This window comes from Clytia hemisphaerica, unplaced genomic scaffold (genome assembly GCF_902728285.1).
Source record: "Clytia hemisphaerica strain Z4C2 unplaced genomic scaffold, Clytia hemisphaerica genome assembly, whole genome shotgun sequence".
In the NCBI taxonomy this organism is placed as follows: Eukaryota; Metazoa; Cnidaria; class Hydrozoa; order Leptothecata; family Clytiidae; genus Clytia; species Clytia hemisphaerica.
In genome coordinates this window covers 1368100-1439052 of record NW_027104441.1, presented here as the reverse complement: position 1 = coordinate 1439052, position 70953 = coordinate 1368100, and the positions used below count along the sequence as shown (strand labels likewise).

At 34.8% G+C, this 70953-nt stretch overlaps 7 protein-coding genes across 7 annotated transcripts; 3 read left to right on the top strand and 4 right to left on the bottom strand.

Moving 5' to 3' along the window:
- The first annotated feature begins 18904 nt into the window (after positions 1 to 18904).
- Positions 18905 to 22075, top strand: LOC136820870 (DNA-directed RNA polymerases I, II, and III subunit RPABC3-like). Its single transcript, XM_067077108.1, has 3 exons — positions 18905 to 19022; positions 20370 to 20637; positions 21641 to 22075. Exons 1-3 carry the CDS (start codon positions 18950 to 18952, stop codon positions 21756 to 21758), a joined length of 459 nt encoding a protein of 152 aa, XP_066933209.1. The 5' UTR covers positions 18905 to 18949; the 3' UTR covers positions 21759 to 22075.
- On the bottom strand, positions 21960 to 25065 carry LOC136820869 (uncharacterized). The gene is made up of 5 exons (XM_067077107.1): positions 24890 to 25065; positions 24426 to 24533; positions 23729 to 23763; positions 23014 to 23071; positions 21960 to 22486 (listed from the first exon to the last, which is right to left on the bottom strand). Exons 1-5 carry the CDS (start codon positions 24999 to 25001, stop codon positions 22176 to 22178), a joined length of 624 nt encoding a protein of 207 aa, XP_066933208.1. The 5' UTR covers positions 25002 to 25065; the 3' UTR covers positions 21960 to 22175.
- A 2018-nt stretch (positions 25066 to 27083) lies between these two features.
- On the bottom strand, positions 27084 to 43145 carry LOC136820853 (uncharacterized). The gene is made up of 8 exons (XM_067077090.1): positions 42686 to 43145; positions 40869 to 40937; positions 37870 to 37926; positions 37622 to 37717; positions 36736 to 36832; positions 36366 to 36418; positions 29655 to 29760; positions 27084 to 28265 (listed from the first exon to the last, which is right to left on the bottom strand). Exons 1-8 carry the CDS (start codon positions 43080 to 43082, stop codon positions 28112 to 28114), a joined length of 1029 nt encoding a protein of 342 aa, XP_066933191.1. The 5' UTR covers positions 43083 to 43145; the 3' UTR covers positions 27084 to 28111.
- LOC136820912 (beta-1 adrenergic receptor-like) lies at positions 32757 to 34206 on the top strand. Its single transcript, XM_067077147.1, has one exon. It carries the CDS (start codon positions 32977 to 32979, stop codon positions 34132 to 34134), a length of 1158 nt encoding a protein of 385 aa, XP_066933248.1. The 5' UTR covers positions 32757 to 32976; the 3' UTR covers positions 34135 to 34206.
- Positions 43146 to 44254: 1109 nt separating the features above from the next.
- Positions 44255 to 57620, bottom strand: LOC136820859 (YEATS domain-containing protein 4-like). The gene is made up of 3 exons (XM_067077097.1): positions 57382 to 57620; positions 46093 to 46230; positions 44255 to 44903 (listed from the first exon to the last, which is right to left on the bottom strand). Exons 1-3 carry the CDS (start codon positions 57565 to 57567, stop codon positions 44550 to 44552), a joined length of 678 nt encoding a protein of 225 aa, XP_066933198.1. The 5' UTR covers positions 57568 to 57620; the 3' UTR covers positions 44255 to 44549.
- LOC136820855 (gamma-glutamyl hydrolase A-like) lies at positions 53249 to 55998 on the top strand. Its single transcript, XM_067077093.1, has 3 exons — positions 53249 to 53416; positions 54331 to 54963; positions 55388 to 55998. The coding sequence occupies exons 1-3, from the start codon at positions 53386 to 53388 to the stop codon at positions 55657 to 55659; spliced, it is 936 nt and encodes a 311-aa protein (XP_066933194.1). The 5' UTR covers positions 53249 to 53385; the 3' UTR covers positions 55660 to 55998.
- A 268-nt stretch (positions 57621 to 57888) lies between the features above and the next one.
- On the bottom strand, positions 57889 to 63288 carry LOC136820854 (RNA-binding motif protein, X-linked 2-like). Its single transcript, XM_067077092.1, has 5 exons — positions 63161 to 63288; positions 59751 to 59860; positions 59501 to 59552; positions 59063 to 59192; positions 57889 to 58833 (listed from the first exon to the last, which is right to left on the bottom strand). Exons 1-5 carry the CDS (start codon positions 63172 to 63174, stop codon positions 58129 to 58131), a joined length of 1011 nt encoding a protein of 336 aa, XP_066933193.1. The 5' UTR covers positions 63175 to 63288; the 3' UTR covers positions 57889 to 58128.
- Between the last annotated feature and the right edge of the window lie 7665 nt (positions 63289 to 70953).

The following is a 70953-nucleotide window of genomic DNA, read 5'->3' as shown; positions in this document are numbered from 1 at the left end:
TTAACAACGGTCAGTGCACAGTGGTATGGGGTATGGCGGGACGTGGTATGATGTCTAAACTCAACACATACCGTGAGATTGGGTAACTTGCATCAGTGGAGGCTAACATGCAAAGCCCTTAAATAAAAGACCTGGCTGGTCATTGAAATACAACTACGCAGCTCCGCTCACAGCTCTACTCTACCATTTTTAATTTGATTTAGTTTTGTATTTTAATGACCAGCCAGGTCATTTATTGAGGGCTATGCATGTTAGCCTCCACTGATGCAAGTTACCCAATCTCACGGTAATTATTTCATTCAAGTAAACTGATTCTGGAATTTGGTAATGGACACTAAAATGGAACTCATCGGTGGCTTGATTTTTCAAACTCGAATCACATAATTATTTAATGTATATAAACTGATTATGGAATCTGTTAATGGACACTAAACAAGCAGCTCATGGGTAAATTTGAAGTATATAGATTGAAACATTTTTCATGGTTGCAACACATGAACAGTGAAAATGGTCATTTCTGGATCTCTCACATTAACTGTTAACTCACATTACGTTGCAACCATGAAAAATGTTTCAATCTACTTCAAATATACCCATGAGCTTCATTTTAGTGAAATAAACCACATGAATTTTATTACCCTGGATATGCAGACCGTAAACTATTTCACTGTCTAGTTTTTTAAAGATTATTTCACTGTCTAGTTTTTTAAAGATTATTTTTCTGGTCCAACTAACATGTCTGCAGGGATATTTCTCCCTGCATATGTGCAGTGCTGCAAATAAGGAAATGTAAGTTGGCCGGTAATTTAGAGCAGGGGGTCTGGGGGGCGCTCCAAGCCCCCTAGCGGTGGTGCTAGGGGGCGGAGCCGCCCCCTTAGAAAATTTTGGAGTCTGAAATGACCCTTACATTGGCTAAACACCTATTTTAATTTAAAATCTGTTTCTCTTTTATAGCGGTATTAAAGCATCTAGTTGGGTTGTAAAGCACTTTTTTATGCTGCTACTGCACAAATAGGGTAGTGTTTGTAACGAAGAAATTTAGATAGGTATACATATACTATAGTATAATAAATGTTCAGTTTGAAGAGAGGAAGATGGAAAGATAAATTAATGATGCACTCGTTAATATTCTATTTTCACCTGATAATTTTTCTTTAAAAAAAAATTAATTTCATAAATCACAAGATTGTTACTTCCTCGTCATTTTCTTCTTCCTGTTCTCCCTCGCTTTCACTACTTATTTTCGAATAAGGATGGCAACTGGAACTCCTTCCTTGGTGGTTTATTGGACTTACGTTTTCGGTATTTTTTTCGAGGCTTTTGATTCAATCGATCTTTGTCATTGTACCATTTACTCACTGCTTTTTCACAATACCGATCAATAAAGACTTTTAGTGTTGGCCCAGACACTTTAATCCGAAGCAGGGATGTTAAATTACTTTCTGTCAAAGAATTTCGCCAATCAGTTTTAACAATTCTCATTTGACTAAAAAATCTTTCAAGTGAGGCATTTGAAGATGGCGCGCAAAAACACAGCTCTGCAATCAAAAAAATATTGCTCCATCCACGGTCGACTTTGTAAGGATTGAGGAACTGCCATACCTTGATGGGAGTGTGTATTTGGTGATTGAAATGTTTCATTGTGTACATGACTAAGCTGATGTACTCGTCAGTAACTTTTTCGAGTGAGATGTTGGGTGATGTCTTTTTAAGTATCTTTTTGAAGTGACCAAAGATATTCGATAAGCTCTCGATATTGTTCTTAAGCATGAAGTTGACTGATTCGATCGTAATAGTCATTTTTTCAGGCAAAATCCATTTGCGAGAATCTACAACGCGACAAACATCGTACAAAATAGCATCGCCAGCAATGGGAGTACCAGTTACATCGTCACCATCATTTTCGCCAGATAAAGCTGCAAACCTTTCTTTCAATGCTTCAAGTATTAGGTCGATATACTTTGTTGTATTATGTTTGATACTGTCGATCTCTCTTTTGTAATACTGAATAGTGATGTCTTGATATTTATAAACTGTTTTTCCTTTTTCATCTTGGTCTTCCTTTATGTTGGCAAAAACTTTTTGTAGGTTTGGTAGATTGAAAATCGCCTTTTCATAAGGAAATACGCCAGGAACATGTCATCTAACTCATCAACTAATTCAATGTTTCCAAAATTTTCCTTTTGAGATTGAAGACTAAATTTCAATGCTGGATTTAACAGATCAATAAATAGACCACATCGGAGTAAAACATTTGCCTCAGTTAAACAGTCTCCTCTTTCCTTCTAAAGTTGCTTTATCCGTCTGTTTTGAGGTGTCAGCAATTACATTTTCAAAGTGCTGCAAATAAAGTCCGAATTTGTCAACCAATCAAGACATGCTGCGTAGTACATGGGCAATCCAACGTGTCCCAGTTGCCTTTGCTGGCTTGACACAATTATCAGCAAACTCGTACATTTCTTTCAATACTTTATGGAGCTTACGTAATTCTCTTAACTTTTTCGATGATTTCTGATAAAGGTAGAAAAGATTTGTCAAGCTTTTTTTAACAGGAGCTAGAACATCATCAAGACTATCCTTTAATGCTAATTCAAGTCTATGTGACAGACACCATACAAAAACAAGCCATTCAAGACCATCCTCTCGAAATTTAGCTGCAAGTCCTGTTTTAATACCACTATTTACACTGGCACCAACGCTGGCTAAAAAAACGATTTTATCCTTTAGTTCTGGCATTCCCACGTCATCAAAAGCCTTTGTGAGAGCACTTTTGATTCCTGCTGCGTCCTGACTGGGAACATCTTTCAAAGCAATGAATGAAAGAGTAGGCTCGAATTCAGTGAGGTCAACAAACATCAGGTACACATTCCTTTTCAATGACAGCAGAATCAGTACTTCCATCGCAAAATACAGAAATGAAGTTTGAATTTTTCAGTTTTTTCTTGACATCTTCCTCGAATATTGTCTCACTAATGACATTTACAAATTCTGTGCATTGTGTACGGTTTTTATAGGCAGTAACGTTGAATTTAATACCATTTAACTCAGCCCATTCTACCCAATCTGTAAAATCAACGTAAGGTCTGCCTTTGTATGCATTCAAATATGCGATTTGGAATAGTTTTAAAAGTCCTTCTTTTTCAGTGTTGGACATCTTTTTTAACCCTTTGACAATTGGTGCACTCACTGGAGTGTTCTAAAAAGAAAAAGGCCATTCATGACTACCTCGTGAAAAAGAAACACTTGAAGGGACAGTTGGTGACAAGTTCACCAGGGCAAATCTTAAAACTCACTTAGCTGGATACTGGGGGTAATGGTTGATTTCTTACCAGTGCTATAATGACTGTTAAAATCCAAAATAATGATAGGTCGAATTTCACTATAGTAGAACTTTACCAAGGTAACTCTAATAAATATGTAATTGATACAAAACTATTTTTACCTGAGTTACAGTTTTTCTGTAAACTGCTCCTGATGCTTTCCAGGGGATGTCAATCGAAGCGATTGAAGCGATCGAAGCAATCGGAAGCGATCGAAGCAATCGAAATCAATCGAAGTCAATCGAAGTCAATCAAAGTGATTGTCGAATCGATCGAAGTCGATCAAACCTTTAAAAAAATGTAAATCTTCGATTGATTTCGATTGACTTCGATCGACTACAATTGACTTCGATAACCGTCGTAACTTGCTTGCGGCAAATATTTTCACCATTTTTCACCCACCTTGTGTCTCCTTTATGCCTTAAGGTCTGTCTCCACTAGCTTGCGCTGCGATCGCAACTTAGGCTTCAATCATTTTTGCTTTGAGAAAAACGCAGCGCGCGCTTGCTTTTCAAGCGAGTGATCGTTACGTCAGATCACGCCAATGAAATTGCTTCATTTTGCTTTTGATCAATAGTGTGGAAGCTTTGGGCCATCATCAATAATATGTTCCGTTTGCGTCCCCCGACTCACTTTCAAAACATAAATCCCGAGTCGGACAAGTCGGAAAAATGTCGGAATAATTTTTTGATAGCCAAGCACTTCGTATCTTTGAATCATCATCGCTATAAGTTTTTGTTTACTGAACTCACATTGAGTCCCGTTCAAGATTTTCTTATTGACATTTTCAAATCGAAATTCAGCGACGCAGTAGGGCCGATACCCCCGCAGGCCGAAAATAAGGTCCGCTTTTGAGGTTAACGCATGTGCGCGCACATTTCACTGTGGATAGTTTGGCCAATCAAAGATAGCGGCAAAAGATTTTGTTGATTGCCGACTTGATATATCGGGATTTACTAAATCTTAAAAACCCAACGAAATATATTACCGACCGACTGAATTTGAAGATGTTTTATGACGCGAACGGAACATATGATGATGGCCTTGCTCAAAGAAGAGCTATCGCAGCGCGCGCTTAGTGGAGACCGACCTTAAGACACAAAGGAGACACAAGGTGGGTAAATTATTTGCTGCAAGCAAGTCACGACGGTTATCGAAGTCGATCGAAGTCAATCGAAGTCGATCGAAGTCAATCGTAGTCGATCGAAGTCAATCGTAGTCGATCGAAGTCAATCGTAGTCGATCGATGTCAATCGTAGTCGATCAAAGTCAATCGTAGTCGATCGAAGTCAATCGAAGTCGATCATAAGGACGACCCTCGACATGGCCCGAGAATTCTCGGGCCTCTTCGGGCCATGTTCGGGCTGAGAGACCCTATCAATTCTTTTGGCCCGAACATGACCCGAGTCATTCGGGCCATGTTCGGGCCATGTTAAATGTTAAATTGATTCAGCATGTCCAGTCAAACAAAATAGTACAAAATAAGATTTGTCTGTTATGATTATATCGCTCAAAAAAACTTTACGAGCTTCCCGTGGACACTCTTCAGTTTAAAACCAGGACCAGTTTACTAGCAAATATTTCCATCCTAAGTATATTTTATAACTATGTTTTCATACCAAATAAGACGTTTAATATTTATATGAATTTACAACATTCATATATTTAATATAATTAAGAGAAACCAAGTTTTTCTCAAAGAAAATGTTAAAAAAATTCAGTCCTGAAATTACACGCCTGTTTAAATCATGTTTTCAAAAATTGGCCCGAGTGTGGCCCGAGTGTGGCCCGTGCGTGGCCCGCGTGTGGCTCGAACACGGCCCGAGAATTCTCGGGCCAGCTCGGGCCATATTCCAATAAAAGTTAATTCCAATAAAAGTTTTGGCCCGAGAATTCTTGGGCCATGTCGAGGGGCGTTCATAAGGAGCAAAAAAAATGTAAATCTTCAATCGACTTCGATCGATTCGACAATCACTTCGATCGATTCGACAATCGAATTTTTCGATTGACACCCCCTGGTGCTTTGCATCTTTCCTCTTCTTCAAGTTCTTTACTCTGTTCATGCTGTGTTGTCTTTTCATGTTCAGCTACAGCAGATCTTCTGTAATTCTTAGATCCTTTCACAAATGCTACCGAATAATTTTTGCTCGATTCTATTGTCTTTACCCATTTGACACAGAGTTTACATGTCATTACCTGAGAATGGTTTACATTTAACCATGAAAAATCGTTTTTCCATTTTTGAAGAGTTTTTATTTTTGGAAAATTTTGAGATGCCATGTTCCTTTCTATTTTGGCTCTTTCTTTCGCAAGAGGTTTGTTTGAGTTCATAGGAGTAAAAAAATTCTCAGTAACAACGCTCCACCGTATATAAAAAAATATATATAAAAGAATTTAAACAGCATATAGGAGGGAGAAAGAGAGGGAAAACAAATAAAAAGAAAATCTGGGGAAAATCTCTTCGAGAGGCGTCAAAGACTAACAACAGATTCATACAAAAGTGATGTGCAAAAAAGTGTGTTTATTGACGTCATAAATATCAGACGCAATCAAGTATTAAGAACTTTTTATAAGAAAGAACTTTTTTGTTATGAAAATAGCCAAGGTTGTAAATACGAAGGAACCAACTTTTTAGAGCAGTTCTTATAATTATAGTTTGGTAAGTATGAGGAACTAAAGAAATGTAATTAAAATGATTAAAAATTACGAAAGAAGCCTATAAATTTTAACCGGACAAAGTGAAAAAGTAAGCTTCAGAATGACCGGTAGAAACTACGAAATGACCGGTAATTACCGGTCACCGGCCGTTATTTGCAGCACTGATGTGGGCGCGCATAATTTATGGAAAATACTGACCTTGTGAAAAAAGATAAACAAATGAAAATGAAAACACAGGTTCATTTTTAAACAAAATGACCTCTCAAAAGGAGCCTTTATAAAATGTGGCTGATGTTTTGAAAGTTTTTTGAGTTTGTAAAAGAGGTTTGGTGGTAAGTTATGTACGTGTCTGCCTGGGTTTTCAAAGTTTTGATAGTCTGTCTACAAGGGTTCACTCACAGGCAGTGTAGCTCTAAAGCTCTAAAACAGCATCTAATAACATGAAAACCAGAATATGATTCTTCAATGGGAATCAAAACTATAAAGTGAACTTACAAACATCAATTTGTCAGATCTAACAAAATTTATAACAGCACTGTCATCATTGACAATAAAACAAACAATATTCTGTCAAGAGCCTTGTAAACATTCCAACAACCTCCATCAAAATGATCTATCACAGCTCAGTCTACCATTTTTAGCGCGGTCCGAGGATTGAGCCGAGAACTCTCACAGAGCGCCCGAGCTCCCGCACGGCGCGCACGGCGGGCATGAAAACTTCAATCTGTCAATCATTTTCTCAAGCGAAGGTGTTTAATTTTGAATTTTGTTCAAAAAGGTGTTTAATTTTGCATAAATTAATGCAGATTGTGAGGAAATTCCCTGTTTTCCATCAGTTTTTTACCACAAATAGGCCAATAAATTTTGATCTAGAGAAGTTGGGACTTTGGTGTAATACACTTTTTTGCTCAGTTTGAAGAGCTCTATCATGTGATATAGGTCTTTTTTTAATTTGAAGACCCCCCAAAAATCATGAATTTCCAGGCCTTGCAATTTTGCCTGGAAACGCAAAAAATCGCCAATTACTTGTTACAGTACTTGCCTGATAATATCGTGGAAACTTTTGATTTTGTAGCCTACACATACTGATTCACGAGTTTCCGTTGTTTTTTTGGAATCTAAAATATGTATCACGAAATGAAACGTTTTTCGACCTCAGCCGCACGACTAAGTGCCGCGAGTCATCAATGGATAGTTATTCAATTATCATTATCCCTTTATTTTCATTCCTAGAACTTTTGCAAAAAAAAGGAAGGATAGAAAAGTTGTATTTTTTACTGCTCTATTCACATACTGAATTTGAAAGATCTTCTATGTGGCGTTTTTTGCAAACTTCAAAAAACTGATTTTCTGATTTCTTTGCGGGATTTTGGCTCACTGACAGGCAGTATCAAACAACTGTACCTGACTTTTTCCAGGCGTACCCAATCGATAACATCGATTGTCGATTTAATCGATGTCAATCGATAAAAGTCGTTCGTAATCGATGATCGATCGATTACTAATCGATGGCCAATCGATAGGAACGTAAAATTTTATTATCGATTGGTATCGATTTTCATCGATTAAATTCGATTATTATCGATTAGCCATCGATTGAATTCGATTGTTATCGATTAAGATCGATTGCGATCGATTGTGCTAATTTTCTGTATGTATGATCGCTACTCTGGGTACCAGAGTGTATCTCACGATAATATTGTAGCGTACTTTAAGGGAAGATTGAAAAAATTTTCGCGAATTTAATTTCGCGGTTCAGAGCTCAAAATTCTGAAGTTTCGCGGGAATTTAATTTTGCGGTTGAGAGAATTTTCTGTTCATAATAATAATATGGCTTTTTTTGCCCTAAAAATACCAATTTTCGGGTGATTTTTTTAAATCCTGAAAATAGTCGTGTTGACCCAAAAAATCACATTTCCCGGCATTTTAATTTCACGGTTGAGCTCCAAAATCGTTTTTCGCGGCATTTTAATTTCGCGGTTTTCTGAACTCGACCGCGAAACCGCGAAATTTTCATGCAATAAAGTATTTCGACGGCCGGATGACTAGCTATTCTGACGACCAATTTTCCACGGTTAGTGTAAAACGCAGGTCACAGGTCGCAGGTCACAGGTCACAGGTCGCAGGTCACAGGTCGCAGGTCACAGGTCAACAAAGTGCAGACCGGAAAAAAAAAAAGATCATAACATATTCATAACATCAACACATAGCGCATTAAATTACAAAAAAGTAATACATGCTATTTAGATATTATAAAATGACAATTGAATAGAATAACAACCTATTTTGACATAGTGACACTTACTTACAAAAATAATGACAAAATCATAAAATATGATGCCTAGCAAGACAAAAGCACGAAAAATATTTATTATACAAAATGTGATGTGGATAGAGTGAATGGATATAAAACGGCACCAATCAGAAGCTTGTGAGGTCCCTAAGAGAGTGGTTTTAGAAGGATGAAACTAATTAATTATTCAATTGTCATTTTAATGACTTAATGACAATTTTTGACAAAAATATTGACATAATTACAAAATATCATGTCTTACAAGAGAAAAACACCAAAAATATTCAGCATGCCGAATGTGATGATAACAATATGGCTGGATATAAAACTAGCAATTAGCTGTCGCTATGAATGCCCCGCCGATAGCAGATATTAGCCCAGAGGAACTTAGTCATGAAGAGAGCAAGGGAATCATAATCAGACTATAAATTGGTGAAATGAGTCTTCATAAAAAGTGCTCAATGTTACTAGTGCTGTTTAAAGTTAAGAAGCACTAGCCGATGCGGTTAAAATTTTCTCAGTAAGATCCATACATAACGAAAGTGTCAATCCAAAAAAAACATGTTTAATCTACCCTTTCTGATGCAAAGTGACTTAAATTAAAACCATTACAGGTTTCGCAACATATTAAGAACTAGAATGATATCAAAGTTGATTTTCTTCAATCACCAGATAAAAATCTAATAAAAATCCCTTTTGAAAACCCAAACATAAGAATGTGTACTGTGAAACTGAAAGTGCTTCCCTTTCATAAAGAATATACATAATGCAGATTAAAAGGTGAATTTGAAAATGAAATTGAATATAATTTCAGTCATTTGATTTGAAATTTAAAAAGTAAGTAACTTTGGACTGGTGGCATACTGTAGATATAATTTATTTGTATCAAAGGTTACTGAAAATTATCTGAAAAACTTTAACAATCTTTATACGTGTTTCTGCAAAAAGTTTTCAGTTAGAATAAAATTTCTTCATGGTTACTAAAGATATGAATTTGATAGTTGCTCTCAAAATTGCCAGGGGAATTTTCAGATACCGTGTCCTGTTGTAACCACCGTCAACATGGTTAAAAACTTTTCACTTCACAGGTAGGTACAACATTGTGTTTGTATTTTATTGGACGTCTGGTTCTAAAAAGTCAAAAAGTTTGTTCAGTTTTGATTTGAGCAAAGTATACTCCTGCGTTCAACATCAATACGGTACAATGTGCCGTGGTGGTATTAGTAGAGAGAGTGTTCGAGTCTGTTCATAATATGAGGCTGAAAATCTTCGGCGTACATTACATATCGAAGTACCGTTCTGACAGTGACATAAACAGCATTTTCAAAGTTTGCTTTTTAAGCTTCAATATTGGCGTAAAGAATTATTCACAAAATAGCATCAAATACTTCATAATCCATCGTTTTCGGCTTTTTTTTCGCTTCTGTTTACATTTTTCTGCTCACTGCTTCCCATGCACAATCATTTTTTTTTGCTGTAACACTGTGCTTCAAATGTCCACGAGAATGAATCAGTTCATGTTAGTCATAGTATATTTTCATTGGCATGTCTCACTCACTAAACCTTTTGTAAGAAACTCGATGTTGGTACCAGTTTTTGGCACGTTTTGGCGCAAGGCTTACTCTTTGAAAAATTACTTTCGGCGCATGCAATATCCATATAATTATAGGGTACTCTGGGTTTTGTCTTTCCACCAAAAATTTCAATTTAATTTCCTTCAAAATGAAATCACTATATAGGTAAACAATATGAATTAACGGTCAATTTCCTTTTTGTCTATGCCTTTATAATATCAGCAGGGTTTCGTTAGAGCAGCGCATAACACTCTGTCTGTGTGTGTGTGTAACAAACTGTCATTGAAGATGTGTCCATCGTCCATTCTGACAATTGTATAAGGTTTGATCTAATATCAGTAGTTTGATAGTTATTCATTCAGTAGCAAACAATGTCCCTCAAGTAAATCCAGTTGAGCAAATACGTTATAACCAAGCAAAAATCTTGTGTGCTGTTTGTTGATTGTGAAAGCTTTTAGCTGTGTGGACTGGCAGTGCAGACGGGAAGCTAGTACCTTCTCTGTCCGTGCATAGCTAGGAAATCAATACAAGTAGCAGCAAAAGAGATATCGAGCGCGAACATTTTTTAACCGCGCGCGGCCCGCTCAGAATCGGACGAAACATGAATATGAATCTGAATCTGAATCTGAATATTTTTCTGGCGAGCAGGTCCGCTACGTGAAGCAACAAAAGCCCCTGCGGGGCAATTACACCAATCAGAAGCTCGTGAGTTCTCTGAGAAGGTAGTTTTAGAGCGATTTGTTTTATTATATGTAACCATCATATAACATTACAAACATTACAATATGTAATATACCTGTTATACGTATAATATGGTTTCAAATATTTTCTGGTCTGCGTTATACACGGCGCAAACCGCGAAAGATCGATAAAAGCACATGGTTAAATTTTGATGTTTGAAATGGTTTTATATGGATGAAATTGCTTGAGAATTATGTTTTTGATAATTCTTTGTGTTTTCCAAACATTTTCATCTGCAATGACATTGATTAGAGTTAACCTGTCATCACTGACCTGTGACCTGTGACCTGCGACCTGTGACCTGTGACCTGCGTTTTACACTAACCGAATTTTCCACCGGTCGGTGGACGACTATCCACCGACCGAATAACTATCTCGATGGCCGAATTTTCCGCAATTCTAACCCTCTTGGTGACCAGGGCTTGGGTAGAATCACACTAACAAATCACTGTATTAATCGGATTAATGCACAGGGGAATAGGAATGGCAAAATACCATGTACCGTGGTCTTTCTAATTTAACGCGTAGCCTAATTTAACGCGTATATACCCTGTTTTTGGCGAAAAATCGTAATTAATCTTACTCTAATTATTAAAACGCGTAGCCAAAATTCTGCATAATTAATTTCACTTACTCTCGGGTACCTAATAGCCCCACCCTGCAAATTAATTTTTCAAAAATGTTCCACTCAGGACATTCTTATTCCAACCCCCCACCCCCGCTTAACTCCCGCTTATTGATTTTTGCAAAAATGTTTTTGAAAAGTTCCCTCTTTTGTCCTAATTCTGCTCTATTAGCCTCCTTTTCAAAAGTTTCTCACCCAGGACATCTTTATTCCAACCACCCCCCTGCTCATTCCAAACCCTCCAGCTATTAGGTAACCGAGGAGAGTATTCAACCGGGTAAACCTGCTGTGCCTGTGTATGCCCAGTTGGTCGGTAGGAGACCATTCAATAAAATTTCAAGCAACTGACTAATGAGAAGAACCGCGGTGATATTGAAAAAAATTTTCCTGGCTTCACTTTGATCCATGTCATCGGGGTTATACACATTTGATATTTTGCACGCTCGTTTTATTTTCAACACATTAGACGGATTAGATTACTTTTCACGCCCAACAAGGGGCTTCTTGTTATTACTCATCAGTACCCACTCACGCAAACGTCAACAAATGTAATTTTAACACATCACTCACAGTTAAGTTTGTTGTTAGCTTTTTCTCTCAGAAAAAAAGGCTAAAAATTGGTTACCTTTAATTTTAGCTTCCCAAAAAGAATCTTAAAAATGGCAAAGACCAAGATGTCCGGTCACAGTCGGGTTTAACTATAACATATTAGGGCCACGGAGAAAACTACAGTACGACCTCTTATTATGATGTTCGTATTGATATAATTATAATATAATAATGTATCGTAGTATACGGTACATGCTACAGTTAAACTCGACTAAACCATTGCAGCTTTTACACAAGGAAGGGCTGTTAAATCAGATCTCTTAAACAGAGATCATGGAATTAGCGCTAATAAGAAACGAAAAGGAACGAAATCTCTTGATCTATGATCTTAAGATGTGAAAAAATGTACCTGTCAACTTAAGTATAATAAAGTCAGTCAATAAATCGTATTGATATGATGTTGTAAATTTGCATGTGGTTTGGTGGTTTGGGGGCTCGTCTCGTGTGATTCTGTATTTGGCATGTCCCAGGTCTGATGGTTCATCTTGGTGAGTATATATAGACCTAGCTTTTTTAAAAGAATTCTGTTTATTTTTATAAAGGTAAAAGTGTAAGACATTGAGAGAGCTTTGATGATTGGTCTATTAATAAATCCCATGGCTCTCTGTGAATGACAAAAACTTTATGATTGACCAATCAATCATCAATAAAATAAATGTTTGCTTCTCTGCTTCTCTCTCAATCAGTAAGTCTATGACCCTGCCAGTTTAGATTAAAACTCCTATATCAAGATTACAAGATTTGTCTAGTTTTAGGTACTTGTTCCATCTGCCATATGTATTTGTATTTATCGGCGATCCAAAAAATATCTGATTGGTTAAAAAAAGAGTACAGTACAATATATCTTGTATTTTTTACATGTAAAAAATATAAATTGACAAAAGATGTTGTTGCAGCGGTAGAAGCAATCTAACCTAACTTTGCTACAAAAGTACCCTGCGCTTTTTTCCAACATAAAAAGTGCACTTTTGGGTCATCAAGGACCCTGCCGACGCACCGGACTTAACGAACACCGGACACGCGTGTAAAATGAGAATTTTTTTTACCACCGGACAATTTCTACACCGGACTTTAAGGAAGTCGGATGTCCGGTGTCAGAGAAGGATATTTTTTTCCCACCGGACAATCAAAAACACCGGACATGACCAGTCCGGTGCGTCCGGTGTTTCTTAATTTTTTATTTCATAAATGTCCGGCGTCCAAAATTCCCTGTATGCAACACCGGACTGACATCGGACTTATTGCGTGCGGTGTAGCGAAACGATACTTTTTGCCACCGGACAAATACACCGGACAGTCCGGTGCGTCGGCAGGGTCCTGGTCATCACCGATAAACTAGTTATCAGACATTTGATAGTAGTATGAGAAATATTTCACTCGTTCCGGATTTTCCGTAGATATTGTATATACGGAAAAATCTCGGAACTCGGAAAATATTTCTCATATTGTATTGGAGAAGTCGGGTAACTTGCATCCAGTGGAGGCTAACAACATGCATAGCCCTCAAATGAATGATCTGTCTGGTCATTAATACAAAGTTAAATCAAGACAAAAATAGTAGAGTAGAGCTGCGAGCGGAGCTGCGTAGTTGTATTTTAATGACCAGACAGGTCATTCATTTGAGGGCTATAGCAATAAGCAAAAAGCTTGTCCCAAAAAATCTGAAAAATGGCAAAAAATGAAGTTTTCAGAATGTCAAAAATTTTTATATAGACATAAAGAATATCATTTCATGAACAATATGTGAAAAAATCAGAGCAGGAACATGCTCCATTGAAAAGTTATGACCAGATTTCCGATTTCCAGGCTAAAATCCCTTGAAAGCTCACAAAAATCAAGATTTTTACAAAATGGGCATATAAAGGCTACAAAGTAGTTTACCTTACCAAATGTTTTTAAAAATTGATAGCTTTCAAGTTACTGAAGAAATTAAGTCATTTCAGATGTCCAATGGAGTTTTTAGGGGGTCTAAAATTCTGTTGCGCCGTGACGGAAAATCATAATTTCTAAATAAAATTGAACAAAGCAGAATTTTTTCAGTTTTTAAATGTTTAAAATATTAGACCTATTAGGACTGTTGAGAATCACTAAAGGAATTCACTCTAAAACACCAAGGTAATTCTTTAGTGTACTTTAAAGTTTGCGTTGCGCCGTGACGGAAAATCCAGGTTGGCGTTTTAAAATTATCTTTTCTCCAAAACTTGTTCATCAATCAACTTGATGTTTATATGACATGCTTAAACAAGTCATCTGGTAAATATTTAGCTGCTAAAATTTAATTTTAGACTTAGTCATACCTTAGAAATAGCCAATGGAAAAATACTAACAGATTTTTTTTCAAAAATGTTTCATTCTCATTTTTTTCCAAAAATGTCCATATTTTTTAAACAGTGCTAATTTTTCAGTATATGATTTTTGATCTTCGAAAATACATGCCTTGGGAAATATTTAATAATTGTTTTGATGGCAATATGTTGAAATACGATGAGAATAATATATTATTCATATTTGTGATTTTCATTGTTTCATCAAATTTTAAGCCAAAATGGGCCATTTATTGACCTTACAAGAACCAATATCTTTCCAGCACATTCACAAAACCCCATGATGTTATATATCATTGAAAGCAAAATTTTTCATAGATTCTGAATATCTAATTCTTAAAATTCACAATTTTGTTGGGTGAGAGCTATAGTGCTTTAAGTAGTTTTTTCAACAGCTGGGACGAGCTTTTTGCTCATTGCTCTATGCATGTTAGCCTCCACTGATGCAAGTTACCCGATCTCACGGTACTCGCAACTGTCCAATAACTATTACTTATTTGAATTCAATTGTATAGCTATGCAAAAATCAGTGAGGCTAGAACTTCGATTTTTGAGGATTACGATTTTACCAGCTTTTTAGCGATTTTTGCCTCGCTAACCCAAATCTTGCAACCTCTTTACCTTAACCTCTTTACTTTTCAGCGTTCCGAGAAAAACACATAGCAGAAATTTTTTCATCTTCACAGGATCGATTCTCAACAACAAAATACATCTTTTGGTCTTTGGGTTTGTTTCTGACGTTTTTCCTTCAATCACTTTCCTTTTCCCTTTGAGCGCGCGAGAAAAAAATGATTAGCGAGCGGGTGAATAAAGATGAGACCTTTTCCCCTTTCCATCCGCCATATTGAATTGTATGCGAAAATTATGGTGGCTGAATTGCCGTTGTGAAAATCCCTTAGAAAGTATGCAAAACATATGCAAAAAGAAAGTATTATAGTATAAAACTTACATGCATGATTGGCATTATATTCAGTGAGGCTGGAACTTCGATTTTTGAGGATTACGATTTTACCAGCTTTTTAGAAATTTTTGTCTCGCTAACCCAAATCTCGCAACCTCTTTACCTTAAAGGAAGATCGAAATTAGAGTTTTTCAGCGTTCCGAAAAAAATGCAAAGCAAAAATTTTTTCATCTTCACAGGATCAATTCTCAACAACAAAATACATCTTTTGGTCTTTGGGTTTGTTTCTGACGTTTTTCCTTCAAAGAATATCAATCACTTTCCTTTTCCCCTCGAGCGCGCGGAAAAATGATTAGCTCGCATTATGATTAGGCGGCAATCTTGCACTGAGGGTGCTACTTAGTTTCCGCCCTATTTTGCGCCCACAATAGAATGGTCCAAATACGGGGGTATTCCAAATGATAAACAATGTCGTTCTGTAAGTGTTTATTTTCTAAGAGATACAAATAGTATATTGAATATTATTAACTTATTTATTTAAGTATTTATGAGCCCAAATTTAAATATCTGGTTAAATAAAAAACAAATGATATCAGTTCTGTTTTTCCTCAAACCCCGGGAAAAGTTTCTTGGCCGACTTAGCTATTTTACAAATTTCGGAAAAGAACTCCTATAGGAATTCTGATGCATAATCCGATTGGTTCATTTCGGAACGGCTTCAAGAAAGTCATAATGGCAGATGATTTTAAAAGTTTCTGAGGAAATGTGTGGAATTTATCGATGTTGATGGCTTGTTGATTCTTTAAAGAAAAAAGATAACAGGTATAGCTTTTTCTAATCCTGGAATATCGAGGTTCCAGCTAACACTGATATTAAAGTGTAACCTTCTAGAAGAAAGATTAAATTTGCTTCTTTTGAAAACTAGAAATAATCAAATTCGCTCATCTCTTAGAACAAGCACTTCAAAAACCCATAACATTAGACATAAACTCAAGCTGAAAAATCACCCGCGAAGGTACAAAATTAATCCTTATTCGGCTGACGGTAAATTATTCTCCTGGGAATAGAACCGCCAAACGATCAAATCGAAACATTGATCTGAACCCGCTGAATGCTTGACATCATATTTACTGCTTCCAGTTTGCGTGTTTTGAAAGTTGATGTGTGTACTCCATTTTCGTGGAATTTTTTAATGGCATGAAAACAGAATATGCTATGTCTTTAAAGAACAAATTTCTAAAAGGCTTTTGTTGTTCTGTTAATATTTCTTTTTGGATTAAGAAATTCCATCTCTTACTGTTCTAATGATTATAATATTTCTTTATAAGATGCTTTGTTGGCTTTTTAATCTTTGCGTAAATTTGCATATGTTTTGCATATTTTCCAACTAAATCCAACCACGGCTTTTTCGCTCCTGTATTTTTGCATACAATTCAAGATGGCGGATGGAAAGGCAAATAGGTCTATCTTGCACTGAGGGAGCTGTTTTTGTTTCCACCCTATTTTACGCCCACGATATAGTATGGTCCAAATACGGGGGTATTCCAAATGATAAACTATGTCGTTCTGTAAGTGTTTATTTTCTGAGAGATACAACTAGTATATTGAATATTATTAACTTATTTATTTAAGTATTTTTGAGCGCAAGTTTTTAAGAAAGTGATAATGGCAGATAATTTTAAATGTTTCTGAGGAAATGTGTGTAATTTATCGATGTTGATGGCTTGTTGATTCTTTAAAGAAAAAAGATAACAGGTATAGCTTTTTCTAATCCTGGAATATCGAGGTTCCAGCTACACTGCCCCTGAACAAAGATTATGAAGAAAGTAACCCTGATTGATGTTATTATTAAAAGTGTAATCTTGTAGAGAATAAAGATTAAATTTGCTTCTGCTCTCATTACACATTTACCAGATTATACTACAAACCCTAAACTGTTCTGTCTTCACATAAAATTTATGGGAAACGCATATTTGGACTTTGTACCCAATGCTATGCTGCACGCAGGCACTTAAAGCTACTGTCAACTGCTCTAACTTGGGACTACCTGACAAATCATGGGATGGCAATTCGGCCACCAGTTCACCGAACTTCCAAAGTCATTAGTTTGAGTCAATGCAAACAGGAAATTATAAAATACACGATAATTCAATTTTGCATGAAAAGTTGAAGTGTTAGTCGGTTTGATATTTTATGTTTGACATTTGATGTTCGTTTGATATTTGTTTGATATTCTCAAATTTGCTTTTTGAAGTTCTTGTGATTACTTTTGGAATTGGAAACTATTGGAACATGGAAGCAAATACAGTTTATTCTCAAGGGTGTCTGTGCCAAATTTCAGTATACTCTCCATTGCAGTGAGCTCCCTCTAAAAATTTGTAACCGTCAAACCTCATTTCGAAATGAATTCCAATAGTTTCCAATTCCAATTCCACAGGAGCCCAACTTGTCATTTCAGGCGAAATAAATTTGAGGGTTACTATTTTTTTGAGGGAGCACACTGCGACAAATTACTGGAAAGGTGTATTCACGCAATTCTTGTTCACGAAAAGTTTTCAAATTCACACATTCACACTTTTTGTTTTATTTTCACGCATTCACGCAAGTGAAAAAGCCCATTCACGCATTCATGCAAACTGCAGCTTGGGGGGCCTTTCAGGAAGGCTCTATTGCCTATCCATTGATAGATCTTTCATTGATTGACTCTAAGATGATCAATTGATCACAATCAATTTTCTTTTCATATTCAGAATTCACCAGCAAAAAATCTGTTCGTCCAGGCGAAAGATGAGCAGATTTAGGGCAGAGCCTGGTGCAGGTTGAGGGGGGGGAGTCCCTGAAAACCTATGTTTTTTGTCTAAAGAGCGCCTTTAAAATAAATAGTGCAAAACTTAACTAGTAAGTCTTTAAATCCTTCTAATGGTGTCTGTAGGCCAACACGTCACCCCAAGATTGATGATCATGCTAAATATATTTAGTGTGATGTGCACCAATTCCAGACTGGTCATTGTGAAAGCCACTGAAAGGTCACAGCAACAAAAAGAAGCAGCCTCATGAATTGTGGCAATCTCATTGGGGGAAATTTGATAAACAGTTCATAAAGGAGGGCCGTGAAGATATCAGTAGAAGAAACCTAAAGAATATCATCAGACAGCCTCCCTTAAGGTTTAAAGTCATTTTTCAATTTCCCAATGAGAAAAAATCTTCCCAAAGGGAGATATATCCCAATGATCTGAGCAAATTCTTTTTGTCTGGGATGATTATTCTAAAATTAATTGGTCTAATGTGAATTTCTCCTACATAGCTTTCATATGATAACAAATCACAAATAAAAAAGCCTGCTAAAACACTTACTCAATATACTCAATAACCCAGGTCATTCTTTTGTTTAGAAATCACTCATTGGTGCGTCAAAATTTTCAATACAGTAGCTTGGAAGTATTTTCTTTTGCTACCAAAGGACCTAAACAACCAAATAGGGACTCACAACCTTGTGCTCTTTAGAAATGTCACATGAGTGAGTGACATGAGACTTATTTAATGGGATTGATGGCTCTTTCGATAAACAATTCCTAAATACTGTAATATATTTTATCATGACATAATTTTTATTGCTTTCAATTACTCAGTTTTCCAAGTTTTCAATAAATTTTTACTTTCATTAATTTCATGTATGACAACAGGTGATGACATAATCTAAAAAGCTTTTTATCTCATTTTCAAGTTTAGTTATATTTTAATTTCAAAATGAAATTGAAGTTTACATTTCTTTGATACTGTTTTTACCTCCATATGTACCGGTCCTGGTTGTCAAAAAATTTTAAAAAGTTTGAAATTGTTTAAAATTTATAATATAGATATGAACAATTATTAACATTTAGATTGAACAACCTAAATATTCAAAATGGCAGGAGTTGTATTTGAAGATATTTTTGATGTGAAAGACATTGATCCAGGAGGCAAGAAATTTGATAGAGGTATTATTCACACTGCTTTCAGGCCATTCTTCATGCCCTTTAAGCGTTCGGTTATCGGACGCTGCCCCTCCTGAAATTACTAAAATATTGGTAAAAACTGCCTTTTTAATGGAACGATACCTTTGGCCACCAACGGGCGCTGCCGTGCCTTTCTAAAATATGGCCTGGCTTTTTGGAAATCAATCAGTTTGGGGTCTTTCTCTTCTTTCTTTCTTGAAAAAGAGATACCATTGAGGAAAAAATTTGGTTGGAATTTGATCTGCTGGAAGGTCCAGAAGGTTTTTGTAGAAGGAATTTTATTACACAAATAGCCTGAAAGAAATAATTTGGTAAGGGATCTGCGAGAATTTGATTTGTTGATTACAAGAAATCTACCGAGTGCACCAAAATAAAGTATACAGGTTTGTCAAGATATTGTGAGCTTCAGGATTTCAATTTTTTGTTCATTCTTTTTTCATCGTATAGAGGATGCTCTAACTTGAATTTCGAGCTATCATACTTTAGAATTGAAAAAGTAGTTCGAAAGTTTGTTTTTTTTATTAACTGACTTTTTTTTCCATGTCGAAATTTCAAAAAATCATTACAGCAATCACGCTATAATTATAAATAAGACAAAATGACAAAAACACAATTTCATTGTTTTTTTGATTCTTTTTTTTCTTATTTATATTTTGCCAACAGTTTCTCCATCTTATTTGCACATCATGAACATTTCCAACACGAGCAAACTCAATGCAGACCCAAGTTCTTTGAGTCACTAGTCGAGGAATGGTGATCTATTTTTTCCAACGTTTTTATCATATAGCACACACATAACATCAAAACCTCTCTTGGAGATTTATAAAACTTTTTCTCAGCTTTTTCAAAAATATTATCCCACATGGGAATAGCTTGCTTTACCATATCTTTCAAATTTCGTAATGAGTTTTGATGAACACAGTTGCATTTTTGGTATTTTTACGTGTACAAAGAAGGTAAGTGTCAAGAGAAAAGTATGGTCGCTGTTTTTTATGATTATCTGAAAATTCAACATTAAAAAGTCTTTTTTTTAAATGATTTTCGAACTACTTTTTCAAATTCAATGTATGATAGATAGCTCAAAATTCAAGTTAGAGCATCCTCTATACGATGAAAATAGAATGAACAAAAAATTGAAATCCTGAAGCTCGCAATATCTCGACAAACATGTATACTTTTTTGTGGTGCACCCGATATATTAGGTTAAATTCATTAAAATTTCTTCCTCACCATTAAATTTTTAAAACATGCAAAAACACTGTAGGCTTCAATTATTGATAATTATTACTTGTCCTCTAGAAGAACCTATATCTTTTCTATCGTTATCAGTGTCAAGACTTCATTGTGAAAGTGAAAGTTTCAAAATGGATTTGATTTTGGATGTCAACACACAGATCTACCCAGTTGACCTTGGTGAAAAATTCCGTCTTGTTTTGGCCACAACATTACGTGAGGATGGAACTCCAGATGATGGTGAATATAATTCAGCAGATAATGCCCCATCAAGAGCTGACCAGTTTGAATATGTCATGCATGGAAAAGTGTACAGGATAGACGCTGAAAATTCTGGTGGTGGTGATCATTTTGGAAATAGATTGTAAGTTTTATTTTTTGTCCCCTTGTGATTAATTTCGGGTAGGTCAAAATTTTCGATTTTTCAACATAACTTTTAGTTTTATATATACCAAAATTTAAGTTAAGCTTTCCTCTATCGAGATATTGAGCTTCAAAAAGCGCAAAAACTGGACAAAACAGCTGTTTCTGGCTGAAAAACACGATTTTCAAGGGTTAATATCTCGAGTTAGGTACAGAAATCACCTATACTTGCAATATATCTCTAATCTTAATTTTTTAAGAGCTTTCCAAAAATATACAACAGGTCTCCGTTTTCTCAAGCTAAAATTTTCATTAATTTTTGACCCTATGATTTTTGCCTGAGACCGTCATATTTGTCCGAAAATCACACCAAAGTGTCCGAAAAAAAATTGGAAACATCGTAATTTCGATTCCCCTACCCCTTAGCTTTCCAAAAATGTATAACAAGTGCTTCTAACAAAACAATCGGGCGATTTAAAAAAATCGAACAAAATCCCCCCTACTAATAGAACAACCAAAGAATCTACAAAAAAATCTTTAACTGTAAGCTCACAATATCCTGACAAACCTGGTGGATACTTTTTTGGTGCATCCGGTATATTTTCTTATTTTCGAGGGAAATGAATCATTTTTTGTATTATTTTTGGAAGAATTATTTTGTTGTATTCTTGAAGGAAAATTAGAAATGCCTTCTTTGTATTTTAGAAAGAAAACGATAAATCCTTTTTATGTATTCTTGAAGGAAAATGAGAATTATTTCGTTGTATTTTTGAAGCAAATTATAAAATATCGATGTATTTTTGAAGGAAAAATTATTTCGTTATATTCTTGATGGGAAATTAAAAAATATTCCTTTGTATTTTTGAAGGAAAATCAAGTAAATATTCCGTTGTATTTTTGAAGAAAAATGAAGTATCATTGCATTGTTTGTTGAGAATCTTGGACGAACAAACTCAACACTTGGCCACATTTAATTTCATTATTATTAAATATACTCTTTTCAGATCAGCCTACGTTTCTTACGGTGGACTGTTGATGAGGCTACAAGGTGACGCGAATAATCTACACGGTATGGAAGTTGATCAGCTAATGTATTTGTTGATGAAAAAAATCGCCTTTTAAGGGATACAAATGGGATACTTTTGGTGTAAAAAGAACATTGCTTTTAACGAGGAGAGGTCGAAGAAAGATCATTTTTTTGAATCGCAGAGAACGATTTCGATGTTAGGCTTTTTGAAGCTATTGAAAAAGTGTTCATTTTAGATCTACTCAGAAAGACAAACGGATTTCGAAATGGGAGAAATGAAACATGGAATTTTCAAATATTACAGAACATTTTATATGGGTTTTTTGAAATTTGCTACAAGTATGTAATGATATTACTAGTATATCATATATCTATTATGGTTAACAAGATTGATAATCTAATGAACTCAAAATATTCACTTTCGTCAATTTTTAAGTGCAAAAAAGTCAGAGAAAAATTAAAAAAAAACTTTTTTAGCTTCCTCGGTTTTTCCAGGTTATTCGTTTTAAACTTTATACATCTTCTTCCAGTACGAAATGTTTGTAAATTTCTTGTTGTTTCTTTGCTTGAATTTGTTTGAAACTTTTTCGTAGTTCTTCCATCACGTGTTGTTCCCACAATACATTGTGCATTTGATGTTTTGTTAATGGATAAAAGAAACAACCAATATTGATCTCTTCTAAAGTGATTCCAGCCAATTTAGCATCGAGTTTGATACATCCTCCGACTTTCTCTGTCCATTCAATGTTAAAGAAGTCAATACACACGCTTGCGTATTTCTCCAAGTGTGGGATACCGGCACAGAGTGGTGGTGGGTTTCGCACTGAAAAATAAATTATTGAGAGTCAAATCTACCTTGGAGAATTATTGCCTGGAAAGCTTAGGCTACACTAAGCAATTTTTTCAGGCGCGTGCAATGCAATAATTATTGGCAATTGCGCTGCACGCGAAAAGAGTTAAAGTCTAGTCACAAAAAATAAGTTGTGCAATTATTTTAAAAATTAAAAATTTCCTTCTCACAGCTTATTTCATCCCGCCAAAAAAATAATTTTTATTACGAGAATTTTAAACAATAGGACAAAAGAAGAAAAGTAAACATAAAGAGAATTTCTCCTCTTTTTTTGATCTGATCTATTTTGTTGCAGCCTCCTGCAATTTTTTTTGCAATATTTTTTTGCGTTTTATTGCGTTGCAGAAAAGATTGCAGAGAATTTGACCAAGCTACAATCTTTTTTTTTTCAGGTGCTTGTTGCAAAGATTGCGTTGGAAGCGCCTGAAAAAATTGCTCAGTATAGCCTTAGCTTAAGAGTGGAAAGAAGAAAACGAATTTTATTTTTGGATTTTACTTACGAGAGACTTTTTCAACGAAAAGAGTGACGTCATCTATGTTGAGCTTCACATCCAATCCCTGAAAATATACGAAAACTTGTCTGTTATTAAACATTTGTTTTTTTTTGATAATAATGATATTCTCACTTATTATTCCAAGTGATCAAAGAAAACTTTTGAAATTTCCAGGGGGTTAAAAGTTATTCTGAAATTTACAAGGGGTAAAAATTTATTTTACTTCGTCCAACCTCACTTTACGGATTAAAAGCATTAAAGTAGATAAAAAAAATTTAACTTTAAAGGGCAATTTTTTTCCAGGCAAATTTTGCCATTTTTTAGGGGATATCCGCAGATTTGAAAAGTTTCGTCTACAATTAAAATCGTAATATTTTAATCAAAATTTTAAACGGTGCAAATGATTTTCAAATGCTCTAAATTACTTCTGGAATGTAATATTTTAACGATAGACTTAAGATCTCAGGTTTCAAAAGCTCAAAATTGCTCTGGATAAGGCTGGGAATGTAGCCTAGAAGCCACTGAATCTCCCACCCTCCCAAAATCGAAATATCCAATGAAATAATAAAGGGGGAGTGCTAAAATCGCGATTCTCACCCGATCTTATTCTGAAAAATGCTAGAGTACCTATAAAAATTCTTAATATATATTTCGAACTTGATTACCACACGGAACCTGTCGGGATTATGGGATTATTCGAAGGGTTAGTAGTTTGACTTACCAATTCGTCGGGTATGTAATCCAAAACAACACATACTGAAAAAGGAAAAGAGATAACGAAGATGAAAAAAATTGCTTTCTTTTCAAGAAAATCTCGTTCGTGGTTGGATTAAGCGAAAATCAAGGCCGGGGCAAACCGATCCAACATTTCATCCGACATAAAAATGTGCAAATGTTGGATCACCGTCCAACACAACACGATTTTTTTCTTCTTTTTTGAATTTTCATTTTTTCCAAAAATTTGAATTGACGCAAACTGGTCCAACATTTCATCCAACATCAGAAAAAGGCATGTTGGATCCTAATATTAAGTCGAATTTCGCTAATTCGAACTTCTATCATTCGAATATTTCTATCATTCAAATTAAAATTCCCCTTCAAGGAAAAACCTAAGTAAAACCCTTTCTACAATTTGAATCTTTCTACAATTCGAACAGATTTAGATTCGATCCCCGTTCGAGTTCGAATAAGAGAGAGTCGTGCTTTGGCTGCAAAGTGTACCGAGGTTAGGTAGGAAATCCTACCTAGGTCACGTGACATTACAAAAAAATTTCAGCGCTTGACCAATAAGAAGCTTCGTGGGTTTTCAAAAACAATAGCAGCAATATTTCTTGCGATTCTCACTTTTTATCTTGCTTAGAAGAGCTTAAAGCTTTCGGGCTTTATAAATCTGTGGGTAAAGTACGTTAGCTTATTACCTGTGTGGTTGAGGTGAATTTTCTCCACTTCAGCATGGACACAACAATAACATGAATCTCCATGGCAATCACATCCATTGTCTCTTGCCGAGAGATGGACTTGAAAATCTGAATCAAATATTTCAATTATTATCAAAGGCTAATTTAATTGGATTTCTTTATTACATTAGAGGTATTACATAATAACACCCCCTTCTCACAGACCCTGTAAGATTTTTCAGCCAGTGGGGTAAAACTCGATGGGGGATTGATGTTCCCAGTGGGTCTGTGAGAAGGGAGTGTATAATGTGAATGTAGAAGGCCTTTAAACTACGTAGCCAAACTTACTTTTTATGCAACCGAGATAATCCGTTAAAAAAATTTCTAAATCTCTAGTCTAACAGCAGGTTTTTTGCCAAACTCATAAATTACTCTCAGTCCTACTACAACCCAAGAAATGTATGTGTTGACAAAAACTTTTTTACCTCTTAAAGCATAGTTTGCTAATCTCTGTCTTGGCTCATTATGTTTCGGTAGCCCGTGAATTGTTGCAATAGAGAGTGCAAGCAAAACTAGAATCACAGAAATATTTGCCATTATGATCGCGTCAGTTTTCTCTACCCCACTTGATCAACTGTGTAAGTAAGAATACAGAAATACAATTTTTAAAATTTGATGCAAGAAATTGATTACAAAACAGTGTAATCTGAGATTGCCTTATAAGTTTTTATGGTGTCGTTTTAAAGTTATTTTCGACGGTTTGTATCTTAAGTTTCAACATGTGATGTTTTTATTCGGTGCTTCCATTGTTGACATACTGTACCAGGGTGTCTACGGGACCTTGAAAACCTTGAAAACCTTGAAAATGAACCACCCAACCTTGAAAACCTTGAAAACTATCAATTTTCTGGGAAAAACCTTGAAAACCTTGAAAAATCGTTAAAAACCTTGAAAAGCACTATCCAGTCATTCGAAAAGTAAGAATAAGTAAAAAACCGCCTGTGGCGCTAAACCTTTTATAACATTTAGAGAATTCCCTATTTCCCTGCAACATATTCTTTTATCATTAGCTGAGTTTTTGTCACTAATTTTCCGTTTGCATGAGCCCTAAGAAATCGACTGTTCCCCAATTTTCAAATCGCTTCAGGGCGTCTTGGAATAATGGCCGTTCATCAATAGAATTTCGAGGATTCCTTAAAACAACTCTTTTGGCAATTGATTTTTGTAAAAAACAAAATAAAAAACAAGACGTTTTTTAGCCATTTGAAAGAGTTAAAATCAAAATTTTCTTTATTTCAACAGTTGGAAGACTTAGGGAGCTGGAGTATTTCTTTTTGTGGTATTCTTCTCGAGAGGGAGATAGGAATTTAACTGTGGAAGTAATTCCCCGGGCACCAAAAGCGAATAAATTTTATTTGCTGTCCTCTATTTTTCTTTCATCTACCACTCTGAAAAAAAACAAAAATTCCTGTAAAGAGCCATATCAACTGAGTATCAAAAATTCTTGAAAAGTGCCAAAGTTTTTGCCAAAAAACCTTGAAAAACCACTTAAAAATGACCAAAAAAACCTTGAAAACCCCGAAAAAAATCCGTAGACACCCTGTGTACCGTCGTTTTGCATGAGATCCCACTTCCTGCACTAAGATTCCACTTTCCTATCGGAAAAAGACTACAGCCTGTCCCTCAAAAGTATCCTACATTATAACACGCATGTGCATAATTTGTCGTTCTTTGAAACCATAATATAACCAAAGAGGAATGAAAAAGTAGGGATGGTACAATCACTTTCGATCGCGGTTGCGGACGGCAAAATTTGCTGTTCTTTATGTCTATTTTTAGTAATGTAGGATTTTTTAGATAAACCCCCTCCTAGAACTCCGGTTAGTTGAAAAATGAGCTTCGGAAAAGTTAGGTTGTTTTGTAAGTAAACACAACTTTTAAAGGTAGTTTTGAAAAAAACGTTTTTTAATCTCATGCTGGGCTATCCTGGGAAAAGTAGCGGAAGAATCCCCGGCAAAGTCAGGAGAATATTAGTGTGGGAAATGGAATGTTATGCAAAACTACGGTAGTTACGTTGCAGGTTTAACACATGTTGCCTTAATTCTCAATGGTCCTGAATAAGTATCGAAGGGGGCGATAAGTTATTATTTGAAGGACCTTACTGTAAAGAGGTTGAACTTTTGATAAAAAATCTGAATGGTGATTTATTTAGTTTCAAGTTTTAAAAAAGCGTAAATTAAAGACTTATGGTTTTCATTTTCTTCTTCTTCATAATATTTCATCCTTATTTTGAAACTTTGACCACCTTGGAATACTACGCTCGGAATTATTTTTTCCTTTTTCCTCAAGAAAATGTTTGAGATTTAATAATCTGGGGTACCCCATTCTGCAATTCGGTCCTTTTTCTCCCCAATTTCCGTCAAACCGTCTAAAAAAGAACCAAAATTCAAAGCTTTTGTCAAAGAATCTGTGAATTTCGAATGTATTTTCTATTTCCAAAATTCCGTTTTCCCCACTTTTCAGACTCCGGCAGAGAGCACTATTTCCGAAATTCCATCGGAATTTTCGTTGAATTCCGCCACTCCATTTGAAAAAAGAGCCGATACCGCTCCTCCACCAACCATGAAACCCACTTGAAATTTTCAGTGAAATAAGTAAAATAACAAGGGTTTAATGATCATTAAAGACAATGGACTTACTAGATAGAATTCTTTTTTTTACCTTCATACAAAATAATATCTTCTATAAAAATACAATTTTTTAATAAAAGCATTTTTTATCAAAATTTATAAATTATATATACTTCAATTCACTCTTAATTCAGCCCTCTTCAGTCTTCCCAGAGGAGTGCACTGTACTGTACTGGTACACCCCTGTGTCACAAAGCCACTGGGTTTGACAAAATTTTCGTTTCCAGTGGGAAAATGCCCTGGAATTTCAGCCCCACTGGGAAATTGATTTTGATTTCATCCCCACTCGAAAATTCGATGTCTCTGGATGTCTGAAAATTGCACTCCAAAACCATACCTACTGGATTTTTTAACCTTTGAACAATAGAATTTCTATCCGCACTGGGATTTTGATAGGAATTTTATCCCCACTGAGGAAAAATGTTCCATCGGGGCTGTGAGATAGGGGTGGCATGGTTATCAATCATTATCATAAAACGAGGTTTCTCCAGTAAGAAGTTCAAAGCTAAAATCATTGACTAGACACTCAAAATCAAACCTTTCCGGGCATTTCCAGTGACATACCGATACAAAAACCGTCGTATTGGAGAGTTTACTTATGTATATCTTAAATAAAGAGTGGTGGTAGCGAAGGAATTTCTATTTTGGTTAAATTGTCTTCATCACACCAAGTTGAATTCGATTTTCAACTTTAGCATCATACCGCTAGCCATCGAGAAGAATATGGCTTTTCATAAGTTACGTCCTGGGCATGACTTTCCTCATACGCGACGTTAAACCAGCTGGCACACAACGTTGTTTCAACGTTTATTTAATGTTCACAACGTCTATATAACGTCAAGTGAACGTTAAAACAACACGTCATGTACCAGCTGGGTACGTGTGTTATTTAATCCCAACCCAACTCACGAACGGTGAAAAGAAGCTTTCTATCTAGAAAAGTATGGCTCAAAATCTAAAGTGAGATTTTCAAAACAAGGCAAGTGTTGTTCATGACGTAACTTATGAGAAGGCTTATTAATCACCATACATATCGATTCCATTGTTCTCAAAAGACATGACACTAACACTGTTCTTGCCATTACTGCTGCTACCATTGGAAGGAAACAATTTGCTTGCCCGTTTGCTGCCAACACTGAAACTGTCCAATTCCTCAGAAAATGGAAGTTCCCTGAAAAATAAAGGAAGAAAGGAGTGATTAAAGGTTTTGTTTTTAAAGAGTGAAATCGTTTGCTAGCTCATCAATTTTTTCCCATTGAATTGACACGGATGACAAGCACAATAAAACAATAGGCAAACACTGTCCTGATATGAAAACGTCTGATATGGAACGGGAAAACTTATGTAAAAATAAAACCTTTAACACAAGTTCTAGTGCAAATTATCTTTTATTCACAGATCCGATGTGACTGTTCCGGTATAAAAAATCCTAAAGGAGACATACTAACCGGGTTAAAAACTGTATTGTATGAGAATTGCATGAGAATTCATTCTTTAGGGTCCTTTAGAACCAAGAACAATAGCCCTATTTTTTAGAACAATTTACCAGTCTTAAGCTCAGCCTTATTTCGCTTGTTCTTATGAAAGCAAGCGTGCGAAAAGAAACAAAGGCTTGAAATGCAGAAAATTAATAAAAATAAGTACAGTAAAACCTCTAATTAACGGACACTCTAAAAGGCGGACACCTCTGATTAGCGGACAATTTCATTTCCCCCGGCTGTTTCCTAGTCAAATCCTCATAAAAAAGTTTCTAAAAGGCGGACACTCAATTAGCGGACCCTCTGATTAGTGGACAAATTTTTTTCGCACAAAATGGCTAAAACCCCTATTTTAGCTCTCCAATTAGCGGACATTGAATATCAAACGGGTCACAAACGTCCAAAATTTGAAAAAATTTTTTGACATTTTTATTTCAAGCACTTACTCGGGTACTTAATAGCCGTCCCCCCCCGCTAATTAATTTTTCGAAAATTTTCCACCCAGGACATTCTTATTCCAACCCCCCCCCGCTTATTAATTTTTGGGAAAATGTTTTTGAAAGTTCCCTTTTTTGTCCTAATTTAGCTGTATTAGCCTCCTTTTCAAAGATTTTCCACCCAGGACATTTTTATTCCAACCCCCCCGCTTATTAAGTTTTGAGATTTTTTCCAACCCCCCGCTTATTCCAACCCCCCCGGCTATTAGGTACCCGAGAGTATTAGTCTTATTTTTCAAATTATTTCTACAAATTTCCAGTTTTCCCTTGATCCATTCAGCGAATTTAGGTGGGCCAAAGAAAATCACTATTACTTCAAGTCCGTACCCACCACCTCGATTTAACCTCTTGCCAGTCACTCGAGCTCTTCTATGGCCTAGTGTCTGCAGATAAGTACTTTAGACCCCAATTTTGTATTTTCGACACCCTGGGATGGCCTAATTTCAAAATTGGAGCTGCGAGATCAAAAGTTTCTAAAAGGCGGACACTTCTAATTAGCGGACACTAACCCCTTTCCCCGATGGTGTCCGCTAATTAGAGGTTCCACTGTGAAATCTAAATTGACGATGTGTCAAGTCGTCTTACCCTTTCCCAGTTTTTCTTTTCTGACATCGACAACAAACGAGACAGATAACCACAATTAAAAGGAAGCCGGTAGTTCCTCCCAATGCATACGTCAGCTGCATGTACACTACAATGAAAAACAAGAGAGGAAATATATTAAGATTTGTCCACGAAGAGATTTTGTGTAGTATTGCACTTACGACTAACAATACAAAAGCTCGCTCATCAATCAAACGCGCCAAAGTCGCAAAAATTGGGATAGTGCTGCGCGATAAGTTCAGGGCTACAATCAAGGTCATAATATTTGAGAAAAAAGGGAAATTCCCCAGGAAGTTTTGTAATCACAATCGATTTGTAAGTGCTCTAAAGAAGGTTCGAAGGAAGAGTTTTTAACTCTGAGTTTTAACGCTAGACTTACGACTTAGGACCTTAGGATCCAAAAGTTAAAAAATAGTCCAAAAAGGCTCAGAATATAGCCTGGAAGTCAGCCAACCCCTCCCGAATTTAAATATTCGATTAAATTAAAGAGATAGCCCAAAATCGACTTTCTCACCGGAGCTTTAAATCTTGAAAAACGTTAAAATAACCGGAATTCTCAATATATTTCAACCATGATATTGTAGATGGAAATCTTCAACCTTTCTCAAGCTATAAAAAGTGAAGCCACGAGATTTGCACCGTTTTCAAAATGACTGATTGAATCTAGCCTTTCTTTGTTTTTAAGCTGCACATTTTTCGAGATATGGCGATTGGTTTTAATTTCAATCTTGCGTTTGTGTTAAAACCACACTACCTTAAAGGAAGAAATTTTGGCGGGAATTTAATTTGGCAGATGGCCAAAAAAGTTTTTTCAGAGGGAATTTAATTTGGCGGATGGACGAAAAAACTAAATTTGGCGGGAATTTAATTTGGCGGTCGCTTAAAAATTTAACCTTTAAGATGGCGTGAAAACAGCGAAAAAATAGCAAAAACACCTTAAAAGAGATCATATTTTCAAAATGTTTAATTTGGCCGGAATTTGATTTGGCGGATGATGGAAAAAAGAAATTTTGGCGGGAACTTAATTTGGTTTCAGTCAAATCCGCCAAATCCGCCAAATTCTCTTTCCGCCAAAATTTCTTCCCTTAAGGTATTTGGATGGGAAATACACGTTGTTTTTTTAAGAAACTAGTTTTACCAATCAGCCTCAAAGTGTGTTTCTTAAAAACAAAGCAAAAACGTGCAAGTAATTTCCCATCAAAAATTTCAAATTTAGCCCCTTCGGGATTCTCAAATTAATCTCAGCAACTTTGAAATAAGTTAAAACAGAACTGGCACATAATTTAGGAAGGGGTTTCATTGGACAATTTTCATGAGCGGTTAGCTTAGTTTATATCTCAATATATTCGGTAATTTTGCATTTTCAGCAGATTTTCATCCGGGGGGGGGGGAGTACTAGGGCAAGATAAGTTACGGGGATGCTCCGCTGGTCAGGGTATCTTTTTTAACCTCCACGAGTCCCAGGTAGGGTCGCAAAAACACCAAAATAGAAAAATCAGTCCCTCGTAGGGTGCCTATTTTTGGAAAATTTGGGGAAAGAGTGGAGCGCAGTAACCTGAAATCCTTAAAATTGACTTCTTCAAATCGATTTTCACAATCGTTCTCAACGTCCGCACAGCAGTCACATCTCACTATATCATAAATTGAGACATCATGCTAAGTTTAAGAAGAACCGCATTTAATGTCGAACCTGGACAGCCATTTATTTAGGATCTTTTAAGAGGATTTTGTCTCTGTTGACATTGACATAAATAAGAAATTAAATGGTGATCCTATGTACTAGCCAAATAAATTATGGATAAAAATCTCTTCGTTTTTGGTTTAAGATTTTATATGTTTTTTAAAGGACCATGATAAAATACACTCATTTCGTTTTATAAGCATAACGTTTATAAGCATACTGAAGCTCAAATTTCCAGAAAAATTAAGATATGCTAAGCATACCTTGAGGCTCAGCCAAAGAAACCTCCCCCTTCATAATTTTTTTACCAAGCATAGGGTTAAGCATAGTCGAGGCTCAAAATTGAGCTTTACTTAAGCATAGTGAGCTTCAACCGAAATTTACCGTATGCTTATAAAACAAAATGAGTGTAGCATTTGAACCTTTTTATAGAGCTCTCTAGTTCGGTCCTTTGGGAACTTTTTTATTATTTTGATCAAACTCTTCTAATAAATTTAAAGACTCGCCTTGAAATTTGGAGAAGAATTTTATCAGGATAGCCATTCCTAGGCTAAATACAAACTTCTTTTTTTTAAAAGAAGGTTTAAAGCTTCGCAAAAGGTGCTGTTGAATAATAAAAAACTAAAAGGATTGGGAATGGAGATTCACTTTGCTGTCTTGGAGGTGGAGACATCAAAACTTCAGTATTCAAACCCCCTAATTCCTTGTACAATATCATACAAAGACGGGGGCTGGATTACAAAAAATTTTGAATCTCCTAATAACATCGGTCATAGAAATATTTCATATTTGACTCAGACGACGAAAGAGGTAAAAACTAATTCCGTAGGCGTATACATTTAGAGGAGCAGGTCATTTTTGATAAGTTTTGATTTCATCATATAGAATAGACGTAATTGGTGGAAAATCATCAATTCAATGCTAATCAACTTTTCTTTTTGATCTCATTTTGTTTCTAAAAATACAAAAAGATAGGGGTCCTAAGGTAACATACATGTTTTTTTTATAAGAACACCCAAAATTTTTGAAACCTTCAGTTCTTCTTAACTTTTAAGTTTCAAGCCTAAAAATGTTCTTAACATGTTCTTATTTCCACCATTTTTTTAGTATTTTTGTCCATTTTATTAAGAAATTAGGTGTTTTTTAGGGTACCCACCCAGTTCACCAAACCTTAAAATGTTCTTGTTCTTAACATTTTATATTGCTTGTTCTTATAAAAAACGTGTATCGTACATTGATAAAATGAAATGGAAGATAACCAACAGAACAAAAGACGAAATGAAATTAGTAAATGAAAGAAACTGAGATAAATAATATCAAGCTATTTATTCGTTTAATTACATTTTATTTATAGAGATTTCAATCAAGGAACTTTCGAAGGAAAAGAAATAATATTTTGCAACCTCCTTGGAATTGATAGGACCAAACCTTGAACAGAAGAAAATGGTTTGGAGGACATAAAAAAGCCAAACATTGCGGCAAGAAAGATAAAAAACAAAATTCGGATCAAATATTGAGGGGAAGAGATTGGAGAGTAGGGAATTGCCAGGAGAAATTTTTTTTAGCAATGATATAACAGTCCTTGAGCTTTGAAGACAAAATCGAACAAAAATCTCCACAACAATGTCGGACAAACCTACCGAAAACCGATATTCCGAATTCAAGGAAGAAATCGCGTTTCTACATGCAGTTGTTTTCCTTACTCTATCATTCCTCATAACTGTTGGTAACATTTTCGTTATTTTGGCTCTGCGGAGGATCAAAAAAGTTAAACATGCCACCAAAATCTTCATCTTTTCACTCTCCATTGCAGATCTTTTTGTAGGTTGTATTTTGATACCGTTACGGCTGAACGAAATCTTTTACGCTGATTGGACGAGAACTTTAAAATGGTGTCAGCTCTCCGTTTCAGTGAACATTTTGAACCTCTCTGCATCTTCACTTAATCTGATGATTATACTAATAGACCGATTCATATACGTCAAGTCACCTCTACATTATGATGAAATCGTAACACCAAAACGAAGCATTATCGTTGTCTCTTTATTATGGACATTTGTTATTATGTTTTCTTTTCTACCCATTTTCTCTAAGTTAGCTATAATTCCGAGCGCTTACCGTGCCGAACAAGATCATCTCTGCAAATACGCTACAATGTTGAAGCAAGACTATTTATATATGATGTGTTTTAGTGATCTTGTACCTTTGGTCGTCTTTGGTGTTTTGTATTACAAAATCTATCGTGTAGCAAGTCACCAAATTAATGAGATAAAAAAGCAGGGAAGGAGAGCGCTCTCCACCTCACAGATGAAAACATTGAAATCACGTGAGAGACGTATGACGCGCATGATCTGTTTATTGATCATTGTATTCTATTGTTGTTGGATACCCTCAATCTTGGGTGGTTTTTTCAGCATCTACGATGGAGAACTTGTGACTCAATCATTCATAATGGTGATCTCTGTTCTCGTTTATTCAAACTCATTCTTCAATTGCGTCATTTACTACATTTACAATGACGAGTTTAAAAAATGTTTCCGTAAGATATTGCACCTGGATGGTGGTGATTCTAACGGTACCGAAAAAATGAAGAGTATAAAGTTACGGCAACGAACTTTGAGTAAGTTGAGGCTTGGTATTCGAACACCGCATGCGAGAGTTTTGGAAAATCAACCACCGGAAACAAGTGACTTGAATAATAATACAACACAACATGAAAACGAGGTTGAGGATATTCAACTTCATGTAATGGACATTCCGAAAACACAAAGCTATGTTTGAGAACTGAGACAAAAATGATGAGATTATCAAATAAAAATTTAACTTTTCATATTTTAATTTTCATAAATCAAATGAACTTAGCGTTGTTTCCAATTTTCTTTCTCAATTAAGAAAAAAGAACTTAGTTCTACCTAGAGCCATTTTTTGAAAATAAACACAACTTTTCCAGCTGCAAGACGTTTTAATGTACAAAGACTCCCTCTGGCAATGCCAGTTTGAAATAGGGAAGAATCGAAAGTCTTCTTGGTCGCAATTGCGAATCTCTCACTTAATACCACAAGTGGTGATAGATTAAAGAGGATTGTAAATAGCAATTATGTAAATGATATTTGACGAATCATCATTCAACTTACTTACATTGCATAATTTCGACCTTGACCAGTCAGAAAAACTCGGAAGTGAATAAAAATCCTCAACTATAATTGCGGTAGAGGGGTTGAATTTGATTTAGTTGATTCATCAAAAAGTATTAAAGCTTCATCCTAAGAAAACTAATTTTAGCGAGTTCTGTAAAAATTCCCAAAAATGAAAAAAAAGGTAACTCGCCAAATTTAATTACTTTTCATAATTTCAAAAATTTTCTCCTAATTTCTTTGATAAGAAAAGTAAAACTACCCCCACCAAATTAGTTTCCAAAAAACTTAAGGCATTCCATATCTGACTATAATGGTAAATGTTTAAAAGATTATGTAAGAAACTAGCCAGGAGAACAGTTTATTTAAATATTTTATCAAAATACTTGATACATCACTGAAACAGGAAAGACTTCCAGGAAACATTAAATGTAAATTTAAAAGCCATAGTCGTAAACAGTAGGTAATCACTTCAATTACTATTCATTACTTTTCAGTTGTTGGCTTCAGGACTTGCACGAAGAAAATATGCGGTTCTTATGACTGGTATAAGTAAGTACTCTTAGGTTCCAAATAAACGGGGGGGGGGGGGTTGGAAGATTTTCTAGATTTTAATAAACGGGGGGGACCTAATTGCTGGGGGGTTGGAAATTGTTCTTCTGAAACCCAAAAATAAGGTAAAAAGAGGCTAAAATCAGGCTATTTAGAGCAAAATAAGGGGCCTTCTCTTTGACAGCTGAAAATATTCTTAGAGATTAATAAACGGGGGGGTCCTAATAAGGTCCGGGGGGGTTGGAAAATTTTCGAAAAATTAACAAGCGGGGGGGGGCGTTTATTTGGAACCTAAGAGTAAGGTCGTCAGAGTCGTTCCGAAAGCTCCTCTTTCGATGGTTACACTTCCCAAGGTAGGGGAACATAATCGGACATAATGAGAAATAAAAAGATAAAGGAGAGAAGTTAAGGGGTGGAAATGAACGACACAATATCTATTGATTTGACTCAATGATAAAGGACCGACATAAAAGAGATAGCCCATTTTTAGTAAGAACCAATAAACCAACAAAGGCTCGGTCAATCTGATTTTTTAGTACCTTCGTCCTCAAGTTAGTTTTATCCGGTTCTTATTGTACAGGGCGAAATCGAGGTATTTTAGGCTTTGAACCAGTTGTTTCGGGCCTCTTTTCCGAATATACTTAACACGTCCGAGTGAACGAGTCGCCCGCTGTTATTTTCTCAATGAAAACTTTTTTTCTAAGTTTGCGTCATAATTTTATCGCAAGTGAAAGAGAAACGTTATCAAGATTTTTCCAATAAGTGATATGTGCAATAAAAATTGGGAAAACAAAAAGTTTAATTTGAATTTTGCTTGACTCAAGATTTTAGACGAAATCTGATGTTTTTAGCACCTACAATGAATTTTCAGGAATTATCTTTTTAATTAGTGTACCGGGTGTGCCAGAAATAAGGTTCACCGAGTTTCTATTATATCATCTCGAGGTACTTGCTTCGATGTTATAGAATCTTAAGACAATAAGAATAAGGTTTACCGAGTTTTTACTATATACCAGAAGGACATCGACGGACCTTTTTGCACCGATAAATGTTCACTCCACGCTAAGCGTACAAACAGCTCACCTCAAGGAACTTGTTATAGAATCTTAGAACTGTTACAATAATCGGTATCAGCCATGTCTGTCACAGACTTTTTCTGTAAAAACCCAATACTCCAGTATCTACGTAAAAAAACATTTGCGAATTCACGCTAACCTTGTAAGCAGAAAGTTAAAAGATTAATAACAAACTTCCCAAAATATCCTCTACGAATGATCTACATAACAAATAAATCAAAGAATGCGTCAGAGATTCCTTCAAACTTACATTTTGGTACGATCTTCTTATCACATTTTTCTCCATAATATTCATCTATGCATCTAAAAAAATCAGACAAACTTCATTGAAATCTATTCCATTCCCTCACGTCCGTGACCGGCTCGAGATCACTATCTCTACAAGGGATTTCTACAGACACCGTTCATGCTACGGCACTTCATATAAAGGCAAAATTGGAAGCAAAGCCAGCGCAGAAATGTTGGCTCTTTTATAATTATTTTTCTCTTTTTTCAAAAAATTTCTTTGCCGACGAATTTTTTAACAATAAAGGTTGTTGAAAATACTGCCGAGGATACCAATAAACTAAGTAACCACAATCATAAAAAAAGACGAAAATAGAAAATAAATTCAAACTTACGAGCAAACAGGTTTAGTTTCGGTTCCAGTTTGATTGAAACAAACGCCACCATTTTCACAATATGACCCGATGACATCATTACAATGTTTTGGTGCAGCTGGAAAGAAAATTTTGGTTGTAAAGCTTCGATTCCTTATTTTTTGCGATGTCATTGATGGATACTGATCATTTGAACTCTTTGGACTTTTCAATTGACTCAAGGAACAACACCACAAAGATCTCTGGAGCTCTTAAGTATTTTTGTCAAAAGGACCCTGACTACCACATCATAACTAAAGAGTTATCGAAAATCTAGACATAATTCAATCAAAAAAAAAATCAATTATATGATTTATTCAAGGATCCTTTTTAATCTGGCGAATTGCGAATTTTTCCGACCTATTCACTTGTCACTTAAGCCTCACAGCCCCGAAGGACTTTTTCCCTCAGTGAGGATGAAATTTCTATCGAAATCCCAATGGGGATAAAAATTCTATTGTTCGAAGGTTAGAAAGTCCGGTAGGGATGGGTTTTAGAGTGCAATTTTTAGGCATTGAGTTTCATGAGGGGAGGGATAAAATCGAAGTCAATTTCACAGTGGGGCTGAAATTCTAGGGTATGTTCCAACCGGGGGAAATTTTTGACAAATTTTCCAGTGGAACTGGTGTCCCAGCGGGTCTGTGACACGGGGTTTTGTTATACAAGAAGTTAAATTAAGTTCATCACTATGTGGTTTTCACAAGGAATTGTTAAAAACCGCTATACCGTTTAGAGGTTCATAAACTCTAATAAAGCACTGTTTTTAACCTTCATTGTTTCTCAAAATTTTCTGCTCATCCTTGATATTTTTCTTTCAAACTTATTTCAGACTAAAAAATCTGTATAAAATTGCTTAATGTAAACAAACCTTTGGGATTAGGTTCCATTGTAGTCATAATGTTGACAGGGCTTGACGATTCCATGATTGGTGATGACGCTGCTGGCGCAAGACTTTGTGAAAGGACTGGAATACATAAAAAAGATATCAGAGAGCTTTGTGTATTCGCACAGGGTATTACTGCTCATTCAGACAGGGGGATTTCGTAGAACAAATCACAATTTTTAATAGCTAAATTAATAATATGAGAGGGAAAACTAAAAGTGGGAAAGATATACCTTGACTGGAAGTTGACAATGTTGTTGAATGGTCAACACTTGAAATCAACGGTGGCACTACAAAAAATAAAATAAACGATGTAGCAGGCTTCCATAACATTGAATTGCTAAACCTAGAGTACCAAAACAGTAAAACTTAGAGGGCCCTTACTAGTTATGACAGTATTTGACAACGCTAATCAGGCATTGAAACAAAAACAAGACGACTTGAAGTCGAAAATTTCGCCTAGAGTTTGAACTACATGGGAAAAACAAGAAGTAGATGAAGCTAATCTGAAATCTACTTTACATCGAGCCTTGATGAAACAATTTTACAACAAGAACAACGAGGCTTAAAATCGCTAAAAAAATAAGACCAATTTAAGAACAATTGCTGATTAATTTTTAAAAATTCTCATAAAGTATATGCTTATAAAAAATTGATATGCTCTTATTGCACGCCATCCCTTGTTTACTTTGTAAGAACTAAGTACCGTATATCACCATCTATCAAGAGTTATTGATTTGATTCTTATAAAGTAAATGCTTATAAGAAAAATAAATATGCTCATATTGTGCGCCGTCCCTTGTTTACTTTGTAAGAACTAATTACCCGGAAGGTATATCACCGTCTATCAAGTGTTATTGATTTGATTCTTATAAAGTAAATGCTTATAACAAAAATAGATATGCTCAAATTGTACCCCAATCCTTTTTTACCTTGTAAGAACTAATTACCGAAAGGTATATCACCGTTTATCAAGAGTTATTGATTTGATTCTTATAAAGTAAATGCTTATAAGAAAAATAAATATGCTCATATTGTGCGCCGTCCCTTGTTTACTTTGTAAGAACTAATTACCGGAAGGTATATCACCGTCTATCAAGTGTTATTGATTTGATTCTTATAAAGTAAATGCTTATAACAAAAATAGATATGCTCAAATTGTACCCCAATCCTTGTTTACCTTGTAAGAACTAATTACCGAAAGGTATATCACCGTTTATCAAGAGTTATTGATTTGATTCTTATAAAGTAAATGCTTATAAGAAAAATAAATATGCCAGGGGGGGGCACGCAGTTACTACAAGACAGTATGACACTTACTACCGTGGTGGTACTGTATTCAGAAGTTATGAAAACAGTTACTACACAGTGTAGTAACTGCTGTTTGGGGGTGGTGCCAAAAACTAAAGCTAGCACTTTTGGTGTAGTAAGTGCTTATATTTTAATTCTTTTTAAAGAACTTTCAAAATTTTTCACAAAAAATGAATTTTTTGTGAAAAAATTCTTTGTTAAAAAAAATATTTTTGTTATAAATGGACGAAAAAAAATTTGAAATTTTTCTCAGACCCAACTTTGAAATTATGCTTTCCCTAATTATCATTAGAATGTTCTCAACAGCTGTTAACCAAATAAATTAAAATTAAAAGAAAATCTAGCACAAAAATGGCTTTAGGTTGAAAAATAATCGCAATTTAGGGTAATTTCGAGGATGTTTTTGATGATATCACTCAAAAACAGGGGTGGTACCTGGAAATCTTTTCTGAAAACAGTTACTACCAAGGTGTAATAACTGCAAAGGGTGGTGGTCCTGAAAAAAAGTGTTGAAAAAGCACTTACTACACATCATGTCTTGTAGTAACTGCGTGCCCCCCCCTGAATATGCTCATATTGTGCGCCGTCCCTTGTTTACTTTGTAAGAACTAATTACCGAAAGGTATATCACCGTCTATCAAGAGTTATTGATTTGATTCTTATAAAGTATATGCTTATAAGAAAAATAAATATGCTCATATTGTGCGCCGTCCCTTGTTTACTTTGTAAGAACTAATTACCGAAAGGTATATCACCGTCTATCAAGAGTTATTGATTTGATTCTTATAAAGTAAATGCTTATAACAAAAATAGATATGCTCATATTGTACCCCAATCCTTGTTTACCTTGTAAGAACTAATTACCGAAAGGTATATCACCGTCTATCAAGAGTTATTGATTTGATTCTTATAAAGTAAATGCTTATAACAAAAATAAATATGCTCATATTGTGCGCCGTCCCTTGTTTACTTTGTAAAAACTAATTACCGAAAGGTATATCACCGTCTATCAAGAGTTATTGATTTGATTCTTATAAAGTAAATGCTTATAACAAAAATAAATATGCTCATATTTTGCACCATCCCTTGTTTACTTTGTAAGAACTAATTACCGGAAGGTATATCACCGTCTATCAAGAGTTGTTGATTTGATTCTTATAAAGTAAATGCTTATAAGAAAAATAAATATGCTCATATTGTGCCCCATCCCTTGTTTACTTTGTAAGAACTTATTACCGAAAGGTATTTCACCGCTTTACAAGAGTTATTGATTTGATTCTTATAAAGTATATGCTTATAAGAAAATAAAGAAAAATCAAAACTGTGAAGCTAAAGACACAAAGATATAATGACGTAATCCAAAGAAAACCTTCCGTGGTTATACGAGCGTGTAATTTGTAAATTGATTTTAGTGAGTTCGTCCACCGTATCAAGTACTTTCGTTTTCAAAATTTTCTTCCGATATCGCCGCACCATGCCTATTGTAATACTTTCGCTAAGGCGAAATTAATAATAAGTCTACGAATAAAAATCGACAAAATTTAAAAAACACACGAAGGTGGAAGACCATCTAATAGAGCCAAGAAAATCTAGACTGCGTCATAATAGTTTTTTAAAACCTTGAGCTAGTCTATTGTGTTCAGAAATCAAATCGGGTATTTAACTGTTTACACGTTTTTTTATAAGAAAAAACTATACAAGAACATAAAGCTTCGATGGCCAAAATGCTAAGAACAGGTTAAGAACATGTTAAGGCTTTGCGGACTCGAAAACACCAGAATTTTTTAGGAAAATGGGTCAAAATGGTCACAAAATGAAGAAAATATAAAGAAAATTTTTAGGCTTAAACCCAAAAAGTTAAGAACATCCGAAGGCTTCGAAAGATTTGTATGTTAAAAAAAGATTGTATGTAAAATTATACCGTGATCAGACATGGATGGTACTGCGGGCGATGAATTCAAAACGGAGGGTTGCACTGATGACGAGGATGCTATCAATGATGAAGATAATAATAGAAAATTTAATGAATTTCACAGTACAGAAGCAGATGTTTAGTTAAAATTTTTATTCTTACATAAGTGTTCCGTTTAACATCAGACACATATTTCATATCAGGACAGTGTCTCCCTATTGTTAATATTGTGCTGACATAAGCAAAAAAAGTTTTCTTTTTCCTCTTTCTAACGAATTTTGCTCCACATCCGTGTCAATCAAACATGAAAACGCTTGTGAATTAAAATTGATGAGTAAGAAAACGATATCACTCTTATTTAAAAACAAAATTTTTAATAATAAAGTTTCTTTGTTTAATTTAAAATATATCAAAGTGCTTCCACAAGGTCTTTAGATATCTATGAAAACATAATTACAAACACGGAAAAAGGGTTCGGTTTATCCAGTGACAGAACACACCGAATCCAGTGAATTTGAAAAGGAAGACACTGTTAAGGCAGTTAACCTTAATTGAGTCTCAAGTCCCACACAGCACTCTCACCATTTTGCAGTTTGTCATTTTCGTGTTTTCTTTTGTTTTTATCATGTTTGTTTCTTTCCTTGGTCAGCATTTTACTCACATTTTCTACCATTTTGAATATATTTCATATTTTCAGTTAAATTCACATTTGGTTTTGTATATCAATATGTGTCAATTCAATTTGTAATTCACTTTTTGTCATAATTTATATTAGTTTTTCATAAATTATTTCTGGTCTGTATTTTATACATACTATTCTGCAGAATGTATAAATAGCCACTTTCAGTTTTGCACTTCACTTCAACAGAGACATTCAAGGAGTCAAGACATGTCAAGTCAATACATTTTTCAAACTTAACAATTATTTTCATTCTACATACACTTGGTGTTAATCAACACACACCCTGTGTACTGCTGCCTGCTTACAGCTTCTTATCTCAGGCTAGCTGGTGAGTTTTTCCTTTTTTTTTGCTTTTGTTCTACAGTGGCTTTTAAGTTAAGTTTTCATTACATATTTTTCTAATACTTAATTATTTTTCTAGTTCTCAATTATACTTAGCATTTACACGCATTCACTTCCTTTGATACTTAGTTCTTGTACCATGTCAGCAGCCATTTTGTTTTCATTTTTTCATAAGACTTAGTTCATGTACTTTGTCAGCCGTTTTGTTTTCATTTTTTCATAAGACGTAGTTCATGTACTTTGTCAGCCGTTTTGTTTTCATTTTTCATTAGACTTACTTTTTGTTCAAATTTTATATTTCAGTTTGAACACAAACGCACTCAATCAATACATCAATACACTGAACAGTGTTGTTCCAAACACGGCTTATTTCCCTGACTCCTGTTCCTCTGACACCACAGACACCAGCGAGTTTATGTATGTGTGTTTTTCAGCAACGGAGACGGTAAGGTTCTAATTTGATTAGATCCTGACCAGCTGAGGACGACGGTAAATCAGCACTTTTACCGTCCTCGATTTTGCGGGGCGGAATTGCGGGTTTTTCCAAATCGCTTCAGTCACTCTACCGTCCTCAAAAGTGCAAATACATAAACTCGGTACCGAAACAGACCCGACGGAACAACAGTGGATGGGCTAAATGCTCAAAATGAGATAGAATTCGCCAGGAATCGGAGAAAAAAGTCTATTTTGCTCAAAAGTGCGGGTAGGCTTTCTGCAAAAGCAATTTTACAAAAAACATTAGAGACTTACAAGTACAGAATGTTATTATAATATTTTTTATAAAAAGAGGGTGTTTACTCACGCTGTGTAATTTCTGAAGTAGCTTTAACACCACCACCATTATCTATTGCTGTTGTCATAGCTACCGTTTCAGATGGTTCAATCTGATTGGATGCCGATGTTGACAGCCACGTTTGATTGGACACTGATGCTGATGATGACGTAACAATATCAGGATCGTTGATGGTACTCGATACAGCTTGGTGTAATGAACTTGTTGATGTAATTGGAGGTAGAGGTTGCATAGGAATTGTTGATGATGCTGGTTCTCCGCTAGTTGTATGTGTTTGGTTAAGCGATACTGATTCAGAGGAAGATGGAACTACTATTATTGAAGTCTGGCATCGTGTGTTTTGTATGTATAATATATTGATCAAAATGAAGCAACGTAATGTCCATTGTATCATCTTCGAATTCATATTTTGTCACTGAAATCAAAATGATCATTTGAAGTACAGGATACCTGGAAAGAATCAAAAAAACGTGGTGGGTCGACTAAAATTCGGGCAAACTGAGGAGGTAATTTTAGAAAATTTTGATTTAGGCGCCCACTATAAAAAGAAAACATCTTGGGGAGGGGGGCACTGCCCCCTGCCCCCTGTCACCACGCTACATCTGGAAAATTTAAAAAAGCGTATTTTTCTTTCCAGATACTCTGTTTACGAAGAATATAGATAAAACATGATTCTTTTTTCTTAATGTAGACTAAATTGAACTTCTGTGATTTTTTCTAAATCTGTTGCTAACATTATACTAACTACGATATTTTTCACGCTAAACTTTACAAAGATTTATTCTTCTAATTTTCACTAATGTTTACAAGTAAAAAGTATTTATCATCAAATTATTTAGATATGATAATGTTCACACAGCTTCTTCTATTTGAAGATACTGTTTTTACACTTATCGTTTGTACATTCTTTAAGTTCGTTGGCAAGGTGCTAAAATGTTATACTGTAACTTGTTTTTGTGTTTTACAGGCTAATGTATTTGATTTGAAAACTCGAGGCTAGAGAGTGTTATACCAAATATAGATGACGAACGAATTGGACCTAAAGAAGATTTCTGTCGGCTGAAATTTTCCTCTTCGTCCGTAAAATCTATCTATAAAATCGCTTAAATTTCCTCATTGGTCGTGCCTGAGTCAATAACGAGTTTATGTATGTACTCTTTTGAGGACGGTAGAGTGACTGAAGCAATTTGGAATAACCCACAGTTCTGACCTGCAAAACCGAGGACAGTAAAAGTGCTGATTTACCGTCATCCTCAGGTAGTCAGGATCTAGTCAAATTAGAACCTTACCGTCTCTGTCACAGAAAAACATACATACATAAACTCGGTAATAAATGAAAGAAAGCATACCTTTTAGTTTGTTAGTCCGAAAGATTACATCATTCTTATAACCATTACGTCAATGAAGAAGTAATACCCTTCAATAGTCACACGGAAAAAATAAAAATAATTTAGCAAGTCTGAAGGTGACTTCGAATCTTTGATTACAGTAGTATAGTGAAAGAGTTGATTTATCTTGTGGGTCATTAAAATGCACATGTTTTTCTAAGCGATAACGGAAAAAATGAGATCAGCGAAATAGACTTTATGGGAAATAAATAATATTCAAGTATCTTTTAAAAACTGTATAATCATTACTAATAATCAATATAGAATCCCCCAATGGCCGACTGAAGAAAGTAAAAGCTTTTTCTAGTTAAAAAATGATTGAGTCTCGACCTTAAGTGGAGACTTTCTACCTTTGTACGCGGCATCTGAAGCCAGTGCAAATATCTAAATTGGATTTTGCAATTTGAATTTCAAATTGATTCTGCAAATTGGGCGAGTACTATGAGATTAAAATAGTATGAACATAATTAACGAGAAAGCCAACTTCAAGTTTTCGCTTCTTGCTGTTTCTCAATTTTCGTGATTTCTTCTTTAATTTTCTGTATGGCATTCTTTTGTTTCTTTAATCGTTCGTTCATTTGAGAAATTTCCTCGCCAACTCTTTTCTTGGCGTGTTTCATAGAAATCAGAGTTTTTGTTTCTTTGGCTCTCCAATCCGTCTCATTTTTCTTACAAGGTAGGGTTTTACCAGCCGTTAATTGCTTATAAAGAAAGACGCTTGGGTCTTGGAAAATGATTTCATCGTAATATTCAGATACTAGTTGACCTTGTGTTCCAACGATGGGTTGATTTGCCAGTAGAGGGTTGGAGAACAGCTTCAGTAAGTGGTAGAGAGTGACCTGAAAACAAAATGGTAATAACATAACATAAAAAACAAAGTTAAAGGCTTGACCAAAACTATTATACTAAACTACTTTGAAAATAAAAAACTCACCGAAATTAATATGTAGTACAGTTAACTGAGAATCAAGTATAAATAGTAAGGGACAGAAACAATTTAAAAACTGATGTCATTAAAAAATCTATCACCAAATATCCAATTTCTTGTTTGTTTTTCTGGAATTTTCAAAACTTGACTATACAAACATGGCATTGCACAATACAAATTAATATTCAGTCAATTCATAATTCTCCATTAAGAAAATCTTCCCAAGAATGTTGATCGCTTTTAAAAGTGTGTTATTATTATGTATGGGTATGACTGGACTTGAATCACAACCATCACTTGAGCTACCTGATCTTTCGTGAATGGGTTATGACTTTTTTTGTGGAAACAGATACCCTTAACTTTGGTAAAAAAGATCCTAACTTTCGTGTTTTGTTGAGCAGTTATAAGTAATCCCAATGCACGTTTTTTTAAATAAGAACAAAATATATCAGAACTTAAGGCTTTGATGGCCAAAATGTTAAGAACAAGTTAAGAACATTTCTACAGACTCTAAAAATGGCCAATTTCTTAGGAAAATGGTCAAAAATATTCACGAAATGGTGAAATTAAGAACTAACATGTTAAGAACATTTTTAGTCTTAAAGCTCAAAAAACTAAGAACACCCGAATGCTTCAAAAATTTAGGATGTTCTTATAAAAAAACGTGTATAATGAATTTCAAAATGAATATTTACCGTTAAGCCTTTCACCTTTTTTAACATTGAGGTCTTCTTCAAAAACATAAATATGTAGACTATTAGACGTACTCTACTCCTCTAGGTGAGGTGAAAAGTATATTTGAGACGTTGTTCTATCAAAAAATCAGGGGTGACTTCATAAGAAATAATACACCTTTTTACGAAGTTAGCTTCTTCATATAAAAAGTCACCAAAATTTCGAGTAAACAAACCATCTCATTGGCTAAAAGCAAAAACAAAAAAATGTCCAGAGTAAGAGCACAGAAAGCACATTTTTCTAATACTTTGCACATTTTTTTTGTTTATGTTTTCGCTTTTAGCCAATGGGATGGCTTGTTTACTCGGTGACTTTGGTGACGTTTTATACGAAACGGCTAACCAGAAAAAGGTGTATTTACTTACAGGTCTTTCAGCAGCATCGACAAAATAAATTTTGATGATGATTTCGAATTCACCCCAACCTGTTTCCGTCACCTCATAGGGTGGTTTCGTTACCGTCCGCAATGCGTCACTGTAGCTCTCGTGAAGTTTAAACTGTACCTGAAGTTTAAAGAAGAAAATGGAATTATAAAAAAATTGAAACTTACTTTTGAACAAACACGACAAAAATGCGAAATAGTCAACAGGACTTCTTGGGTGAATTCACGGTGAAAAGCAACAATTGTACAAAATTCACGTTGGAAACTTATAAAATTTCAATTTCAATAGATTTCAGCTTTCTACGATGAACTCGCCTGAAGCAATGGAGATTTTTTCTCCTGAACTTGATCAATTTTCGTAACTGACTTACCTAATATGGTTATCACTGTTCCATAAAGAGATCTGCTTGTATTATACATAAATCATGTAGCGCTCTCCGGATACGCTAATGTATCAAAAGTCCCGAAAAGTCATTCGAATTAGACCATTATTCGATTCGAGTTGTCTAGTTAAGTTATTGCTCCGGCCTAGGAGCCTTTAATTCTCTCTTCCGACAACGGTCAAGACATTTTTTTTTTGTTTATCTAATCCGATGATCTATTCCGATTTTAAAAAACGGATTATCTGGATTCTGATAGTATTGTGATTTGATTGGCCGAAAGTATTTAGAAAAAGATGGCTGCCGAAAGTGGGCTAGCTGACTGTGTAGCGAATGGGCAAATCTCAGTGAAAAATTGATCATTTTCATCATTATTCATGATGTTTTGGACATGATTTATGAGAAGTTTGATGCATACTGGTTCTCTAACAATGTGGAAAGACTTCCAAACACACAGGCTATTGGAATTCAAAAGAAAATACTAAAATTACAACATTACAGTGCAAATTTGAAAACGATCTGAGTAGTTTTTGTGGTGTTATGTGTATGGCTGAAAATGATGTAAAATGATCCTGTTTTGTGTATTCATCATTGTTGACTGGCGACCCGTTCCTTTTGATTTTTCAAACCCGACACAGATTTTTTACAAACATAACACTATGAGAATTCAATAGAGAATACTAAAACACAATTCCTGTGTAAATTTGAACAAGATTGGAGAAATTTTCACATTGTTATGGCTGAAAATGATCGTTTTTGGACTTTATCGTAATTTCATCGCGGCTGGCGACCGTTCCTTTTGATTTTTCAAACCCGACACAGATTTTTTACAAACATATCACTATGAGAATTCAGTAAAGGATACTATTAAACACAATTCCTGTGTGAATTTGAACAAGATTGGAGAAATTTGAACAGTGTTATGGCTGAAAATGATCGTATTTGGACTTTGTCGTAATTTCATCGCGGCTGGCGACCGTTCCTTTTGATTTTTCAAACCCAACACAGATTTTTTACAAACATATCACTATGAGAATTCAGTAAAGGATACTGAAACACAATTCCTGTGTAAATTTGAACAAGATTGGAGAAATTTTCACAGTGCCAACAGTGTTATGGCTGAAAATGATCGTTTTTGGACTTTGTCGTAATTTCAACGCGGCTGGCGACCGTTCCTTTTGATTTTTCAAACCCGACACAGATTTTTTAAAATTATATCACTATGAGAATTCAGTAAAGGATACTAAAACACAATTCCTGTGTAAATTTTAACAAAATCGGAGAAATTTTCACAGTGTTATAACTGAAAATGATATTTTTTGGACTTTGTCGTAATTTCATTGGTTGGGGCGACCGTTCCTTTTGAAGATTTTTCAAACCCGAAACAGGTTTTTTCCAAATATACCACTATTTATTACATACACACTATTGTACCATTTTATTTGGATTGTCCTACTCTCCTCCACCAAGTATTATCCCAACAGAAAAAATAACGCTTAGCTAAAAGCTGTGGCCTCTACCGGGTGACCCACGAAAAAGTTCAGACGTTTCCCGATATCCTGAGGCCGAACAAATGTCCCAAAGTGCTTGGAGTTTTGATATTTAGAAAGTAGATATCCTAACTTAAAATTGTAGGGGGAAATTTGTTCGTTTTTTTGAGGTCGCTCGATTTTTTTAGTCAAAGCACTTGTTATACATTTTTGGAAAGCTAAGGGGTAGGGGAATCAAAATAACTTGGGTGCCAATTTTGTTTCGGACACTTTGGTGTGATTTTCGGACAAATATGACGGTCTCAGGCAAAAATCATAGGGTGAAAAATTAGTGAAAATTTCAGCTTGAGAAAACGGAGACCTGTTGTATATTTTTAGAAAGCTCTCAAAAAATTAAGATTAGTGATATATTGCGAGTATAGGTGATTTCAGTACCTAACTCGAGATATTGAGCTTCCAAAAGCGCAAAAACTGGACAAATCAGCTGTTTCTGGCTGAAAAACACTGAAAAACACTGTTTTTAAGGATCAATATCTCGAGTTAGGTAAAGAAATCACCTATACTCGCAATATATCACTAATCTTAATTTTTTGAGAGCTTTCCAAAAATATACAACAGGTCTCCGTTTTCTCAAGCTGAAATTTTCATTAATTTTTCACCCTATGATTTTTGCCCGAGACCGTCGTATTTGTCCGAAAATCACACAAAAGTGTCCGAATAAAAATTGGCACCCAAGTTATTTTGATTCCCCTACCCCTTAGCTTTCCAAAAATGTATAACAAGTGCTTTGACTAAAAAAATCGAGCGATTTTACAAATTTCCCCCTACTATATCACTTTTTAAATTTGACCAACTTGTTCTCTACTTATGAGCTTTTAAAGTCAAAATTCACTTTTCGGAAAGTGTAAAAAACACGTAAAAAAGAGGTATTAAATTTATGCAATCAATTAGAAAATCACTTAGAAATTGACTTATTTAGAAAATCACTTACAAATTGACTTATTTAACGAGTTTTATGACATTGATAATTAATAAACACCTTTAAAAGTAGTTTTTGTTTAAAACAAGACTAGTTTTTATAAAAAAATTGGCGCTTTTGTAGATTTTTCAGATTTTTTTCAAAAACTGTATATCAAAAACGTCTAAAAATACCAAATTTGATACCCCTTTTTTATGTGTTTTTTACACTTTCCGAAAAGTGAATTTTGACTTTAAAAGCTCATAAGTAGAGAACAAATTGGTCAAATTTAAGAAGTGATGGCTCAAATTTTAAGTTAGGATATCTACTTTCTAAATATCAAAATTCCAAGCACTTTGGGACATTTGTTCGGCCTCAAGACGTCGAGAAACGTCTGAAATTTTCGTGGGTCCACCCGGTATTTAGGCTATTTTTTGCTCCCCAAAATTTTATCCGGACAATCAAATCAACGGCGCATCATAGCTTCGCTATTGGCAAGTTTAGAAAAAAATAAATTTATAAGAACTTGGAAATATTGACTTCTAAATGTTTATCTCCTTTAGCTCCAATTTTTTAGTGGAGGATGAGTGGGCGAGGGGTGGGATTGGTTCTTGAGGCAAGAAAGTGCATGTGTAATCACTTAGAAGAGCTAAACTTCCAGCTGGTTTATTTATTCGTTAAGATTATTTCTCATACTCGCTCTGCAATAGAATTATTACTTTGCTTTCTGATCTGTTCTGATTACTAGTTTGTGGGCAACGTTCTAACACAACTAACTCAGCAAACTCATCTTTCACATCTTTTAATCTCTTTAAGCCGGAGCTTCCAGCGCAGCTGGTTTATTTCACTATTTGAAATAGAACGATATCCAGCTTTGACACACTCACGTACGTATTTCCGTCTACATTAGAATCTTATATTGTGAGTTGACCCCATACCTCTCGTGAGAGAAAGATTTGCGCGCGTCAAAATCTCCGAAAGACAAAGAGTTCATAGGAAAACAAAATGAATGTTTAGAACTCTATCTTCATATTCTTATGCCAAGGTACATTTTTTAAAGAAAATATTTCTGAACAGTTGCCTATGTAATATTAGGGTGTGTTTTTTTTGGGGGAAAAAAGTTTCTAACAGTTACCCAGTTATTATTCTAGGAATCTTTTTGGACCCTTTGAGAAAACTTTACAAAAAACACTATGCAAGATAAACATCCTTTATGATCGGAAAAATCAACAAAAAAAGGTGACGATTAAAAACAAAATACAAAATTTTGTTTATAATTTTTTACTGTCATCAATCAGAGGTTTGAAGAGGTACTTCAGTTCAATGAAGCTATCTTTTTAACGAATAACCGAGGAAAATTTTAACATGACAAACAATTTACAGAGTATGACTATTAAAAAGTATAAAAAACATTTGAGAGAAACTCCAAAATTTCATTGGGAACATTTTGGTATAGTTGAAAATGAGAAGTTTGTTTTGATCCTTTACCGTTTAAGAAAAAAAGTTTTTTAGTGTGTTTTTAGCCAATTTGGAGTTTCTAGATTTCAAAATCACCCCCCTCGGGCCAATCCATGGTTGGCCCTCACGGTGTCACGGAACTTATGCCCGCCCCAATATCAAAATACTTCCTACGGCACTGATTTTGGAGTTAACTTGACTAGTAACACGCAATTTAATTCTTCAATACTTATCATTAGACAAAAAAAAGAGAACTAGAAGTAAGCCATACACACCAACTAAATCCAGATAATACAGGGAACTTATTTTGGTGAGAACTAATTTTGAAGAATTTCGGGAAGTTTCACAATATATGTTGCTGTCTCGCCAAAAGAATTTCCTCGACAAATTCTCTTTACGATTTTCTAAAATAACACCTAATTTTGTTCGAAAACGCTGATTTCCAGGCAAAAAAGAATAACCCTGCCATTCACCAAAATCAATTTTCTAAAGGTAACATCAGTCTTTCTAAATTCTAAATCTCAGAAAACTTAAACTTTCCTACTGTCTGCTACTGCTAGTTGGTATCAAATAGTTTCTCCAAACTAACCTGTATGAGGAAATAAAGAGATGGAAGCTATAATTTCTAGTAAAAACATGATAATTGTAAATAAGCCAATAAACAAACAAGCAATTTTTTATGATGACCAATATATACATATAGGAAAACAAACACATTGATAACTTTTTAACTAAGAGAAAAGGTATTTCCTCTACAGTACTGTAATTTGAAATAAACGATACGAAAAGCCAAACATACGGATTGGTTATAGTGGTAATAAACTACAAAAAGGCGTGGCTTGTTTAGAAGCCTGTCTTCGCTCGGCTTCGAGAATAGATAAAAAATCATCAAGAAAGAAAGTATATAGTACATTGAAAACAATTAAGAATGAAAACATATTGTTTTAAATACAGTTGACGCTCTCTAATTCGACGTTCTACTATTCCATAGGCTCCCTTAGGCTCTTACGCTTTATTATTTGATGAAATTAAAGTCCCCGTTAACAAGAAACTCTCATAAACGACGCTCCCTTATTCGATGAAAATCCAATTCCCCTTGAAGATCGAATTAGAGAGCGTCAACTATAACAAAAAGGAAGATGAAATCCAGAAAGCAACCCTCTAAATAAAAACCTATCAACAAAAAGAGAATATTTCTCTCCTCATACAATCAAAATACTTTCAATACATTTTGTTACCACTTTAAAAAACAAATTCCCTTTTATTCTGTTACTCTCCTCTCTCCGTTTTTTCTGATGCTGTTTCTTTGTGTCGAATATGACACTTTTTGAGGTCAGATTTCCTCGCAACAGTGTCAGGTGAGCCACTTTTATAAAACACGAGAGAGGAAATCGCAAAACGAAGCATATTTTTCTCCTTTTCCCCTAAAACCCATCACCCCTTTTACTTTAACCTTTTTCTTTCTCAAAAGTATGGAGTTTTTTAAGAAGTTGGTAATCTAGAACTTTATCAAGATAAAAAACATCCGTTCATGCCACTCGCACTAAAGGTCTTCTTGTAATACAAATTCAAATGAAAATATAATGCATATGAACGGGAAGGCCAATGAGGAAAATATTTCCGATTTTTCCGGATTCGTTGTGAAAGTAAAGAAAAGCTGGCTTTAAAAGGAAAAATTAATACTAAAACTATTGGGCCATTCCATTTTGTATCCATACAGGGAAGTGGACGAACATTTCCAAAGGGTAATCCAAGAACAGTTTCAAGGGCACTCCCTTTTTCATTTTTCCAAGGGGGTAAAAAGTTATTCTCGAATTTCCAGAGGATAAAAGACTGATTTTAGTTCGTCCACCCTCACTTCAAGGTAATTTTTACAAGGGTATTTTTGCAAATTTTGCCATTTCCCAGTTTCTACACATTTTCAATAATTTGTTTTTGACTTGAAAAGGTTCGTACACCCCCTGTATGGTTTTTAATGGAACAGCCCATTCTCATCTGTACACGACCTGACAGAAACGCATTAAGATAAAAATAAATAAGTGTAGGTGCAGGTTCTTAAAGTCAAAACAACATGGACAACGACTTTCCCTCGTTTCCTTTCCCCCACTTTCATTTTGAACAATGTCCGGGCAAGTGGTGTTACTTCCTCGCTAGTTGAAATCTCTGTTGATTCTTTATCCATGAAAGAGTCGTACAAGTTAATTTTCCATATTTTGGCTAAAGGCTAATGGCCCCATAACTTTGAGCAATAAATTGGACAAATGCATGAATTTTGGGTGATTGTACGTTACCTTGGGGAAAATTACTGTCTCATGTAATAACGTGCTCCAAAATTGCCGAACCGACATTGCAGACAGAAACATGAATATGTCATTGAATATGTTTCACACTTTTTTTTATAAGAACCAGTAAATTTTTGTTGAGGCTCGACTGTTCTTATTTGTTGGCACAATGCATATTTTTTAAATTGTTCTTATTTTTTCGACAACAATTTTTAGTCTCCTTGTTCTCATAAAGATTGTTCTTATAAGAAAGAGTGTACGTGAAAAAATAATAATAAAGTGCAGAATAGATAGATCTGGATGGAAGGGTAGGAGAAATAAAGCGCACCTTTTGGTTTACGCATTTGATTTTATACAGACTGAAGGTAAATTAAATTGATTTGAAATGAATAGTCTTTGAACCATGTTCGGAATGAATACCAGTATATATTGAAACTTATGAATGGAATGCGATAGATTTTAGTAATGAAATAGAAAAACACTGTTAAATAATTAAACTTGATTTTATCAAATCGTTAAACATAAAGAAAAGGACGCAAGGAAGAAACTGTTAAAAAAAACTGAACACAGATGCACAGAGAAAACTGTAAAAGAAGAAAATCTGAGACATAGACTGTGATAACAGATCAGTATAGTAAAATTCATTGAGGTACTGCGACGCGACAAACACTTTTTCTGAGAATTCCGTTTATAATATTTTGAAAGAAAATGGCACAGCAACAACAACAGGTTAAACCATGTAAGTAGGTGTCATTAAAACTTCATTTTCAAGATAAATGAGGTGTATGAAAAACACTCACCTAGGTAGTTTTATTCAAATTTTAGAATGGCGGCCTTAGATCCACAACCTGAAACTTATTTGACCTTCAAGAGACTTTGCATAGGATGGGTCCTTAGAGTAACGAAAACGCATAAAGAATTCTACTAGTGCTAAGACAATAATACTTTCACTGGGAAAGTAGACTAGCCTTATTGGATAAGGCAAGGCAATAAAACCGAAATTAGTCTGTGCTACTCTTCATTGAAGAGAACTTATCATGTTAAGTTTTATTTAATTTGAAAAAATAGTACCCTAATTTAACTTGACCTTCAAGCGAGATGAAAATGTATCCATAACCAAAAAACACAGATTAGAAAATATTCTACAGTACTGAGATATTCACAAAACTTTCAAGTTTCACTGATGAAGTCCGACTAGCCTTGTCGGACACGGCAAAATACAAAAAGACTAAACTGTTTTTCCACGCGTAGTAGCGTTGTTTGTTACTGTAGGCACTGTTCCGTGCCTACTTTCAGCACACGAACAAACTCGCGAAGAGACTTGACTTTACTCGAATCAAAAATTGCACATTTTTCTTAAAATAGCACTTCACTCCAATGTTTATCAACGATTTAATATGTGTACAAGAAAAAAATTTAATTACAATAGTTTCCTTTATATTCTTGTAAACTTTTTGAAGCTCTGATCCTGATCATCGAGCACTCTTCGATGGAATCATCTACCACTTACTGATATCAAAAGTTGGTCCTGGCAAGACACAATCTCACTTAATGAAAACAGACGGTAGATTTTTTGAACTATAAAAATCGCCTACATCATAAAACTCATCATACCAGAGATAACTCTCCCTTTCCTCTTTTGTCTCATTTCAGCCTTAAAAGACGCAACAAACAACAGACCAGTGATCGCAGTTCTTGCCCAACTTGATAAATCCGACAAAAAGGGCCGGTCCTATATCGCCGCATCGTACATCAAATACCTTGAATCAGGCGGCGCCCGCGTGGTGCCCGTACCCGTCAGCGCGACCGAGCAACAAGTCGACGAAATCTTTAATGGTGTAAATGGAGTCTTATTTCCAGGTGGTGGAGTTAAATGGGACGCTGGTAAACCAGACTACTACAGTCACGCTATTCGATTTATGGACAAAGCTAAAACAGCCAATGACAACGGAGATTTTTTCCCTGTCTGGGGTACATGTTTAGGCTTTGAAACACTCCATGTGATCGAAGGTGGGGAAGACCCTGATATTTTAACCCATGGATATCAGGCTGAAGATATCAGTATAGCTTTGGATTTCAAAGAAAATCCAAGGGGTACTAAAATCTTCAAAGATTGCCCTGAAGACATTTCAACAGCTTTGGCAAAAGAGAAGATCACATACAACCATCATCAAGCAGGAGTCTCACCAGACACGTATAAATCCAACACCAACCTGAGTGGCTTCTTCAATATCGTGTCCACGAACAAAGATTTGGCTGGAAAATTATTTGTCTCTACTGTTGAAGGTAAGATAGATTTAGTTGAATCTTCACAAACATCTTCCAAATAGACCTTTTCAAAAATTACGTCACGAACATCACTTGCCTTGTATTCAAACAATACCAAAGTGATTATGTCCCTCGAGACATTGAATAATTTTTTATGAATAGAAAGTAGTTTTAATGAAATCCGCTGGGAGTTAATTACCATGGCAATAATCGCGAAACGAGGCAAGTGATGTTCGTAACATAATTTATTTTAAGGTCTATTGACTTAGAGTCAGTTTTATTCTTTTACCCTATAACAGAACGTACAAAAATCCAGCATGTATTAGAAGTTGTAAAATTTATCACGTGATCATTTGTAACACAGTTGGCATCGAACTCTGGCCTTCCAGACGGATGTGAACTAGTCATATGACATGAAACTTGCTACTATTTCCTTTTTCAGCCAAGAATTATCCAATTTATGGCACACAGTGGCACCCTGAGAAAAACAACTTCGAATTCAACACGAACCTAGAAATTTGCCACACTTCGATTGCTGTACTTATGACTCAATACATGTCGAACTTCTTTGTTAATCAAGCACGAAAAAATCAACATGAATTCGTCAGTGAAGAAAGGCTTCAAGAATTACTAATCTATAATTACAGCCCTGTTTACACTGGGAAAACAGATGGCGCTCATAAAAACTTTGAACAATGTTACATGTTTGACTGAACAAAGATCTGCTTTCGCTGAGACATTATTTTTGGAACTCGTAATTTCTAGTGAAAACAATAACAAACAACATTTCTTTGAAAAATCAATGTAATACAGCAGATTCTCGCTAATTCAAACTTTTCTATAAATAAAACTAATTCTCGATTCTCGTAAAAGGAAAAACCCTCCTAAAGCGCTCTGTACATTGTGCAATTCGACTAAGTAAAATTTCTAGCTTGACTTCGAATTAGTCAGAGTTAATTAAAGGACTTTGTTCTAACCAGTATGGTGACAATCTTTTCAAGACTCGAGGTATAAAATTGTATACGAAAATTTGAACAGTAGAGAAAAGTAATATTCAGATTAAATTTTTGGCTTTTAAAGTGATCAAATCAACCTTCCTAGCTTCTCAGGTGGGAAACTAACCATTGGCCATACTATTGTTATAAGATATGCTGGCAATGCTTGGTCATATTTCCCATCATTGCCTTCTTAAACAATGCAAAGGTATCACTTAGAACGTTTTTCCTTTGATGATCTTCCCACTTTTCTTCAAAAATACCGGGTGCGCCACAAAAAAGTTTCTCTCTTTAAAACTGATTTTCGAGAAATCTAAAAATTTGAAAAAAACCCATTTCTTTTCCATTGGAAAGAAAATTTTGATGGGTCATTTATTAAATTCGGTTAATGAGATCGAAAGTTATGCTCAATTGAATAAAAAAGTTACTTTCTGAAAGTGCGCAAACACGTTAAAAATTGACCTATCAAATTAAACAGAAGTGTATGATTACATGATGCATCACTATTTTCGTTTCAGTCATTAAAAATGATAATTAGCTGTCTAAATGACCTTTTGGTATATACCTTCGAGGTACATCCAGCCTTACATAGACTTTGTTCAGTCTAGAACCAAAAATCTGATGAAAATTTCAGTGAGAGTAAATTAAAATGATTTTGACGAAGATTTTAAACCCTTTAAAACCCATCAGTTTCAAAATTTATGTGTTTAATTACTGAAAAATGCTCTTAATCATGTGAAGGCTATTGCGATTGCAAAATTTAAAATAAAATTTGATAGGTCGATTTCTAACGTTTTCGGCCTCTTTCTGAAGTAACTTTTTTTATTTAATTAAGCATAACTTTTGATCTAAAGAATCAAATTTAATAAATGACCGATCAAAATTTAAGTTTATCTTTCTTCTTTCCAATGAAATAGGAATGTGGTTCTTTTAAAATTTTTAGATTTCGAGAAATTCAGTTTCAAAGAGAGAAACTTTTTTGTGGCGCACCCGGTACAATAACACTATTTCCTAAAAAAAAGAAAAACTTCCCTCGCATTGAACAATGAATGCAAGCAAGATAGTCCTTAGAGAATATAAGAACAATTCTCTATCAAAAATACAAAAAATGACCCTCCTTCATGACGATAAAATGTTTCTCCTTTAGAGAAAACAGAAATGAACTGCAAAATAAAGACTCGAGTAAGAAATACAAAAATGATTTTCCCTCGTGAAGAACAAAATCACCAATTCATAACTACACAAAGATTATTTCCTTTATAAATACATCTTGACAAAAGTTTATTAGACACTCCCCACTTTTCAGACTCTTAAAGGTTCGTTAATAAGGCTCTTCTTCTGACCATCTACCGTTCTATGTAGATCTTTCACTTATTTCACTAATAGCTCATGAATTTTGAAAGAAATTTCGAAATAATAAAGAACAAAAATAACCACCAACCTTTTTGATATACGTTGACATATCTTCTTTTTCGTCAAACGGTTTCACGTAGACGGACCACGTATGTGTGTGTCCGTCTGTCTCTCGTTTCTTTCCAAAATATTTGGATTCATTGCCAAAGACTATGGGTTTAATCACACTCTTGCCTTTTGCACGTGCACTTTCGACCGGTGAAAGGTCAGCCATTTTGAATTTGAATTCGTCTATATAAATTTTTCTATTTTACATTTTTTTCTTCTAAATGAAAGAAATATTTATAGTCATTGATGTAGAGCCCCGACAAATTGGAAATTATCAGAATTTGGAAAGCCCAAAGTGCGTACGTTTTTAGTCTTTTATGTGAAAAATCAGCGTTAATAGACAAATTATTTTGAGAATAAGGTTCACATACACGGTACCGATAAAAAAGACTACCCACTATATTGTGAACAGACTTATACTAACACACTGGACCATAAACTAAACCGATTTTTCAGAATAAAAATAAATCATTCCAAAAAAAAGATATACATTTACACGTTAGTTTTTTTTATCATTCTCAGTCAGTCAAGAAACAGTTAAATCCCTTAAGATATGGAAGAATTTCTGTTGGAATCAAAGTCAAAACCACAGCCTTTTTGATTTTAAAAATTTAAATATAATACACATAATCTTTCTATGTATAACATACAAAATCTTGCCAGATAGGATTTAGTCTGACGATCAAACGTTATTTCCAGTTATTTCCTCCAAAACGAAGATTTTAAATCACCTTCTACCTCGATCTCGACCTACAGGTGATCGACTCCTTCTCCGTTTATCAGGCGATGGTGATCTTTTACTATTTCTATCTCTCATTCTCCTATCACTTGGTGAAAGTGATCGTGAATCGTGTCTTCCTTTTCGTACAGGGGATGGTGAGCGGAAATCGTGTCTTTTCTTCCCCGAGGGTGATGGTGAAGCGTGTCTTTTCTTTTGTGAGATAGGTGGGGAATCATCACGTGATCTATCTCTATGATATTTCTTGTATGAGGAACTTGATTCGTTTTTGCGTGCATCCTTATGATGTCCCTCTCTATGTTGTCTTTCAGGCGAAACAGACCGAGATTTATCCCTCTTGGACCTTTCTTTATCTAAAGAATCATCCCTTAATCTGTCTTTATGGTATTTCTTATAAGGTGAGCTTAGATCATCTCGTTTCTTTTCACCATTTGATTTGTCATTATATCTCTGCTCATCGTCTCTGTCAGCTCCTTTCTTCAGTTTCTTATTCTTTTTCTTCTCTTTCTTCTTTTTCTTTTTCTCAAGTTTATAGTCCGATAACCCTTCGTCACTTGACGGGGCCGGTGAAGGCGTCTTGGGTGCACACCCTGTTTCTATTTTGTCTTTATATTTTCCATCTTCACCCTTCTCGTCACTCTTTGGGATGCGATATTCTGAAACGTGATCTACTCGAATGGTTCTCCCACCAAGCTATTGGAATTTCAAAGAAAAATTAAATAAAGATAAGTATTTTTCTGTTGCAGATTAATTTTATGTAAAAGTTGTGTCAATTGGGATAAAAATGGAAGACAAACATTGTAACAGATAAACAACTCTAAAGCAATTTTCATCATTTTTCTTTTTAAACTTGGATAAGTTAAATTCACTCATTTTGGTACAGATAAACAAACCATAGACTTATGAACAAACCAAAAGCAACCTTTATGCCATTTAAATTATCAACGGCCAATATCGTGCTTCTTTGATCTTCATAACAAATAAAACCATATCCTTTGATTTTGCCAGTCTTTTTATCCCTCACCATATTAATGTTAACAATTTCCCCATACCTAAAACAAAGAGGTTTTGCAAAATAAAGTCAATACCAGATTGAGGTTTCTATTCAATGATATCAGATGATGAACCATTCCTTGGCTTGACTCATCCGTGAGGTGAAGCATTCCAATCACTGGATTTCTAAGAATGCCGCAGAAAATTGACATAAATTTATTATCACTATGCAAAAATATTATCAATATCTGAGAAGAATGACGAAAAACGATTTTCAGGAATACTAAAAAAGCATCAACATACATAACTCTTTCGAATTGCTACTTATACTCATTATACACATTTTATTTGAGGGAATGAAACTTACTGAGAAAACACGCACAAAACGTCACCTTCCGTCAAGTCATATGGCAGGCCCCCTAAAATTGTAAATAAAACATTTTCGAGAAAAGATTCCATATCCAAAATATGTCTAGTTCAAGCAAGTAATATCACAACACATTTTTAGTTCATTAGTCCATCGCATTGAATGATGCATTCTGGGTAATAACCATACCTAAAGATTTTAGAGCATTAGTAAGAGTTGGTTTTTCTGGATGCTACTGAGAGGGATATACCTATAAAAATGTAGGCACTATCTTTGTATTGAGAGTGCCAGGTTTTGGTGTGGTCAAAAATCCCATTTTTCAAATCTTGCTCATTCAATTTCTTCACGTTTCGTACATTTCTAAATAACAAGAATGTAAACAGATGTCATATTCATTAAATGGATTGAAAGCACCAAGTATTTTTCTAAATTTTGAAAATTGAAAGATCACCTAAATTTGCAATTTTGTCAAAATTGACGACAAGTCAATGGAAGTATTGAAAGTGCCAAGTATTTTTCTAAATTTTGAAAATTAAAAAAATGAGAAATTTCATGAATTTCAAAACTTGAAAATTGAAAGATCACCTAAATTTGCAATTCTGTCAAATTTGATGACAAGGTCCTTGTATCAAAAGTGGCAAAGCAATTATTGATGATTTCAAACTTTAGTCTTTATGCTTGTATCGAAATTTGAAAATCAAATGTATGAATTTAGTTAAAGTATCCGGATGTTAGGGAGAGTTTAACGGTATGATTGATGGGATCAAAATCATCCTCAACTAAACTATCCTATGAAAGTCGCATCCTTATCACAATTTGCTTAAAATGGTTTAACAGATAATGTTTTAGTCAAAAGCAGAGCCTTTAAATGTTACCCCTTTATGGTGTGGTCAAGAGTTTTATTGTCCTGGCATTTTAGGGTAGGGCAGAACTTCCAAATGTGTGTTAATTCCACGGAAGGCTACAAAATACAAACGACACAACATTTGTAAACTACATGCTTTATAGACTTGGATTAAAAACAAATAATTGAGTTGGCACTTTTGATACCAAGGTCTGGACATTTTCCAATTTCATACCTTCAAATTTCAAAATAACAAAAAACTCAATTTTCGAAATTTTGAAAAATACTTGGCACTTTTGATACTTCCTTTGAAAATGCTGGTGTGTTTAAACCCTTTTGTCGGCTTGGGAAATACCGTGTGTTTCCATTTCAAGTTATCAATATGCAAGGAATAATAAAACATCAAAGAGAAAAGTCGTAAAAAATGATTGGGGATTTACGAAACTCAAAATTAAGTTTACAAGTTTCATAATTTTTTGGCCCCTATTCTAACACACTTTGTAATAAACGCCACAGTAGCAATACTACACTTTTTAATACCAAAAGCTGGCCCACTTTGTAATAAAATATAAATTTAAATGCCATAAAAGCCCTGTAAATTGCTTCACTATACACTTAAAACAGAGAAAACTGAAGATTTTGATTCAAATTCTCAGACTTTTAAGTAAACAAAATAAACTGGGTTCAGTTCTAAATACTTAAAAATGCTAAATAATGAAAAATCTTACTGTCTTAATCATGGGCTGATTACAGTTACATTTATCATAGAGAAGTCATAACCCTGGTTTTTGTAATTTCCCTGATACAAACAAAGAAAAAGCTTTACATGGATGGCTGAAGAAAAAATAATTAATTGACTTTTTTAACCAATCAAATCTTAAAATATTGTAGTTATCAAACGTTTTGACTGAAAGAAAAAAAGACACCGAATGTTTTAACTTTCATAATAAAAATACCCCCTTCTCACAGACCCACTGGGACCCCTTCCCACTGGAAAAATTGGCCCAAATATCGTCCCCAGTGGAAAATTTTACTCCAAATTTTATCCCCACTAAAAATAATTGAATAAACCAATCCTCAGTCAATGCAAAATATTATTTTATTTTTCCCATCCCCACTGAATTTTCTGACTTGAAAACAATAGATTTTAAATCCCCACTCATAAAAATTATGGTTATAATAATCCCCATTGAGTTTCAATCCATTATTTTTACCCCCTACTGGCTGAAAAAATCCTGTCAGGTCTGTAAGAAGGGGGTGTATAAAAAGGAAAATTTATAAAAACCCATTGCCCCAAAAAAAGATCTGAACCGAACGTCTGCCCTAACTGATTTTCCAGGTACGTCACACGTGCGTTTGCGTAGGGTAAAATGGCGAAATGCGAAAATTGAATTTGGCAAAAAAAATTTGAAAAATGACCCTACAAGATTTGACTATATCTTTATATTCCATGAAGAGATTACTTTCAAATAAAAAATGTATTAACAATGAATGGGTAAGCTATCTAGAAATCCAAACATAAATTGCATAGTTTTTACCAAAAAATAGCACTTTAGGATCAGAAACAGTCAAAAACCAGCTTTTTCCAATTTTCTTCGAGTTACAGGAATTAATTCCTTGTTTGTTTTGATCTGAAATTTTCAGTAGGGGTGGCCAGCATGGTTCCCTTGCTCATATCAGGGGGGCCCGAGACGGGGGTAAGAGAATTAAAGTTTCTGAGTAAAATCTTAATTATCACCCAAAAAAGTGCCTTTTTTACGTCTTTTAAATAGATTGGCCCAGCCTTATCCCTCTTTCAGTAAAGCTTCCTATACCTTTTGTCCTTCAGAAAAACCAAAAATATTGGCCTTAATTGCTTGCTTTCAGTTCCTGTAGCCAGTAGTGTGACCCCCTGTATTTCTATTTGTGGCCCCTGTATTTCGCGCGGGTTTTTTAATAGAGATGTCACATGACTCAAATCCCGCAGTCTTATTGGTCTAGAGAAAGCGAAAGTGAAATTACGCGATCTGATTGGATGAAAAAAGACCGCGGGAGCTGGAAACGAATGGAATTCTCTAGAATTCTCATTTGAAAACAAGATGGCGGCGAGAAAAGCACGTCTTTTGCTTTGGACAAAAGGTTGTAAATTCTCGTTGATTTTAAGGTTTTATCTTATCTTATCTCATTTACTTTAATTAGTAGAGGCTTCTTCAATGTTTGGGGAAGGTAAGTCTATAAAAGTTAACTGTTTTTTGGTGGAAAAAAGTGTTTAAAAAAGCATTTTTTGTGCTCAAGGTTTATTTTTCTTCGCAAATTTTTGTCTTCAATCTTAAATAGACGAACGACTATTTGACTGATGGTTATGATTTTTTCACAGAACATAGTAAAACTATTCATGAACTTAGACCTCTTTACAGAATTTCAAAAAATCTGTTAGTTCTGGAGATATATTGAAAAGTTTAGACATGGGTAGTTCGCGTTCGTGTTTCGCGTTCCCAAACCAAACGTGGTCAGACAACTTCACCTACATACACCTACATTTTTCTAACTAAAACCTTTGTTTCAACAGTTTTGAAATCTTAGAAAAAAGACTGCGTTCGACAATCGAATTTAAATCGGTCGATTGCGTTCGATTTGGTTCGACTGGTTCAGGAAAGAGAAAAGAGGCAAGTCTAGCCTAGCCTCATTGTTAGATATCAGGGGATATCAAAAGAATGTGAGAGCCTAAGAGCAAAAAACAAAAAACACGGTATTTCCAATGTTTGTTTGGAAAAAAGTATTGTGTCAGAATCGCTTAATAACATTAAATCTTTTGTCTAAATACAATATCGACTTACGTGAGAGGATTCATAATCAATGTGACAGGAAATTGCTTAAAACATTAAAAGAAATATATATTATAACAATGATAACAATGAGTCTTTAAAAATTCTCTTGCACGCTTCTCTCGCCTTCTTGCTTGGAAAGTGATATATACTATCCGTAGATCTAACACGATTTTTTTTCCTATCCGTAATTCCGTTTTCAGGGGGTATTGGGTCATTAACAGTTAGGTAGGGTCAGGGTTGCTAGTAACGGCTTGTCACTGTGCCGGGTGCATACTCGGCGCCTTGGGCCCCGCAGGGTTGCTAGTAACGGCTCGAATTTCAGTCAGGTTAAAAAAGGGGTACTTTTACCCATATTATAATAACATTACCCCCGTCTTTTTTGTCATTCTATAAGTATTTCCAAATTTTGAATTCTGCTGTACGAGTGTGGCTCAACGGATAGCGTGTTGGCTTCCGAATCCGAAGGTCTTTCTTTGGTGGTGGTTCGAATCCGACCCGGTGCGATGATTTGATTGGTCGAAAAATGATTGACAGGTATCAAAACTTAGTCAGAAATGAGAAACTAAGTCTCAAACAGTCAGTAGAAGCAAAGATACAGAAGAAAGATAGGAAAGGAAAAGGAGTAGAAGGAGTGTTAGATATACGGATAGTAGTTATCACCTACCTTCTTGCGGAATTCTTGCTTGTGCCAATTTTTGAACTTTTTACTACAGACCATCCGTTTTGCGTTCAACTGAAACTTTCAGTCAAAATAAGCCGTATATATATAAAAGTTGCGAAGCGATCCAGAGCCTCCTCGATTCGCAAGTTGCAAGCAAAAAATTTAAGACATACAAACACTGTATATTCAATGGCATTTGTGAAGTTTTACTTACTTTTCCGAATATCCTATCATTCGCAAAAATTTTATAGTCCCTCTCTATAAAAATGACATCTGTAGATTCTCTCATTGATGAAAAATGAAGCTTCAACCGTTCTATTTTTCATTTTCTAGAATAAATAGCAAAAAGTTTAAAGAAGCAACAAAATAAGAAAAGTAAGATGAAAACACAACAGTAACACATTCAGGGCATTTTGAATTTAAAAAAATAAAAAACAAACTGTACCCTTATAATCATAAAGGTTGGTGAGTCCAGTCAAAACACAGATTTGATCTGTAGCGTCACGCTTCACCTTCACAAATAATTTCATAATAAAAAAAAGTCATTTTGCATTATCATAATTACTAATAATGTTAAAAAAAGGAAAAAACTTTCAAAACAGGACAAAGTAATTTCATATGATCATAATTTCCAACAGATTGCAAGAAGGGAAAAAAATCTTATGGGAAACATTTTTGTAATCTGAAAGAATGTGCAAAGGGAAAAAAACGTATGTGGAAGAAAACTTCAAGTCGACAACAAAAGTTTCCCATACTGTCGGGTACCTAATACCGCAAGTTGGTCTAATATCGACAGGCCATAAAAAGGGTGTCGGAATTAGAGGAGGGGTGTTGACATTAGACCAAGTTACGGTAGCCGGGGGGTGGGGCTGCTAATTAATTTTTCCAAAATTTTCCAACCCCTCCCCCCTCGCATATTAAATTTTGAGATTTCTTCCAACCCCCTGCACCCTGCTTATTCCAAGCCCCCCTACTAACCGAGAGTATTAGACAAACGTGGAAGAAAATTTCCAAATTGACAGCTTTCCACATTTAAAGCACAATTATATACCGTGAGATGGGGTAACTTGCATCACTGGAGGCTAACATGCATAGCCCTCAAATAAATGACCTGGCACACTTTAACACAAAGTTAAATCATTGCCTTCTAGAGGTAGTTTGGTTATCTATTGTTTTTACATCGTTGGTCAGGGAAGAAATTTTCGCGGGAACTTAATTTCGCGGTTGGTCAAATTGTTTTTTTTCGCGGGAATTTAATTTTGCGGTTCATCGATTTCTAAAAAATTCGCGGGAATTAAATTTCGCGGTTCATCGGTATTAAAAAATTTTGCGGGAATTAAATTTCGCGGATCACTGAAATATTTGATTTTTTTTATTTGACTACACGTTGTTTTTTATAAGAAACACCTTTATAAGGAACCTGAGGCTGACATTTGACAGTGAATCTTATGAAAACTCACAAACTATACACGTATTTCAAAGAAATGTTATTAAAAATTATGAAAAATTTTGCGGTTCGCCTTTTTTGAAAAATTTTGCGGTAATTTAATTTCGAGGATTGGCGATTTCAGAAAATTTCGCGGGAGCTTAATTTCGCGGTTTATATTAGACATTTTTGAGCATCAAACTGTTGTAAGTGACTGTGATCATAATCCGGCCCACGACAAAAAGAAGGAATCAAATGGTATGTTTCAATCGGTGCATTTGACATAGCGATAAACAATTCCCTAATCATTAACTTTCCTGAGTTAACACAGTTAATGTCAAAATTATAAACAAAGTCACAAAACTTTCGACAGAATATATAATGCTTGAGTAACAGAATTAAAAAAGCAGACATTTTGGCCCAAATTTTTTAGCCCCTAGTGGAAAAAGTCTTGATTGTCCTGACATTTTGACGAACACGATGAGAGAAATATAGAAATAGTGGATATTTAGGATTGTTCTGTTTTAGTCGGACATCAAATTTTTTATTTAAAAAAAGTGTGTGTTGATATTTCTTAATCAGATCAGATAGTTACAGACAGACAGACAGGATGCTGGGAAATTTAACTATTGTGTCAAGAAAAGTCTCTCTCAAGTGAAAAGAAAACTATGACTGTAAAAGGTGGAGTGCAATTTCCTTCCCACTGCTAAAAGTGAGGAAAAGTCAACAAATATATACTTCCCTGTTGGTGCACAAAGTTATGTGTTGTGTTTTGTTGAATCCAAAATGTTATGGTGGATGAAACTAATTATATGATTTTTCCAAATGATAATCGCCACAGCAGAGCAACAAATTCACTAAACTGGTAGCTAGTTGGTAGAGTTTTCCAAAAGCTTCCAGGTCGAGAAAATTCTTCCAGGAAATATTCTTAGAATAAAAAATTCACAAAATGGTTTCGATAAATAAAAATAAAAAGATCGAAACCATAACAAAGAAAATATCAACCAATCAGTTGTCTGATAGTACGAAAGTATCAACCAATCAGCTGTCTCATAGGTGAAGGAAGAGATACAAGATATACGGAAACGACGAAATGTCTCTTTTGGAAAAAAACCCTAACTCGGACATTTTCGGTGCCGTGAAGATAAATTTTTTATTAACGAAACTATCTACCAAACCGAGATTGATACCTATATTTGGACAAGATACACAACCTTGAACGAAATACTTATCTACATTTAACAGATGGGAACTAAATCTTAATTTTCCTTCTGCGCTTCCCTGGTATATAGAGTTTAAAGGTACGCACACACTATAGCAAAACTGCTTCGCTCATGTATATTCGCTTCGCAATAAATTCACCGTTATCGATACATTATACAAGGAAAACAGTCTCAATAGCGGTCTCATAGTTGTCGTTGAACTGGCTGAAAAAGAGTCAGGAGTTAGATTATTCGAAAAAATAAAAGATGGCGGGCGCTGTGAGTAAGTTTTATCTAATTGATTTGTCTTTTACAACAGACCTTTTAATACCATAGGTATTGTACCGTCAACTGCTCTAACTTTTGGGACTATCTGACAAAACATGGGACGGCAATTCGTCACCATTTCATCGAACCTCCAAACCAAAGTCATTTGATTTGAGTTATATAAATGAGTGCGCGGCCTGGCTGCTGCGTATATTATAACAAATATACAATTTCTCTTTTGCACTGACAGTCAAGAACAAGTGCAAATTAGGATACCTGTCGGCAATCTCTCCTAACTAGGACAGTTGTATCCTAATTTGGAGATTTAGGTATCCTAGCAGACACTTTGATTTGACCTGAATTTTTGAGGCAGGTTACTGCTTCGATATCCGCGTAGACCAGGTGATGTCAATTGAAGGTTCAATTGCCAATCGAACCAGTCGAATTTACTCGATTCCAATCGAATGATTGATTTTCGATTAGCCGAATTGATCGAATGGGTATGTGCGGACGGTACCGTTAGTTGATCTAATGTCAACATCCGTCTTCTAATTTCGACACCCTTCTTCTTTAGAGATAGGAACAATAGAAACTGGGGAAGGTCGGAATCGCTGATTGACTTTGATTAGCGCGATTAGAGGAAAAATCTTTAGTCTATCAGTGATTTCGACCTTCTTATTATTCCTATCTATCATAAAGAAGGATGTCGAAATTAGAAGACGGATGTCAACATTAGACTAACTTACGGTAAGGGTCGGTTTTTTCACCTTTCAAAGTCTCCTCGTTTCAACTAATGTTTCATTTTTGATTTTTCATGTATGCAATCTAATGAATTCCGAAAAAGGGGGATAAAAAATTTATGATACCAATATTAGGAAGCAAAAATGGACAATCTCAAATCAATGTCGCCTAAGAAAAAGTTAATTTTTTTGAGGAAAAAGTGGAAAATTTACATAATTGGCCATATAATCTTCATTTTTTATCTAAAAAGGTTGAAATTTTGAGGGTTGGTCATAATTGATGGCTTATACCCAAAAATGAAAAAAAAAACTTGAAAAAGGTTTGTTATTTGAGGTTAATATGACAATTTATTGACTTTTGTTAACCTCAAAATATAGAGACGCTTATTGAATTATTGGGGAAAAAATTATTAGGGAATCATTAAAAAGGCTTCAAATATGAAGCTTGTTTAAAAAAGGTTAGAGATTTCCCACAAGGAAGGTGCAATTCATGAGGTTAAAAAAATGGTAACAAGTAACCTCACATTCTTAACCATATCTTCTGCTAGCATGTGTATTAAGTTATGGGACAAAAGTAAAATGATACTAGAAGCTTAAGATCAATAGGGTTTTTATGAAATTGACAATCTTTGCTCTAACGTAGTGTTAAAAATACACCGTTTAGGAGTGTCGACTGCGCACGCGTCAATCCAATTTTCCATTGTTTTGATTTTAGCGACCACGGAAAATTCACTCTCCTCCGTAAAAAAACTGTAGGTAAACATCTGGTTCTCATAAGGAAACATAGCAGAAAAACGGTAGGTAAAGAACTCCTTTTAATCATAACTTTCTTTCCTCTTGATGAATTTTTGTGAAATTTTCAGGAGAGACTTATAAAATTATCATTGATATCATGTTCAAATATCTAAATCATTCTCTTTATGTTTACATTCCTCTAACCTTTCACAGTACTAAAGTGCGCATTTTTACCTACCATTTTTACCAGCCTCTGCAATGGAGTACCGTGAAGATAGCGAGACTCCTAAACGGTGTATTGAGGTTAAAATTAGAACTCTATGTTAAGGAATGTGAGAAATTTGCTTCTCTAATTGACCTAAATAGTTCTATTCTATTACAGCTACAGGAACAAAATTACTTTTTAAAAGTTTTCATAAAGTAACTAAGCTAAAAAAATATGAAATAGACCAAAAAGGTTCTTAAAATGAGGTTAAACAACCTGAAAAAGTAGGATGTTTTAGAAGCTTATACCTTCAAACTTAAACAACTGAACGAAAAACGTTTAAGGTATACTACGATAAAAAGTTAACCTCAAAGATTTTTAATTCAGACTTAATTAAGACTTAAGCTTTACTTTTTTAAGCTCAGTATTGATATCAAAAACAGATTTATAAGTCATTAAAGTATACAACAAAGAATTAAAAAACCCTATAAGCCCAATTCACAAATAACCTCACTTTTGGTACCCAAACTAAGATATTAACCTCATTTTTTCTACTTTACCTTGTCCTCAACTCAACCATTGAATAATGGATCCCACTATTTTCATCACACAATTTTCCCTTTTTATGAGGTTATCTGAAAGCTTAAAATCAACCCCTTTCTCAGGTACTTGTGTCTCTCAAGTTAATATACGAGTTAACCTCACTTTTTATATCAAAATATAATTTTTCATGTTTTGTTGTTTTTGATAATAGGCTACTGTTTGTCTGATATCCAAAATTAGACTGAAATATCATTGTTAACCTCACAATTAGGGTGTTTTTGTGAAATAACCTCAAATTTTACACCCTACCTGAAATGTTAACCTCATTTTTTCTAGCCTACCTTGTTGCCCAATCATTAAATAGTAAAACCCAATCATTTATTTTTACTTTACCCTCACATTTCATACCAATTTTGGTCTATCTTTAAGGACCATTAGGCTAACCTCAGTGCAAGTTAACCTCGTATTCTTAACCCTACTTTGACCAAGAATATCTCTTTAAATTCAACACTTAACCTCTATAACGTATATATCATTGTGAACCTGAATAAATTTTGAGTTAGCATGTAAAGTAGCAAATAAAAATAAGTTAACCTCATTTATTTATCCTTTGTTAAAGTCAAAAAGGTTCTTTTGAAAAAGTTAGGCGATTTTTGGGGGTTTTGACTTGAGATGGTCCAAATACATGGATTTCCGATACGGAAAAAATATCAGAATTCTGAAATACCATAAAAATTTTGCCCGATTTCCGAAATTCCGAAGAAAACAAGGTCGATTATGGCAATTCCGAAATACCGTTTGTATCCTATTTCAGCGCTAATTTCGAACTTAAGATTTTATTTATATTTCTGGAGTGTCTTAGTGAGGCTGGAACTTCGATTTTTGAAGATTACAATTTTCCAGTTTTTCAGCGATTTTTGCCTCGCTACCCCTAATCTCGCAACCTCTTTACCTTAAGGAAGATCAAAATTAGAGTTTTTCATCGTTCCGAAAAAAATTCATAGCAGAAGTTTTTTCATCTTCACAGGATCGACTCTCAACAACAAAATACATCTTTTGGTCTTTGGGTTTGTTTCTGACGTTTTTCCTTCAAAAAATATCGATCACTTTCCTTTTCCCCTTGAGCTGGCGTTTTCGCACGGGTAAATAAAGATGAGGCAGCAATCTTGCACTGAGGGTGCTACTAAGTTTCCACCCCATTTTGCGCCCACGATAGAATGGTCCAAACACGGGGGTATTTCAAATGATAAACTATGTTGTTCTGTAAAAGTGTTTATTTTCTGAGAGATACAAATAGTATATTGAATATTATCAACTTATTTATTTAAGTATTTTTGAGCACAAAATTAAATATATGGTTAAATAAAAAACAAATGATAACAGTTCTGTTCATTCATCGAACCCCCAGGAAAAGTTTTTTTGCCGACTTAGCTATTTTACAAATCTCGGAAAAGAACTCCCATAGGAATTCCGATACCAACCCGATTGGTTAATTTCGGAACGGCTTCAAGAAAGTCATTATGGCAGATAATTTTAAAATTTTCTGAGGAAATGTGTGTAACTTATTGATGTTGATGGCTTGTTGATTCTTTAAAGAAAAAAGATAACAGGTATAGCTTTTTCTAATCCTGGAATATCAAGGTTCCAGCTGCACTGATTATTACTACTGAGATAGTTCTGTGGGGTTGGTTCCCATGTAATACGCGAGCCGCACTCGATCAATCCGGCGGTTATTGGATGGCGGGGCTTATTGGGGGAGGCGCTTATTTCGAAACTTGAGATTACAGTGCAGCTCTTATATTAAGGGAGACGCTTAAAACAGGGCCGGCAGTATAGAGGAAATACGGAACCACAAAAATCGAAATTACAAAAAAACCGGAACAAAATTTGATTGAATGCCAATCGAACATAAATGGAATCAATCGAATGCCAATCAAACATAAATCGAATTGATCGAACATTAATCGAATCAATCAAAAAGTATATGCAATCGAATCTAATCGAAACTGATCGAACGTCAATC

Excerpts from the sequence above, each read along its gene's own strand:
- LOC136820870 (XM_067077108.1), top strand. The coding sequence starts at position 18,950 with ATGGCAGGAGTTGTATTTGAAGATATTTTTGATGTGAAAGACATTGAT. Across the intron at positions 19,023-20,369 it reads AGGCAAGAAATTTGATAGAG|TGTCAAGACTTCATTGTGAA; the intron begins GTATTATTCACA and ends TATCGTTATCAG. Across the intron at positions 20,638-21,640 it reads GATCATTTTGGAAATAGATT|ATCAGCCTACGTTTCTTACG; the intron begins GTAAGTTTTATT and ends TACTCTTTTCAG.
- LOC136820869 (XM_067077107.1), bottom strand. The coding sequence starts at position 25,001 with ATGGCAAATATTTCTGTGATTCTAGTTTTGCTTGCACTCTCTATTGCA. Across the intron at positions 24,534-24,889 it reads AGCAAACTATGCTTTAAGAG|ATTTTCAAGTCCATCTCTCG; the intron begins GTAAAAAAGTTT and ends TATTTGATTCAG. Across the intron at positions 22,487-23,013 it reads TTTCGTTGAAAAAGTCTCTC|TGCGAAACCCACCACCACTC; the intron begins GTAAGTAAAATC and ends TTTATTTTTCAG.
- LOC136820912 (XM_067077147.1), top strand. The coding sequence starts at position 32,977 with ATGTCGGACAAACCTACCGAAAACCGATATTCCGAATTCAAGGAAGAA.
- LOC136820853 (XM_067077090.1), bottom strand. The coding sequence starts at position 43,082 with ATGAATTCGAAGATGATACAATGGACATTACGTTGCTTCATTTTGATC. Across the intron at positions 37,927-40,868 it reads ACCATCCATGTCTGATCACG|TGCCACCGTTGATTTCAAGT; the intron begins GTATAATTTTAC and ends TATTTTTTGTAG. Across the intron at positions 37,718-37,869 it reads ATTGTCAACTTCCAGTCAAG|TCCTTTCACAAAGTCTTGCG; the intron begins GTATATCTTTCC and ends TATGTATTCCAG.
- LOC136820855 (XM_067077093.1), top strand. The coding sequence starts at position 53,386 with ATGGCACAGCAACAACAACAGGTTAAACCAT. Across the intron at positions 53,417-54,330 it reads ACAACAACAGGTTAAACCAT|CCTTAAAAGACGCAACAAAC; the intron begins GTAAGTAGGTGT and ends GTCTCATTTCAG. Across the intron at positions 54,964-55,387 it reads ATTTGTCTCTACTGTTGAAG|CCAAGAATTATCCAATTTAT; the intron begins GTAAGATAGATT and ends TTCCTTTTTCAG.
- LOC136820859 (XM_067077097.1), bottom strand. The coding sequence starts at position 57,567 with ATGGCTGACCTTTCACCGGTCGAAAGTGCACGTGCAAAAGGCAAGAGT. Across the intron at positions 46,231-57,381 it reads TGTCAACGTATATCAAAAAG|GTACAGTTTAAACTTCACGA; the intron begins GTTGGTGGTTAT and ends TTTAAACTTCAG. Across the intron at positions 44,904-46,092 it reads TCGATGCTGCTGAAAGACCT|GTCACTCTCTACCACTTACT; the intron begins GTAAGTAAATAC and ends TTTTGTTTTCAG.
- LOC136820854 (XM_067077092.1), bottom strand. Across the intron at positions 59,553-59,750 it reads TAGTGCCTACATTTTTATAG|GGGGCCTGCCATATGACTTG; the intron begins GTATATCCCTCT and ends TTACAATTTTAG. Across the intron at positions 58,834-59,062 it reads ATAATTTAAATGGCATAAAG|CTTGGTGGGAGAACCATTCG; the intron begins GTTGCTTTTGGT and ends AAATTCCAATAG.